Source organism: Argiope bruennichi, chromosome 1 (genome assembly GCF_947563725.1).
Source record: "Argiope bruennichi chromosome 1, qqArgBrue1.1, whole genome shotgun sequence".
In the NCBI taxonomy this organism is placed as follows: domain Eukaryota; kingdom Metazoa; phylum Arthropoda; class Arachnida; order Araneae; family Araneidae; genus Argiope; species Argiope bruennichi.
In genome coordinates this window covers 37,362,038-37,434,126 of record NC_079151.1, presented here as the reverse complement: position 1 = coordinate 37,434,126, position 72,089 = coordinate 37,362,038, and the positions used below count along the sequence as shown (strand labels likewise).

Genomic DNA, 72,089 nt, shown 5'->3' with positions numbered 1-72,089 from the left:
CTTCATCCCCCACTACCCCCCCCCACATTCATCATTATTATTAGTAGAGAGAGATAGAAATGACTCAAAGGACTGAGAGTTAGTAAAAAAACTGAGAATTCGTTAATTATCAGAATATTTATTGATTCGAACTTAATAAAATATAAACGTTTACTTCATTTAGACCGTTTTCTCATTAGATGCGTATGCCCGTTATGAACCGTTTAGAAATTAGTTTCGGGTCCCGATTAGAGTGGATATCCTGTATATAATGTTTGCCTTAAATAATACAGAATTATTGAATTAATAATGAAAATATTTTCAAATGTCGCAGAAAACTTTTCTTGAAATCATTTTCCTAAAAATTAAAATTTTTTTTTAAAATTTCCTTTTATATAGAAATATGCTGAAAATGATAGTTTTCTAGGTTTACTTTCTGGTGAGAATGAACTTAGATTAACTTAGATTGAAAGATTAATTTTAGCTTTTGTCAAGGTGATGGAAACATGATGAAATCTAACTTTTCTCATGCGAGCGTGCTAGAGTTGATAAAATTTCATTTTTATTTTTTATGCAATCTATTGTTAGTAAATATGTTTAAAATATTTTTAAAACTGATTAAATATAAAATGCAGCAAAAAATTTGGTGTCATTAAATATATATATACATTTTAAAATGATGCAAAAATCATTTTTGCTTATCATACCGAGTACACGTGAACACGATATCTACAAAGCATAGATAGATAAATGGAAAAAAAAAATTGTAAAAATGCTTCAATCAACAAAATTTTTTAATCAATTCCAACATCATCATCCATCAATGAGTTGAATGCCTGTCAATCTGCATTTTCACATGTATGCAAACGCAGTAATCAAAAAAAAAACATATTTATTACTTACAAAAAACTTATTTAGATAAATAAAATTTGATACACAGCTATCGCATTTAAAATGTAAATTTTTAGCAAATTTTAAGCCAAATCTGTTATAGCATTAACCTCTGTCAGTTCCTACTTTCGCAAAGCATATTAATGAGTACACGAGAAAATTTCAAGGAAACCACTTCCGAAACCACGGAATTTTATTTATCAAATAAAATAACTGACATAATAAAAGATACCAAGTAGTAATCCTAGTCCATTTCCATTTTATGCTTTAAATATTTATATTAAATTGCCTCTTTGCCTTTATTTAAAAAAATCATAAGCAATGGGTATAAATGAACTTATTTAATAAAGAGAAATGACGGTTTTTTTTTTTACGAAAGAGTTTATCGATTAAATAATAATTATTGACTTCAGAACTTATCATTACACAATAATACTGAGTCTGAAGTACCTGCTTTAATGCTTTGCGTGCAGTTATATGAAGATATATTCCTTTAATAATGCACATTTGATTGGTCTTTATACACAACCTCCGATTCCTTGTAAGCATATTATTTTCGTGAGAAAAATAAGTATTAGAATACAATTTTTTCCGATAATCATAACAATATCCAATAAGCATAATATAACATAATAAATTCAGAACCACTAGGAAACTACAACACTCAACACTACACACACTCAACTAGAAAGAAACAAACTCATTTATCGTTCATTCAGAACAAGAAATGGATACAGTAATTTGAAATCATCAATCACCAGTAAATGGATTTGAATGGATATCTACTTCAGGTAAAACTGAGGAAGTGAAAATGGCGTGCTATGCTGTCATAAAAAGAAAAAGGAATGACAGATGGTGTTTTCACTGCAAAACGCCATACATCAACTTGATTGTACTAAAAATAAAAATTGATGTATTTATTCTAAAAAGACATAATGATGAGTTTTCTTACTTTCGGTTTCCGATATGTATTTTAGTATTATTGTGTACACATTCTTAACCATACACCCTTTTTAATTCCGTTGAATAAATAGACCATCTAAACCATTTTATACATTTCTTTTTATGTGTTTTTTAAAAATATTTTACAGTAGAATAAGTTTTGAGAATTATTCCAGGTTTTTAAATGTTCTTTTAGTTATTCCATTTGAATTCAGTAATCTAGATTTTGTTTAAAAATTTTCAAAAGAAAATTTTCTGCTGCAACTGTAAACAGATAAAAACTATTAGCTAACCTGATTTTTGCAAAAAAAAATGAGAAACAGCAACGAAAATTTCTTATTTATAAACTTGCATACTAACCTTATAAAAATTTGTCCATTAATCGTTTAAATATCAAATTATCATTTGAATGTTATCTATAAATATAAGAAATTAATATAACTAAAAGATAGCTAAAAATTTTTTTACATAACTGATCACATATTGATACAAAACTTTTTACATTCTGATTGGATAACTGAAAATTAAATAAAATAAGGAAACATATAATTGCCCGATTATCAACAGTTTCTTTTTACGATAAATTAAAAAAAAATATTTTTTCAGTTTTTTTTTATTATTATAAAATATGTATTCCAATAACAATACATACTTATAAATTTGTAAAAAGATTTTTTCTAGTGTTTAAATTTAAAAACAAAAAGCAAAAAAAAAAAAAAAAAAAAATGTATATTCGACATGAATAAGAATAAATAAAATTTTACGAATCACTTTGAGATGATACTTCTTTCTGTAATTCAAAAAAGAAATGCGAGGCATCAATAATAATAATAACTCTGGACATACAATTTTGAAAATGATGTACGAAGTTCAATTGAAAAAAAGAAAACTTTTCTGAAAATAACAACTCCCTTGGAATATACCTGTAATTATTATGTTTTAAACTAGATTTTGAAATACTGCAATTGAAAGAATGTTATATATTTTCGCTTCCGATAAAAAATTGTGCTCTAAACATTTTTTATTGCAATTAATCAATAATTTACTAGTGATTAGAAAATGCTAATAATTTAAAATGGAGCATAAAGAATTACACATACTCATTTGCATTTAGAATACAAATTTTAAGTGAGGAATAAAACATTGTAAAAGTTCTAACTTTGCAAAAAGCGACAAAAAAAACAACAACCCTAAGTTGTTTGTTTATTTTGTCTAAAATACATATGGAATAGTGCGGTAATATCAAACAGTGGACAATTCCCTGCGCAGCTGTTCTCGGTAGTAAAAAGCGCGGCAAAAGGTCCTGGAACACCTGCCTACATGATGAAAGGGATACGTGATAGAATAAATCTCATCATCTAATTTCTCGTTTTTATTAGAACATTATCGAATATTGAAAAAAATCGTTTTTTTTTTCTTTCATTTTTTTTCTTCTTAACTTCGTTTCATTCTTAATTTACTATTTCAAAATTTCCGTAGATGCGCGGCTTTCCTACATCTCCCCTAAAGAGTTTAATCATTTCAAAGTTTGAAGAAAAACAATTAGTTATAGAAACATCTTTATTAACCGTCTTTGATGACAAGACAAAACATCGGTTTTAATTTCAGATAATTCCCTTATAATTAACTCTAGATTTACGATTCCTTCAACAAAGTACTTGTAAGCATCAAATTGCGGTAGACATTATAACCGTGTTATTTTAATAGTCTCACATCTGGTCGCCTCATTATGTATATAAATTCCAATTGTGTATATAATGAGCTAAGTCCTATGTTATCATAGTGCTATTAAAAATATAACTATCCACTTTCATTTATTTTCTAATATTTCTAGTACTCTAATTGCACTTTCTTATTTCTAATTAGCTGTTAAACATAATTTTCGCTCTAACTTTCAACAGTGCAAGAGAATTACACTGTTAAATATTTGATGAAATAATGAAAACGAATTGAATTTTAAGGCAATTAGAAATCTGATAAAATCTATGCAAAATATGAAAATTGTTAAAATTCAGAAAGAATTGGCAAGACAACGAAATTAATATAATGAAATGGACAGTAAGAAAAATCACCATCGTAAAAATTAATATTATGCAATAATATATAATCGGGAATTTTGAAAAAAAAAAACCCTTCCAAAATCTCTCTTAATTTTTCATTACTTAAAGCTCTAATTAAAATTTCAAATAATAACTCCCAGTTGTACATTCCCACCTTACAAGATATATTTATACAAATTTTGTAGCTTTACATAAAATATTGACAGTACACACACTTTCCTTTTTATTATTACTAGATAAAGATGTAAATATTGTAGAATAATCAATGATATTACCGAAATAATTAGCTTTAAAAATTAAATCATTAAAAAATAAAATATGAGCTATCGTCCATACCACGCAAAGTAATCATAATTCATGAAATATTATTTTCTTCGGAAAAATTGTTTACGATCATATTTCCAAGTTGCATTAACAACAACAAAAAAAAAAAAATCTTCTGTTTGTCGCAGTAAGAATCCCGTGTGTTATTTTTGATAAACAATTCGGGAGATTTTGCTTCCGGGTTAAAGTGGATGAATGGAATATGATTGATGTAAGCAAATCTATAAACGGAAAAATGTAGAGGAAGGAGATGGAATTCCAGAATGCACGCAAGAACACGAAATGGAATTTTGTAGAAAGTATTTTCTTAAAGAAAACATTTTTATTCGTATATCATTGAGTATTCTCCATAAATACAAACTCCAATACAGCGTTAGACAAAAAATAAATAAATAAAAAATAAAATTTGAAATGTCTTCTTGTTTTTATACTCTCACAAAAGGTATAGCAGCCTTCATATTTTAGAATTTTTCAAATATAATCTTTATAAATAAAGACATAAAACAAATCTTTTCCTGAAGGCGAATGAGCATTCATAATTATTAGTATATTCTTGGGCGCCTTTTTTTTTTTTTTTTGAAAAATCTTTAATTAAAAGAACAAACATGGAAAAATTCTCACACAGTATTTTTCGTCATTGAAACTGATAGTAGACTAATTATTATTTTAAAATATTTATTTTACAATTTTAGAGTAATTATTATTTTTAAGTCAATATAAAAATTCAAAAGCTATTTTCAAATTCGTATAAATTTATATAATTCGTCATTCAAAAGAATTCATATATAAGAATACTTCAAGAAAAGTATTTGGGGGAACGTTAAGGGAGAACGTTTTTATTTACAGATTCCTGATTACTGTGCAGAAAACTGACTTAAAATAAAAAAAAAAATCTTTCTAAAAATCTGTATACAAGACATAAATTTATCATAATGCTATTAAAATCATAACCACCGGGTTTCTTTGATTTTCTAATTTTTGAGGAATGGTATATTCGATTTCTTATTTCTCACACAAATTAAAGATATTAATCGGAATCCTTCTCCCCTAGCTTTCAATAATGGGTGAAAATTACTCAATTAAACATTTTACAAAATAATGGTCTGAATACCCAATGCAATAATGAAATCTATTGCTAAAAACTATCCAAAAAATATTTTTAATAAATTGCCAAAATCCAACAAACACGACAATTAAATTAGCATCACTAAAAAGATATTTTTTAAAGTTTTAAAATGGTGTAAAAATAAATTTTGAGCAACAATATTTTCCCTATATGCCAACATCTCATCTCATTTTTCCTCCGAAGAATGAGGCTTCTTATTATGTAAATGTAAAAAACTGCTCCGAGGTACCCATCCTCATCCTTCAACGCAGTATATATTTGTGACAAGTTAAAAGGTCAAACGATGTGTTTTGCAGTCGAACACCCGCACCCACCTACTCACATACACCTATCCACCCACTCACATACACCTATCCGCCCACACACATTCCTTTATTAGCAGTACAAATATCTATAAATATGATTGCATTCTCTTTTACATGAATTCGTTGATAATTTTAAAAGCATCATACATCGCATTCCTTCATTTGTATATCTCTGTAATCAATAAAGTGTTCATGAGTTTATCGTGAGATTTTTTTTTTTTTGTTATAATTGGTGTGTAAGATTGTGATAAAAGGTGAGAACGTTGAGAAATTTTTTTTAATCCTAAAAGTAGCATTTAAGAATTATTTAATTAGAAATAATGGAATCTTGGATTGAATCAGCTATAATAATTTGACCTTCATGTTTTCTGCTACTGTAGATTGTTGTAAAATGGTACAGAAATCCGTACAAAGCGTTTCATCGTTATCTTTGATGTCCTTCTAATATATCATGTCAATGTTTCTCTGATTGATTAATATTACTTTTTCTAAGATGAATGATAGTATCTTAATTAATATTTTCATCAAACATCAATAGGGTTTCGCCGAACGTCTTATCTTTGCTTTTTTTTATACATGCTCTGAAAGTCAGCATATAGGTTATCATAGCCTGCGTGAGTTTACTAACTATAGGCACACTGTGTTTACTTTACCATTTCTTTACCAGGATTAAATCAAGATATTTCATAGAAATTCACCATCCGGTTGCAATTATATTCCATGCGAAAAAAAAAAAAAAAGACTAAATATATTCCTTGAATCCTAAGATTCGATAACAACTTCTATATTTGGCCCGAGGACATAAAAAGTGAAGTTTTGGGTAAACAGATGTCAGATCCAGCTATTTTTTCCCCCCAAAGATTTGCTTATATTTAGAATTACAACTAATTCTACCATTTTGACAGATTTATAGAATGCGATTCGATTTCCGAAAGGGCTAATTGCTGCTGATTCTTCATATTTTTAAAGGAATGGTTGTGAGCCACTTTATTTATTTAGTTTTACTTTAATTTGACTCGTTGATAATATTCCACAACATCCCTTTTTCCTGTATAACATCTCAAGATAGAAAAATGTGGGTTTATGTCAATATATTAGGATGACCTTTAAATAGGAATCCCACCACATGAAATATTGGGCTCTTTGTAAATTTACGGTTCCCTGTTTTCAAGTTATGTAAATACTTTATAAATAAACTTCTGTTTAAAAGAACAGCTGCAAACACTTGATTATTTATATTTAAAATATGAATCATGCTACTGCTTATTGTAATTAGTCATTAAAAAAACAAATAATTGGAAAAGTTAATCTCTACGTTAATAAATTGTTCAACAAGTCTTGATCTTAGTCCTTAATACTTTAAAGCAGAAGAAGAGTCAAACGATACGAATTGCTTTTTATTTTAAAAATTATCCAACTTTTATCATTTAAACGATGAATAATTATACGCTAATTAATTATCGCAAATTATTAATTAGCAATAATTATTTTACAAACGAACAAAAGGTTTTTTTTTTTTTTTTTTTTTTTTTTTTTTTTAGTAAAGGTGAATGAAACAATATTTGTGAATCAATGATTTGTGAAAATTATTGCTATTTTATTACAACTAACCACCTTTGGCGACCAGCTAATTTGCTGGAAATAATAGTTGATGCAAATCCCAATTAAATATTCTATATAATTTTCTTTTAAAGACAATCGCCGATTAATATTTTAATCTCCGAATTTTAAAAACATGTAATGGAATATGTAACATGTAACTTTAGGTGCCTTATGTCATTCAGTTCATCTTCTTGCTTTTCTGTAATCTCTACTAAAATTTGAACTTTAGTTTGAAATGGAAATAAAGAAACTTCGACTATTACAATAACTTCTTCACTGAAACTAAACATGTTCATTAAAAGTATGTGCAAAGTAAAATCATTCAGCATTACATTTTTTTTGTGTGTGTGTACTACAGAGTATGTTTTATAATTTAGATTATATCTTACATTACTATTCAAAAAAAATTTCTCTAATTCAACACCAACAACAAAAAGAATCAGTTTACTACAGTAAGAGAGCAGATTTCAAGCTATAAGAATTTTAATATGTTTTATACTTCAAATTGTATCACAAAATCATTTTAAAAAATGGAAGCACTTGGAAAAAGTTTCATCATTGCTTATTTGTGAAGTTAATTGTAAGTATAACAAACAACAAAAAATATTGTAAAAACACACTTTAAATAGAATATGCATTATGCTTGCTTACTTCTGAGATTACAATATAACTGTAAATGCAATAAAAAAGTCAAAAATGTTATTAAAAACAGAAACTTACTTATCATGGAATCACCATTATCAATAACAATGGAAGAAAAATTCTGGAAGAAATATTTATAGCAACAATAAAAATAATTTGAGCTTCATCACAATAATATATTGCTAGAAAATGAAATTAAAAATGTTTTTAAAACCAGGGGAAGTTGTCTCCCAAAAACTTTCTCGCATACTTTCTAATAAAGGTGTAATCGCAGAAAATGGCTTGCATGATACTGACGTACAATAATTAAAAAATATTAACTTTTGGCATGAATTAAGCATTTTTACTGAATCTATCGTGTCATCATCCTTTGCAAATTTTTTTGGCGATATAATATTCGAAGACTGAATTTGTGTTTTAGAAGTGTTTTTCCTTACCAATTGAAACAAAAATCTAAAATAAAACTACACTTGTTATCACAAAATCCCACACCAAATTTCATATATTTAAGTTGTTGTGAATTCGAGTTACGCGTTTAAACATTTCTGAAAGCACAAACCGGCAGACGGTGAATTTCACTCAAGTTGGATTTCACACAAAATTTGACGATAGTTTATACTAAAGATATTAAATCTCTGTAATGAATTTTATCTATATGGTTCTCTTCGCTCTGTATTTATCGTGTTAAATTATATTCGAACAGCCGCACAGGCAGATTTCTTCTGAATAGTATTTGATCAAAACTTGATAGAAATCTACAAATTTGTTTTGAAGATTGTATACAACATTTCATCCATCTAGCAATAAGCGTTTTTGAATTATCTTTGTCACAGAAAAATCGATGGAAATTTTCCAAAAATACGTTTTTCGAATTCAGGTAGATTCTTTACAATTTCTAATTCGATTTTTTTTTTTTTTTTTGACGATTACGATATTTTTTGTATAATAAGTATACGAGAAAGTAATTAATAAACACACACACACACACACACACACACACACACACACACACACACACACACACACACACACACACACACACACACACACACACACACACACACACACACACACACACACACACACACACACACACACACACACACACACACACACAATCAATTTTCTAAAAAATATTTTAAGAATATTTTCTAACTGGAATATGAGAATTCTGAATGAAAAAAAGCATAACAAGAATTATAATTTTAAGAAAAAAATCAATAATTCTGGAAGAAGATCAAAGTTTTTGATATAAGTCAATAATAAATTTGCAGATATATTTTTGTTTTGAATTTATAATCCGTATTGTTATGCTGCTCTTAACAAAAATCATTAATGACAAAGCAGATTCCAGGAAACCAAGCGTTATATTTAATTAAATCTGGGAAGAATCGGCGAAGGATTTAATTCTATATTTATAATATTATAAATATGAAGAACACTTTCAATCGGAATTTGAATTAATTAAAAATTAAATGAAATTTTGGCATTTTTCTACGATAATTTCAGAAATATTACAGAATAAAAGTAAGTCAGTGTTAAAAGTAAGTGAATATTTAAGTTAACTTAAAGTTCAAAAAATTATCTTTCCAATCAATGACACCAATTTTTTAAATTATAAAATAAATTTCTAATTTTAATTGATTTTTAAAAAATATTTTAATCATATTTTTCAACAATTTATTTTAAAAAAAGAATAAAAGCAAAATTTAACCTGCACGAGCAAGTACGAGAATATGTGAAAAATAAGCTTTTATCAACGTGTTGTCATTAGATTGATAAAAGTTCAAATTAAAAGATTAATTTAAATTTTACTGCCAATTAAACCTACAAAAGTGAAATTTTCAGTATGCGCCTGTAAGAAAGGAAATAAACTTGAAGTATGATATTTTCTAGAAATAAAAGTGAAACAAAACAATTTCTGTGAACCATTAAAATATCTATATCGTTAATTCAAGTATGCTGCAGTATTTAATGCAAATTTGGTTTATATACATGCAGGTTATCCACTTTAATGGTTCCACCTAATTTCTAACTGAATTGAATATACATCTGCTAGGAAAAATGGACTAAATGAAGTAAAGAATACTATTTTATGTAGTTTAAGTCAATAAACTGCATAAAATAATTAATGAATTACCCATTTTATATCATTGTATTATTGTCCTGTGAATTATATCTAGTAAAATAATCTTGAAAAACTAACATTTTAAGTACTCCTCCTTTATAAGGATTTTGTTTAACTTAACAGCAATGGATGCGAAATTAGAAAGAGTTTGAACTTCATGGCAATAATGTAACCTATTATTGAAAATTATGCAAACAAATATTTTCTTAGAAAAATTGCCAAAATTTAGTAAGAATTTGTACGTTTTTTTATTAAAATTTTGTAATTAAAATTTAAAAAAAAACTTTTTTTAATGCTTTAAATTTTATTTTGTACGATAATATTTTCGGGAGTTATTGCAGAAAAATGCAAAATTCAGCAAAATATTAAATTAACTAAAATTCTAATTAAAATTTCAAGAAAATCGCTCTGAGGTTTTCAGTTTAATTGAAAATATAAAGAATAATAGCAACAACAAAAAATATTCCAAATTGTTGTTAGTCAAGAAAAAGTGAAAAAATATTCCATATTCCAAGTACCCAACGAACTATTTATATAAAATGTATAGAGCTCACTTAAATCAAAATTTGAATGGCAAATAGATTGCAAATTTGTAAAAGAAAGTGGGAACTGACAATCCTTTAATATAATCATCGATTTTCAACACAAAAAAATTATAACTGAACTATTTGATACACCATTCTTCGCATTACCTAATTATTTTCTGTTTGGAGAAATTATTTGCCATTTCTGAGGATGAATATAATAAAGAGAACAGAGGAGAGGGATTTTTTTTTTTTTTTTTTTTTTTTTTTGTCTTAGCAACGTCAAAAGTTTTGACCTAGCGACATCTAGTGTTGGATGAAAGAAAGTTTGTTCTAGAATTTTCTAGTAGGAAATCGATCAACCTGTTACATAACCATTGATTTTCAATGCAAGAAATTAAAATTCAAGCTGTTTGATACCCCATCCTTCACATTACTTACTTTTTTTCTATTTAAATAATTTTTTTCCCGATTCTGAAGAGGATTATGATGGAGAAAATAAAGGAAGGGGGAAAAAAATTTATTTTCTTACCAACGACAAAAGTTTTAAACTATAGCGACATCTAGTGTTGAGTAAAAGAAACTGTATTCTAGAATTTTCCATTTTGAGCAATATTAATAATACACTAAATTCGAAAAATCTAAGATCAGTTTTTCTCATTTCAAGCTTATACTTTTACACAAATTATTTTTTTATTTCTATTAGTTTTCTTTATTTATGTGTAGAGCTTGATTAAATCAAAATTCGAATAGCAGGTGAATTTCCAGTTGAACAATATGGACGCATGCAGAGCGAGGAGGAAAATCGATAAAACCTGTTGCGTAATCATCTTGTGCCGCTGCAAGAAGTCGCAATTCAAACTGTTTAACACGCCATTTTTATCATTACATCAGCTATTTGAAGAATATCACAAGTACTGTAAACTACTAAATATTTTATATGAAAAATATGCATTATTATGAAAATATATTTCCTAATTTTGAGGATGAATATGGAAAGGAGGGACAAAATTTTACTTGATAATGACCAACATCTGAGTATCTAGCGTCATCTAGTGTTGATAAAAAGAACTTTATTCTCCATTTTATTTTCATAAAAAATATAGGTAGTCTTATATTTTTGAAAATACAAGGCCACTAGTTTTCTTATTATTCTGAAAATTGCCTTTTTTTTTCACTTAACACTGTATTTGTAAACTACTATTGTGTTTAGTTCTGTATTTGCGAATTAATTGTAGTCTGGAAATATTAGATTTCAGAAACACGTCTTCTCGGAAAGGAAACCATACAATTCTACTGATTATTCTATATTGTATTAATGGATTTCAAAAAAAAATTATATAAAGTGAATTTTCAGCTATTAGAAACATATATAAAATAAAGTAAGTTTAATACGACTAAGGAAATAAAAGATCTCTATTAATGCCATCTGCCTGATTGCTTTTAAAAATATGGGGTATTAAGGTTTTTCCTTAAATATACAAAACAGAAATGTTATATTTAAATAGGAACAATATATAAAACAAAGTTGTGTATCGAAAGTAAACTAGGAGAGTATTTAGTTGCTTTTTTTCTTTATATTTTTTATAGATGTGGTTTTATATATTTTAAGATAATCGAAATTTTGAAATAAAGCTAAAAAGCCACTAAAGAAAGGGAAATATTTTAATATCTACCTTCAAAAACATCATAAAACTTATGTAATAATTTTATAAACGCAATTCACCATTGAAAAGTTATTAAGAAATGAATTTTTATTCCCTGTTAATAGCAAAATTACATTTCAAATTCACTTTTAAAAAAAATTCTGATGGTAAATACATATACTATTAAGATACATTAATTTATATAAAGTATCATCAGCACAACAAAATGTCTAATAATAATGTGTCATTCATTTATGAAATGGGCACAGGTTATTGAATAGACAATAACCTAGAAGCTCTGCAAGTTTAAGAGAGCACTATTTATTTATTTATTTTTTGCAGTAATTGAATAATTTAGTTTTGTACTTTCATTGAATTTAAAAAGCTCTAGCATACGAACTTATTCAAACTGAAATCAAGAACTGTCTAAAATTTGAGATATTATTCTAACAATGTTCCTCATTAATTATTTTTGTTGGAAGTTGCATGTTGCATTAGTATATAAACTTTTTAAAATTTTTTTTCTATAACTTAAAAAAAGCCAGAGACTTATAATTAAATAGAATTTAAATGACTATAATAGAAAGTTTTCCATTTTTTAAAAAAAATATTTTACATAAAATTACTTTTAAATTTAAATTTTGCTTTTTTATGAACAATATTTTGAAACCAGTTTTTTTAAAGTAAACTTCAATTTACTGTTTTGTTATTTGAGTTTGTCGAAATTTGTCACCTATACAGAGATTAAATTAAAATAAATCCAAAGAAGAAAATCAGGAAATTGGAGAGGAGAAAAGAAAGAGAGGCTGTGAGACTGCATTTCCTGAGGGCCCTTTAAAAGGTTTCATTCGACCTTGGGGGAACTGCTAGTGTATACTTTTCAGTACCATTTCCGATATGTTGAAAAGAAGATTCTAGAAGTTTTGTGATATCTCTTTAGACCAAAGGCATAGTAAAAAGAATACAGAATCTTGCAAATATTTTTTTAAAAGTCTTCAGATTAAAAAGATTTTCTTAAAAAAGACTTTGAAAATAACTTTATTTTTGATACCTAGTTCAAAAAGCAACTGATTAAAAGTTTCCAAACCAGCTGTTGATTCCTTTCACCTTGTGCTTCAGATATAAGAATGCAAGTATTACTGGCGTTTATCCTGAGGATACTATAATTATTTTTCTTTGAATAGGATTACATTCACTTATATTAATAAACTAAACAGTTTGCTCCCTTTTTTAAACTAAAAAAAATTTTTATATTCTTCTCTTATTTTTAATTGATTTAATTAAAAGGTAATATTCACAGAAACCAAGGGATTTTAGATTGCAAAATTGAGACAAAAGCTGATTTCTCATTATAAGATATGTATTTAACATTTGCAATACTCAAAGTTTATAAATATTTGTGATAATATTCAAACAAAAAATAATAAAATAAAGTAGCAGCTGGATTCAGGGTCAGATTAAGCTTTGTAAAGGCACTTAAGTTATACAAATTTTGGGGAAAAAGAATTTTTTAAAAAAAAAAATTAATATGCATATAAATAATTTTCAATCAATAAATATTACAAGTTGAATTTAAAAAAATTAATTAAACATCAATTGCAAGTGGGTTCATTTATGCATGTTGCAAATTAAAAAATGAAATTTAAAAATGACATTAAATGAAACAATAATAAAAAAATGATAAAAAGTTTTTAGTATACCTTCTAAATACTGAAATGCAGTTTGCCAAGCCTTCTGATTTATAAAACAGTCAGTCAATTGCAAGGGGAAAAAAAAAAAAATCTGAAATGTAAGCATATTTGCTTTTAATTTAATATTTTTGAGTACATGACTTTTATAAATCAAATGAAAGATCAAAATCAAATTAACCTCGAAATATGAGGAAGGGGATAAAACTTTGGGGCAAAAAATTTTGCAAAGTTCCCAAGCATTTTGTCTACTTGATGATTCAGTCCTAGTTAGAACCAAAATATCTTTGGTATTATTTTTGATTTAACAAAAAACAGTACAGCTGGAATATAATAAATCTACACTAGCAAAGTAATAAGAAGAGAAAAGGTAAGACAGAAATTTATTGTAATATCTCTTAAAATTTTTTGAAATTTCTAATTTAATCTTCCTTTTTTGAAATTTCTATTTTAATGGGTCAGTTCAATCCATTTCTATAACTCCTTTTAATAATTATATCTCCAATAAATTTCAATTCTAATGTGTATTTCATATGTTCTTCAAATAAATGTATTTTTAGTTTGTAGAAAATTCAGACTTATCCTGCATCAGCAAAAAAATAATCTGATAAAATAAATTAAAGAAAAATATAAATACATTTTATATTTTTAAAAAAATCAGAATTTATGTAGAATAGAATAAATTTTTAAATTCTAATGATGAGCTTGCAGCCAGATAGTAGTAATTATTTACATAAATATAAATTTATTGTAAATAAATTGAAAGTTACCTTTCAAGATCATTTCACTGATCTTTGCATAGGTTGGCTGATTTTAGTAAGGATGCATAAATCAGAGGGTGACTCTCAAATAATTATGAAGTGAAGAAGATGGTTGCAACATTCTTTGTGCAAATATATCTTTACAAATATATCTTATCTTGTTATGAAATTATTCACCAATTCATCAGATTTAACAGCAGAGATTATTGCTTGATATATTTACTGAGCAATTACTAAAAATGTTAATGTTTTAATTAATAAAAATAAATAAATTTAATTTTTATTAATTAAAAATGTAAGCATAGGCAAGTAGTTAATATTTTTTTATGGTAAATGTATGTATAGAAAAATATTTATCTTTGGTGCTAAGAGAAAAATACAGAATAAAATTACATTATACATCATGTGCAAATATGACTTATTTTTGTGTGACATATGCTAAAGCTTATATGAGATTGTTTTTTAAGGATGAGAATGATATCAACAAAGGAATGAGCATTGTTTTCTAACTAATAGAGACAAATATTAAAGAACTGATCAAAATGTCATTGTAGATAGTTTAATCATAGATATAGTTTAGTAAAAAAAATTATTCAAGGGAAAAAAGTGAACTAAAGTTAAAAATTCGAAAAAATTAATGATTCATTCCTTCTGAATTTCAATCATGTGACAGGGAAATATATACTCCTTCATTTGGTTTTACAAGAGATATCCTCCCAAAATACTAGACAAATAATCTTTAAATATGGAGTATGAGGTTTTCAAAAAAGGAAGGAAGAAAGACATAATTTTACACTATAATGAAATTAAAGTGAAAGTTATAGATAAATTAGCTGTCACTTATGCAAGCTAATGACAGACTATGAGGTGACCAGTTATTCTATAATGTAATATTCAATTACATTACAATAAATGCACATGTTGTTTTTGTGCACGTAAATCTTTCCTTCAATTAAATCAAGCAATTCAAAAGATCTTTTACTAAAAGAATTTGTAAAGCAGTTAAGCCAATGTTCATAGAAATCTCAGAATGTCGAAAAATATTCCAATTCTTATATAAAAAAGAAAATACAAATAGCAATATATAAAAAAAAATGAAAAGGATTAAAAAAAGATGTAAATTGTGTCACGTTTTTCTCTGTAAAGGACAAGCAAACATATATATTGTAAATCTTGTCATAAAATATGCATTAGTAAAAAAGTATATACAATATAATTATAAAACCAGAATAAGAATTTATTATCTATAAATATGTAGTTACATAATATGTAAACAACTGTTTATATGCTATGAAAATTTGTAAATCTTACATGTAAACAGGATATTGGAAGAGCAAAAAAGAATAAAAAAAGGGGGGAGAAGACAGAAAGTAAGGTAGAAATGAGGTAAATATAATATATGCTAATTACATTAATAAACTCTAAATGTGAATGTCAGATAAGCTGCAAAATAAATTTATAATCTAAAATGCTGAAACCATACTGTGCTTATTTTCCTTTTAGTAAAATATATAGTAACATACTTAAAAGGCTGCTAGGACCATAACATACTTAAAAGGTAAGTAAAGACTAATTAATTTTCAAATAGTCTTATTGATAAATTATACTTGTTTTACAGCTTTTTCTTTCAGAATAAACAATACTGTCAATGGTTATATAAATGCCAATTTTTAAATTTATATATCATTTTCATTGATGTTATCAGTTTCCTTAAAAGTTTGTTCCAGATCCATTTAAATTTGTTCGCAGTTTTGAATAGGGTTTGCTACAATACATTTTGTTTCATTTATATAAAATTTATTATCAAAATGCTAATGTTTCCTGAAGATTATTAGATTCGATTAAATTATGAAATAACATTATTTACAATATTCAGTATTAAATATGTTTTTATACATATGATATTTATTCAATTTTCTTCTTGGTTTATTGTTTGCTCATTCAACAAATTCCAATAGTACTAAGCAATTTTAATTCATTTTGCAGGTATACAAATGAAATAAATAGTTACAAGAGTAAATTTCATTTCCTACATCAATAAAGAAATTAATTTGGAAAATATTACTGTTGGATATTTTCATTCAAAAAATAATGACATACAATAGAATATATATATATATAATTAAATGCAAATAATCAAAACAATATTGCATTTTTAAGAAATATAAGTCAGGGAAAATAAAAATGAAAGAAAGAGGAGATTAAAAAATATTTTAAACAGGATCTATTCCAATTCTAATGCATTTAAAGTGACAAGGCATGTATGGTTCAATTAGAAAAAATCTTTGCATGAAAATTTACAAGTATTAGTTTAATTAAATAGATGAAAGAGAGAAACCTAAAGGGCATTCAATGAAACACTTTTTGAAAAATTAAAATACCTCTTATCAGACAGAACAGAAAATATTGTCGTCTTTTAAAAATACAGATTTTAACCAAAACCTGCATTAATGAACCATGAATTTAATGGAATAAATCATGGAAATGTTTTTTTTTTTTAAATTTACATTTATGAACTCAGTATTACAATTTACATAAAAACTATGCAGTTTAAGCTGGTAATTTTCTTATATTTTAAGGCACTAATAGATAGTAAAATTTATAATGAAATAACACATTTAGAATAAACTGATAATTACAATGCAATCAAATATTTTCAGTGGAATATTACATTTCTTTTAAAACACTTAATGCCTAAGATTTTAAACAAAAATTCTTATAAATATTATCTTAAATAAATCCTTTAGAAAACTCCAGTAACAAATAATATCCATATATATATATATATATATATTGTATAAATATGAACAAATTGTTTCTGGTTGTAAATATTTCATTTCTTAATAGAGCTTGCTAAAAAAATCTTTTAATTTGAACTACTTTAAAACTCATGAAAAATTTTCAAATTTACAATATTCATAAGTTTTAGTTCTGAAATAAGAAAAGGTAGACACAATTTTAGTGAATTTCATATCTTGTCAGTCATTTTGTTATACATGTGGAATAATTTGCATCATTATTTACACTTCTGTAATAATTATATTTTTATATTAAATAATAAAATCTTAAAATAATTAAATTTCCCATATTCCTGAGCTGTTTTGATTTAATATTTTCATAGTAAAATGAATTATATTTAAGTTCAAATGGATGATATAAATTCACATCATATAGTTTCAATTTTATTTTTTTTTATAAATTAAGATACAGTGATATAAAATTAAATAGGGTACATTGTTACAAGCATGATTTGTGCTATTAACACATTTTAATTCAGAAATATGAGCAAAATTATAAACAAATTGACTTTTTCTCCATTTAGATTTGCTTACCTTTCTTTCTTTACATTAATAATCATTTCTTTATTTTAATAATTACTTATATTCTGTTTCATTTATTTTAATAAAAGAAAATAGGTACAGTGTCTGTAGAAATAGACTATGTCAGAAATGTATGTACAGAAATAGTGTCTATAGAAACTACAGTGTCAATCTGTAGTTTCTATACACTTAAAACTATTCAATTAAATGTCCACTTATCAAATACTTGCATTCTGAATTTAAGGAATCATTAGATATCTGTATATTTCAGTTAAAATAAATTTAATAAATAAAAACTAATTCTGTATAGCATAATACCAAAACATAACACTGTACTCAGACATCTGGATATTGTGTAATGATAATAAAAATATAACACTATATACCAATTTGCAGTATTTTTTTTTCTATAAAAATTTACAAATCAAATAAAAGAGTGGATTTGTAAAGACATTTATATAATATTATCATAAGCTATTCATATTATATAAAGGATAATTCCAAATACGTTGGTAATATTAATCTATTTTAGATTTAAATGAAATAAAATTTGGATTAACTGCAAAACAAACAAAAGCAGGATTTAAACTTTTTGCTTTTACAGAAGTTTTGGAGCTGGATACTCATTTTTATCTAAAAATTTAATTAAAAAAATATTTACATGTTATTAATCTCAGAAAATGTTCACATATTAAAGTATAAGAAATGGTATAGTATTAATCATGTAGAAATTGTATGAATATTTGAAAGTTATAAGACATCTTAAATTTCAGGTCCTTTACAAAAATTATGTTTCATTGCTTTGAATGCAGTTTAAATAATGCCATCAGATATGTAAAATCAAAAAGAAAATTACACAGCTAAGTTAATTATTTTCTCAATATCTACTTAAATGCTTTTGGAAGATTGCTTCTTCCTGTATTTAAGTAATGGTATTATCACAGAAATTTACATATGAAATATTCATACATATCCAAATATTCATTACCTTAATCTTAGTTATTAAAAAGAATGCATTATATTTTTCATGAAGATGAAAATTTACACATTAGGTTTTCCCAAAATACAAAAAGTAAAGTTATGCAAAGTATTACCAATTAATCATCAGTACTCAAAACTTGAATTTAGTGAAATATACAGACAAGCTATGCTTTCATTTCGTTTAGTTTTCTGTTTTCACAATTTCTGAAACAACTTTCATATTTTTATTTTTTTTTGAATAAGTGAAGCATTATATTATATATAAGTTGCATATAAGTTAATCTGATAGTTTCATATTTACAATGATCATATTTCTCTGTTAAATGTAACATGCCTAAGCAAAATAATCTTTAAGCAATCTTATAAATCTAAGAAAAATACCCTTTTAACTAGGGGCAAATTAGCAACATAATGTTTTAGTTATTTCCCCACCATTATCAGATGTAATTACATGAATTCGTAATTAAGATTAATTTGCAAATGCTACACTTTTATCGATGTTACTCTATAAATATAAGACAATATGTACATTTAAATGTTTAAATATTTACACTGCATGATTGTTGGATGAAAAATAAATTTAAATATGAAAAACAATTTTTTTTCATTAAGTAAATATATTCTGATATGGAACAGTACATTATATATGCTTTCGTATAAGAAGAGAATTGATTACAATAGCAATATTAAAAGATGAAACTAGGTTATTTGAAATTTTTCTAGCATAGAATTATGACCAGAATTACTTCCATTACACTCAAATGAAATGATATTGTATATAGAATGTGTTTTGCTAATTATAAAAATGATCACACATTATTTTCTTAAAACACTTTATTAACATCAGAGCAATTAAGCTTTGGATACTCAGTGAAGGACTAACACTGTTGTCCAAACTTAAAGTTCTTTACAAAAATTTATTTTCCAGAAACAACCTGACAGAATATGCATTACCTAACTACAGAATGATAGTGGGTAGCAGAAAATGCAGATGCACAGGTAACTGATTTTTGGCATCATCTAGTAGTTATGTCAACAATTTTTCAAAAACGGTAGATATACAATTTTCACACAAGTGCACATTTTGCACACACACAAAAAAAATAAGGAGGCTTGAACATTAGGAACAAAAAACATCTTTTCTGCTTTTAAGTTGCCAACTAAAAGACAATAGATGGGAAAGAAAGAAGGGAAGTGAAAAAAATTAAATAACAGGTTAGAAAGACACAAAGGGCAAATTTTAAGTTTTGATATAAAACAAGTAGCATATGAAAAACCCTGCAAAAATTGATTATCACAACAAAAAGAAACAAAAAAAGTTGTATGCACAATCAGGTTGATCAATATTCTACTTAGGAGCAGCCTTTTGTAAGTCTGCATTGAAAATATTTACGATTCCTGCGACAATCGTGTCAAATCGCCGCACAAAATATGTGCTGGTCCCAATTTGCTGACTTCCACGCAAGAATGAAGGGTAAATGTTATGATGTCTGACCCTTTCTACTTGCTCTCTTAATACTGTGTGAACAGATGAATGCTAGGTGGAAGCTTTGATCAGAGAATTGGGTGAAGACTTGTCAGAAGGCCATAGCTTATTTCATATTATTGATATTTTCTGTTTCCATAGCAAAATCTCTTTTGTTTTAACTAAAGTGTTATGAGAAAGGAGGATCCACTGCCACTGCCAAGTCCGAGAGATGATTATTAACACAGCTGATGAATTTTACACATACTTCATGGTTTACTGTTGCGCTTGTTGTTGCTGTTGGGGTTGTTGTTGTTGAGATGATTGTGTTCTGTAGTTTCCACGGCCACGATTATTGCCATTTCCACCCCGTCCTGGAAGCAAGTTACAAATGATTCAAGTGAATGTTTTGATTTTAAAGACATTATTAGAATTCAAACATTTTTTACAGTACATTAATAATGATTATAGTAATTAAAATTTTTTGAAAAGTACATTTAATTTTTTAAAAAGCAACATCTACATAGGAAAGTGGACAGTTTGACATGATGTAGGAACCACATCATATAGTTCACTTAGAACACCACAATTGTTATGCTAACATAATTTTTACAGTCATAAAACTCCCATAAAATAATTGTCAACTTGAGTAAAATTTCACAAAATAGTGCTCAAAGATTCCAATTCAACCAAAGTACCAAATATTTCAGTAAGTCATTTTGATTAACATTTAGGGCAGCAATATTATAATGCACTTATTTGTTAATATATCTAGTTATTAATATACAATTTTACATGCATTTACAATCCATTTATTAATGACAAACTTTAATTGTTGGCAAAGGAATAATATAAGATTAAAATTATCTTAATGTTTTAAAAACAGAAATAACTAAAAAATACATTAGACAGCTACAGAATATATAAAATAATAATTAACAGTAGTACATACCACGGTTATTTCCTCGTCTGTAATTACTATTATACCCATTTCTGTCTTGATAATAATGATTTTGATATCCACCTTTAAAAAAAAAATTGCATATTATATTACATAAAACACCAGAATTAAGAATTTTTTCAAACATATTTTAAATAAGAATAATCATTATACTTAGGTTTTCCTAATTGAATAAATAAAAGATATCAAAATTATAAATCAGAGAAAATTGAGTTATCCTATTTAAAATTCCATTTTTACAATCTTCTAGATAAAAGCTTTATGCAGCTGTCTGAATATATAATGTTATATTTTCAATGTTCTTTGAAACATACCAGTCTGATAATAAATCTAATTATGATCGAAATATATCCAAAACCATTAAATAATATTTTAACATTCAATTTTAGCTCCAAAATGAAATAAAACTAATGAATTAGTGAAAATCTTTTAATGTTATCTTAATGAAAATTATACATTTTTTCATGAAATTTGACAAATGATTTCTAAATTAGCAGCAATAAATAATTATTACTTCCCTTTTTATTAACAGTAAGAATAAAGATAAAAATATTTTAAGATGCTTAAAAGCACTCTTCCAAATTTAGACATTATATATATTTTAAAAAAGAAAATTTCTCTTTACATTAAAAGTTGATTTTGGCACAGAAACAAGAAATCCTTTCCCTTTTCATCAGAATGCAATAATATACTTTATACTTTAAAGGAGAAAAAAATGATGCACAACATAATTGTAATATTTGATTAAAAAAAAAAAAAAAAAGAGATGAGGTGAATAATCTGAGAAATAACCAATACACTATTTATATCTCCTTTTTATAACAAGAAAAATATATCTGCACAATTTGCAAGGTAAAGGCATATGTGAGGAATAAAGAGGAAAGTTGTTATTTACCACGCCCATTATGATAATTATTTCTTCCCCTGAAATATCCATTATTTCCTCGTCCACGTCCTCTCCCTCGGTAACCACCTCGGTATTGAGGATAGCCTGTAAGTATAAATATAATTAGTGACAGTAAGAAAAAAGATGATAAATTTAATTACCAAAAAAGCACGAAATGATAGAAAAATCTTACTAGAATTCACTTAAAATTGGTATGACAATTTTATAAGCAATACCAATTCACCATAAAATAAGTTATTTACACAGGTGCCATTTTGTGGTTAACCAAATGTAAAACCAGTTAAAAGCATCTACAAAATTGAGTAACAATACTTTACTAAGTGTTCTCAATGTGGAGTGGCATAAAAAATAGGAAAATTTTTATAGCAATTTAGCATTTTTTCCCTTTTGGTTGTCATATTAATGATGGTATACACAACATATTTTCAAGATATAAATCAGAAGATGTAAATTACAAATGGCAGAAAATCTCAAATGTACTTTCAATTGATTAACTGCAATAATACAAGCATTTATAGATGCAGAATGAAATCTGATGATCAAAGAGTCAATACTTACCATTAGTTTCAGTTCCTTTTTCACCAGATGGTTCATTTGAGTTAGAATCAGGTTCTATATCGTTGTTTTCCATAATCGGCTGCACAATTAGAAAAACATTTCGTAAAATACAAATCCAATTTGAAATCTTTAAGAACAATGTTAACCAAATATTTCAGAAAATTCATGTATTTTTTAAGATTATTTGTGCAGTTTATATATTTTGCTTATAAATACTAATTTTTTTAAAAAAAAATCTTAAATTATTTAAGGGAAAACAGCTATAATTTAACATCAACTTATCAATAATTTAAAATTACTAATTTGCACAGTTGATGATTATAAGAAATTATAAATTACTATTTCAAGTTGTACAAAGAATAATAGAAATCTTCAAAGCAGATCTATCGATGATGAACAGAAATTCAAAGTAATTTAACTAACAAATATCTCTAAGATGAGGAGAAACATTAAAAAGTATTTTTGCTCTGTCTATTAAGAATGATTAAAATTTCTTTCTAAATTTAAAAAAATACCTGTGTCTCTTCAATTTCTGGCTTGGGTTCTGATGCTGTTAAAGGACTTACATCTTGAACTGGAACAGTAACTGGTACGTGCATGGGTATAACAGGAGCTGGGGCAGTAGTGACAGGAGGTGGTGCAGGTACCACAGCAATTGGTGCAATATGGTGAGGAAGAGGGCCATGATGCATTGTCACTGGGACATAGCCTTGAGGCATAATCATATTTTGCATCACAGCAAAACTTTGATTTGTGAATGTCTGAGTCGGGATGGGATGAGATGGATCAAAATCGTGCTGAACAGATGTTAAGACAGGAGGTACCGTTCGAGGAATAGCATTAGGAATTGGAGAAACCTGGCTAGCAGGTACAGAAGGTCCAGGGATTTCATGTGGTTCATTTCCATTCACTAAAGGAGGAGTTTCTTCATGTGGTGAAGTTGGTGGATAAGGAGTCATAGCATAATTAACAGCCTGTGGAGGTGCCATTTGGTGTACAGCTACAACAGCCGGGTCCATATGAGGAGCTATATGAGATATAAGATCAATAAAATCTTATAAATCAATATACGTTAAATCTAACTCTAAATAAATCAATTTTAAATAAGTTTATCTCTCACAATAATCAGTTGTTTAGAAAATATTCTTTTAGCAAGATATTTAGATATACTGAAATCAGAGTTTTGCACGAAAGAATTGTAATTTGTTTGAACAAATGATACATCTGGCAGTTTAATCCAAAAACCCATAAGAAATTTTTATTTTGCTGTAATTCACATAACATTGTACTCAAACATCAAACACATACAGCTATTTTCAACCTATCAGGCAATTTTTTTTATAATTAAAAAACTGAAAACCTGAGAATTTTTAATTAAAAGTATTAAAAGAGGAATTGCATCACAAGCTCCCATACTATGGAAAAACACTATAAATATATTAATGACAAAGAATTGTCCTGAAACAGCAGAACTTATTTTGGCTAAAAGTTGAGATTTCTAATTATTGGAAAAATCCAGCTTCAGAAGCATTGGAGCATTCAAGAATGAATTTTATCAATTAATTTGATGGGTGTTATTAAAAAGATATGTCTCAGTAACAGAAAAGGTAGTAGGATATCATAAAATTAATATACCAATGCAAAAACTGCATAAAACATTATGAATCCCATATTTATTAAAGAATATTGCAATTGGATTTAACATGCCAGCATAATTTCAAAAATTTAATTTTTAATATCTAAATATTTATTTAAAAATAAGTTTAGATTCACAATCAATCTTTCACCACTTTTTTTTTCCAGAAAACGTTTGTCTCAGAATTACTAGTTCTAAAAACTAAGATTAACTGAATAACAGTATTAATTCACAGAATTCTTCAAAATTTATGTATTATAAATATCACATAAGAATAAAATGTCAATAAATGTATCAAACTAAAGAGCACATTAGATAAATCCAGCATTTTACATTGGTATGTTATATGAAACAATATTGTTGAGATAAAAATGGATTCATCTAATACAAAATATCTTTGAATATCACAATAACAAAAAAAGCTAGAAAACTCAATACAAATTATGAACCAACATCGATAATAGATTTTTAAAATTATTCATAAGTAATGTTTGGAAACATTAAAATAAAAATTCTCCCATAAAGCACCAACCGTCTTTATCTTAATACAATATTACCTTTCAAAATATTATTATTTACAAATTTAAGACAGCAGGGGGGAAGTGATAAAATTTTACTCTGAAATTAATAAAAATCAACTAGATTTCAGGCTAAAATCAAGCAAATATAATTTTTCAAACTATTTACCTCCCATATCAATTTGTGATTCCTGTAAGAAGTTGAAGGCATTTTGAGAAGAGAGAACTTCTTGTAATGGCCCATTTTGCACAGGTGCTGGTGATTCATGAATCTCCTCAGCAGTTACTGCACAGGTACCATTAGATTCCCCAGAAGCTTCATACTGCTGATCCTATGGTATGGAATAATGCCATATAAACTATTGTTAATTTTATTACAAAATTTATGCCATATAAACTATTGTTAATTTTATTATTGTTAATTTTATTCAATTACAAAAAGGATCATAAACTATAAAGATTTTTTGCGTATAACTTGCATGAAATAGTAATTAATTCTTTTTCAAATTGTGACAGGAAAGGCAAAAAAAAATGTTTTAAAATTTGCAAGCATAAATTAATTCATGCTTATGGGATGAATATATTATACTATCAAGTTGTTATAATAAATATTAGAATTCTTTAAAATGGTAGGTACAGAAAGTTGCACATTAGATAAGAACATTTAGATCAGGTATTATTTAAGCAATTTTATAATGGTATTAACAAAAAGAATTAAAATAATTTCCCTGACTAATAAAATTATATACAGAACAAAATACTGTCTTAAATGATTAAGTTACTGAAAGTTTCAATAACTGAAAATAATTTCAATTTGCAGCAGTCAGAATAGTTTAAAATAAATTATCCAACATTCTTTTCACATATCTCAACTAATTTGAATAAAAAAAAAGAAATAATTTCCAATATAGAAAAATCTTAACACTTATGATGTGAAAATGCATTTATAATATATTAAAATTATACTTGCATTTGTCTGAGTCTGAATAATTTCTTGCTGTTCAGATGAAATATTAGTATTTTCCAATTTCTCAACTAAATTTTCCTCTTGCATATCATCACTGGATGTCCCATCTTCAAGAGGTTCAGATGGTCTTGAGAAATATCCAGACTCTTTAATGCTGGACAAGAGATCTTTAAGAACTTTATAAGTAGTACCAGCAATTTCTTTATTCTTTCCTTCAACCAAGAAAATGTGGTTTTCCGCCAAAGCATGAAAATGATTAGTAAGATCAGCTCGTTCATTTGGAAGTGCAGGCCCTAGCAATTTGTATAACTGGTCCAACTGCGATAACTGTTCACTGGTCAATTGCTGGAAATAAAAATAATTTCATTATTGTTTCTATATCATGAAATAAATCACCAGAGACTTTACATTATACAGAAGAGCAATTGAGAAGTTTAACTCTCATTACTTTCTTACAGGAAATTCTTACTTTGCTCTATTTCTTTACAGCCTAAAATTTAATTGAAATAACTAAATGTAACCATTAACTGACAATATTTTATGCCTAGCAAAAACTTACAATGGCACCATTTTCTCCATTCAAGAAATCACTCCGTACATCTTCATTTTGAAAGCATGACAAAATATGACAGAAAATGAAAGCTTCTTGAAGACGCTGGATCTCATGCTGTTGTCGCTCCAACTGTTCTTTTTTTGCTTGTTTTTTTAACTGTCGAGAACACTAAACACAGGAGACATATTAATTAGCAAACATGTGAAAAAAAATCAAATGAATGATTATGAAAAATAATAAATCAAAAACTTAAAATTACCTCTTGAATGGTAGTATTCATGGACTTATAAAGATCACCAGCAAACTCAAGCACACAAATAACTGAATCATATTTGCTTACAGCAAGCTATAAAACATAAAAAGTCATACAATTAATAAATGGAATCTAAAACTTTTTTAATCTGTTTGAAATGCAAACTAATATAATCAAGAGTAATTTAATTCATATATTGGATAGCAATTAAAAATTCTACTTTTGCAAACCTGTAGCACAAATTTACATTTTACTATAGTTTTATTAAGAAAAGATTCAACAATAAAAAAACACAGAGGCTTTAGCTTATTTAGCAAAGAAAAAACTATTATGATCATCATATAAAATGTAAAAATCAAAACTTTTGCAAACAATTTTTAATGAAAATATATCCTGAAAAAATTAAAAATATATCATAGAAAATAAAATGTAAAAATAGAATCAAATTTAAAATTAAAACTACAAATAAGCATTTAAAAAATAATATTTATAAAATAGATACTTTTGAGTATACGACTTTCAAGTTAAATGGATCATCTTGAATTAATTTTCATGCTTCAAACCTAAAATTGTTTAGTATTAGATAAAGAGAATTTCAATTCTTTTCCCATTCAATAGTTAAGCTAACAAAAAAATCCCCACTGAAATGCACATAAATATTTTCACCCTGTATGATAGTTTCAATAAACCAAATAGATGTAATTCTTGTGGTATTATTGTTATTATTCTTTTGCTTAAAAAGGGGGGGGGGAGGAATACCTACCAAATTTACACCAATTCAGAAATAAATAATAAGTTAAAATTAACAGAACAATTTGAGATTTTGTAAGTATTCACATTATTTAAAGATTTTCTTATGTTTTTAAAGCTGAAAGGTCTTAACCATATATCAGATCTTCAATATCATTGATTTAATATGCTGTAACTTGAAAACAAATATCAAAGTTAAGGAAGATGTAAACCGATTTCTCAAGATTTTTAATGTAACTATTTAAAAAGAGAGATAGAAGAATAACTGAATTATACATGCATCCAATATTTATTTTTCTCCTTGCCGAATCAGAATGTACATTTTATGCTATCAAAAATCATGAAATTGCAGACAATTTTTTTTTTAAATCATACACACATAAAGTTACAAATAAGAACTTCACACACAAGTTCTGATAAAATGAGCCAACACATTGTTCCAATATTAACGAACGTATAAGTCATCCAAACTGAAATAATCAGTTTTATGATATTGCAAATATTTTGAAAAATATCCAAATTCCATCAATGTATGTCATCATATATTTTTTTTAATTACACATGTAATTTTTTCAATAACATGCCCAACCAAAAATAAACCTTACATAATTACCTAGAACAAAATAAGAATTCAGTAAAGAGACTGACAGCTAGAGCCTGTTTGCCAAGTTAAAAATAATATCAAAACTTCATGAACAGGTAATTAAAAACATTAAAATAAATTATTGCCTGAATATGCTGAATCAGAAATATTGAAAATATGTTTTGATCAAAGACCGACTATCTAAAGAACACACCAAAATCATGCACTTATTCCAAAAATACATTAAAATTGACTGCATAGACTTTTTCAAATGACTTGCAGGATTGAAAAAAGGAAGTATTAAAATATCCTGATAAATAGACATATCAGGCTACTTTATGGCTATCTGTGAAGGAACCTAAGAAGGACTAGAATATGTTTGATAGGAAAATGAAGAACTCAATGAAACAAAAATCTCTTTTTGCTTCATCTATTTAGACTATTTATATCATTCCTATATTCAAGAAAAATTTATATTCTGCAATTATGAGAAGTGAACATTTTGAAACTTCAAGTGATAAATATATCCTAGTTAATAAAAGGTTTTACTTTATTACTATAATTTTTCTTCAGATTTGTGTTCATATTTTCATACAAATGTAACAATTAACATAATTATTACCGAGCTAAATAGAGGATATAAATAAAATTTTTAAAAATCAAGCTTCAATTTTTGTTACTTTAACAAGTACCCAACATTTATATTTTTTCAAGTGATTACAAAAATGCTAACTATTCATGGTATTAATTTTAACTTTTATCTTTCAAATTAGAACAGCTTTTTTAAAACAATTTACATCGCAATAATTCAAAATAGAGTTGACATATTTCATTAAAAATATCTTTGCCAAATGTATATGATTAGTACAAATGAGCCAAATATTATGAAAATCTGAAATGGTGAGATTCATAAAGTGTGTCAAGTTGACATGACCTATACATGAATGTTAAATTAAAAATAGAGATAAAACAGTCTATAACCACCTAATTTTGTCCAAATAAAACTAAATATAAAATGAGAGAAAAAAGTAAACATTATCAGCTTTCAAATTTCTAAATAAAAATAAAAATTCTTAAGATAAGCGAAATAAACTTGTAAGCTTTATATAGATCTTTGAAAATGTATTCAAAGTATGCAATAAAAGTAAAATCAATTGAACACACTTTCAAATTTTCACACTTTCATTCACTAACAAATATATATGTAAATATGAGAGCATCTTAGTAAGAATTATCTCATCATAATTACAAAAAATAAATGTTCAGTATTTCTGTCATTTCACAGGTAATTCAACAAAATCATTCACTCATTTTCAATAACACATTCCTACTTATGATATTACTTAAGAATAGAACATCAGAACTTCACAATAAAAGAGCAGCTTAAGGGTCATTTAACAATAACGTAACAAATATGGTCAACATATTTTTTTGTAGAAGAAACGTTTTTTAACTTGTTTATTTACAGCATGTTATACGAAACAAGCATTATAAATATATTAGTTTAAAGGAAATATCTTAAAAAAACAGGATAATCAAATTACCTTTTTATTTAATTAAAAAATTTAAAAAATTTTCCTTTTTATTTCTAAATCAAATTACAAATTATTTTGTAAGGTGCTCACATTTTATTTATTTTGATCCGAACAAGTTCAGTAATAAAGACAAAATAGAAAATATGAAACTTCTAAATATATGTTTTATTTGCTATAATATGAATTAGCTAATAATTTTACTATTCTCTGAAATAGTATCTCTTAAAAATTCCTTTCCTCTAATTTACATCTATTTTTACCTAGAGTGGAAGAGAAAAATTGACAATATTTCCATCTGAAATTTTTTTTTCTTTACATAAAGCAAGTACAAGAAAACAAAAGGAATAAATAGAATTGCAACAAATGAAATTAAAATAATTTACACAGCATATTTAAATGAAATCTTAATTTAAGAAGTTTAACCTAGCCTCGTTATAAGTATGAGTTGCATGAAAGATGTCATGAGTTTTTATAGCTCATATCCCCCCCCCCTCCCATTGTAGATTATTTAAAAACAGAAATTATCCTCTCATGCTGATATAATATTAAATTCACTTTTCGCTATTAATGAATTTATAGAAAACATACAATTTGCACACTTTCCTTGTTTTTATTAACACTGTTAAGATTTTTAAAATGACAATGCACCAAAAATATACCAAGTATTCATAGACATTATACAAAGATATAAAAAAAATGAATATTTATATAAATGCATATAGTATTAAGAGATGAATAATAAGAACAGAAGCAATTTTATGAAGGAAAATTTAGATATATTTTCAAGGATTTCTATATGCATCTTAAGAGTAAAAACTATAAATTCAAATCTTTATATTTACCTAATATACTTTCTAAAAACATGCAAATTAAATATTAGAAAATGTTTTGTATTGCATACACCGAAATTATAAAAGGATTAGAGAAATGAACAATATTTTAGACATTGGATTATTTCCTTTAAAATACTAATACTTAATAATTGAGTAACTAATTAAGCTAAAATCAGAAAATAAAACTTACTTTTTGATCTTCATTCAATTCTTTACCATTTTTTACATCATTACGGTAATTGTCCAACTTTATCTAAATATAATTAAAAAAATCGATAAATATATATAATAGCAAGCCTAACAGGATAGAAAAAATTGACAGGCGTTGTATTTGTTTATAACATCAATTGTGTATCTGACATTCAATTTTCTTTCTTACTTTATAAACTATTTGTACTTTCAAACAAAGACCAACAAGATAGAATACAACTTGACGGACGCAGCAATCGTTCGGGTCTTATTTTTTCTTAAGTAAAATATTCCCTTAGATATGTTTTCTTTTAGACAATGTAATTTTTTAAAAAAAATTCTTATTGTAGAGTTTTTTTCGATTGCTAAGTATTCAAATAATTATAGGTGATATTGTATGAAAAACACGAGGTACGAAATTGCATCAGATGCGCCAAATTTCGACTTATTACGACATACAATTTCATCAACAATTAAATTCTTTATAACTGATTGTAAAACATACCATAAAATTTTATTTTACTCAAAAACTCTTGAGTGGAAATAAACACAAAAATGTAAACACGAGGTTACAAACTAGGTAATGGCCGAGCAATCAATATACAATCCGCCATATTTGGTAAACATATGCGCATGCATAAGAATATTGGTCAACAATATACAAAATATACTAGTAGAAATATAAATGTTTTGTAATATATTCTGTTTTTAAAACCGAGATATAATATTTAAATTAAAAACTAAAAACCGCATGTCATACATAAGCCTAACGAACAATGACTGATCATGCGTAGTTCTAAACTTAACGATTATAGAATTTTTTGAAGAAAATTAAAATTACCTTTCGTTTTTCTAAATTCCTCATTCGTTTTTCCAGCGTTTGGAGACATATTTTCATAGGGTCGATTGCCTCAACAGGGGCAATCTTCTCGACTTTGGCAGAGGCGGAGGGCATCCTCTAGATCTCACCGTATCAACAAGACGAAGAAGATGGAATCCTTGTTTAAGTTTCTCGAGCACCGAAAAACCACATTTTACATGATTGTTGCCATTCAGAGTAAACAAATATTTTTAAAAAGGGTTAAAATCAAATAAATATTATATTAAATATGATAACATCAGATTAATGCCGCTGTTAAATTACAGAAAATCAAAATTTAATAATGAATATTTTGGATTGGACCTGATAATAATTATAGATTGGATTATACCTTCAAAGTTATGATGCAACATGCGTGATTCGTAACTAGTTTTGGCTTTGTATAGACAAACTATAGAGCCTAATACCAAATTTCGCACGTAGTTACAACTTGGATAACAATTGGTCATTAAAAAAAGGGTTATTTAAATTTTAACAAATAAAAGTTATTTGAAATTTTAACTTTTTTTCTTAATAACTTTGATGTATATTATTGCAAGACACATCGCTTAAAACATTTTTAAAAAATAGCTTTTGAGATTATTTCCATGCAATATTTTATTTAATTTTAATAAATTATAAGATTCAAAATTAATACCAAGCTCAAATTTCTTAAAATACCTTTTTTATAATAACTAAAAGGTGAATTATCAATGTGGATATTTTAAGAGTTTCCGTATGTCAAAACTAAAATAAATATTATATATTTTTTTCATATTATTATTAAGTATTATTAATGCATTTCTTTATTAATGCACATTGAAGCATTTCTTTCGTATATTGGCGATGCAAAAATTGTTGAATGAATTGACTGATGCAATCAAGTCAGACGAATATAAAAATAATAATAATAAAAAAGGCAAATAAAAATTAAAACTCTACCATCTCCAAATAGATGAAATTTTTGAAATTTTGAACTCGATTTATTTCATCAGGGGAGAAATATTATGTACAAGGAAGAAACTATGAGATACATCAGTCTACACCGTGATACGAGAGCAAAAGAGACCAACAGTTTTCCTTCACTGGTTTTACTATGAGATTTTGATAGGGATTTCTTTGATACATTGTAGTCTTAGGAAGGGGAAAATTTAGGTATTTTTAAAAGAATGCTGGAAACATAAAAAATTTTTATGCCTTATCTTGAGTGTGGGAAAATACTGAAGTGAGCTGTTTTTAGAGAGCTTATAAGCAATTCACAGAATTTTTGGAAAATTTTAATAAATAAAAAACTAAGCTGAATTGTGGTATTTTTCCGCTAAAACATCCGAAAATAATAAAGCACGAAATTAATTTTCACATCATCTTAAAATTAAAAAAATAATTACCTTTTCAATGACACCAATTTTTAACATACAAATTCATTTTCTATTAAAATAATATTTTAAACATATTTTTTCCAACAATTTATTTTACACAAAATAAAAATGAAAATTAATCTGAGCGAGCAAGTTATGCGTGCATCGGAAAAATTAGCTTTTACGTGCTAATATTACGCTGGTAAAAGCTCAAATTAAAGGATTAAGTTAACTTTTACTTCATACCTATACCTAGAAAAATGTAATTTTCAGCAGATGTCAGTAAAATGAAAATGAAATGAAATGAAATAAAATAAGAAATGAAATAAAAACGAAACATATTTTATAGAAAAAAAAAAAAAAGGTGGAAGAGAAAAGTTTTTGTGATAGCTATATTATTGACTAAATAATTCTGTAGCCTTTAAGAAAATATTTATACACAGTTTATATATAGAATATCCCATTCTTATCGTGTCCCAACACTTAATTTCTAAGCAGTTAGTGTTAGACGTATGCAGTTACATTAGGAAAAATGGTCCAAATAAATTAATGAATGATATTTTATACAGTTTGAGGTCAATAAATGCTGAAATTAGAATTAGAATTAATTAAGATTTAAGCAGAATGTTATCATTGCTCCGCAATAACTTCCGAAAATATTATTGCACAAAAATAAATTTTACGCTGTTTCAAAATTTTAAAAATTTTCTTTTTAATAATGCCAATTTAATAATCCTACAATTTTTTGTTAAATTTGGCGATTATTATTATTATTTTTGACTCCTCTCCAATGATAGATAACTTTGTTACTCTGAGATTTAAAATATGGTTGGTTTATACCACCCTGATAGGTACAGAAACGATATGAGGTCAGCTACCTAGTACAAAGGATAGAACATGTCTCCCAGGGGAAGGTTTATATGTTGGTCGATGATAGCTGTCAACCATAATTCTCATTTATGCTATTGTGTGTTTCGATTATTCAATATTTCCGTGTGCCGTTGGGCGGGATGAAGTAGATGTAGTTACCTTAATATTGCAATGGAAGTCCTTTTTTATGCTTTAAATAAAACTAAAGGCAATTACTTAAAAAAAAATTATAGTAAGTATGTAACGAAAAAAATGTGTCAGCCAAACCTCAAAAACGTAGATGCCATGTTTTGTCTGATATTATTTCGTTTGACTTTTTCTTTAGTATGTTTGGCTTACAAAGTGAAAAACAAATTAAGGTTTGTAAGCGATAAGAATGATAAGCTGCAGTTTATCTAGAAAAAAAACACTTTCTATTTTATTTAAAATGCTTGCTATCACTTACTGTTTATTTACTATCGTTAAAACTGCAGAAACGAAAAATTGATTGCGAAGAACAGATATTCCTGATGCGTTGTTTTCTTTTTCTTATGAAAAAAAATAAAAATACTTTGTATTTTAAGAAATTCGTAATATTAATAAAAACCAGTAAATAAGAGCTAAGTTATGAGGAATCTTCAAAATTAAAAAGAAATCCTATTGTGTGTGAAATTATTACGGTAAAAGCAATATTTACTTTAGAAATTGTCACTTATATACAAAAGCACGTAGGATGAACTTAATTTGCTTAGCGAAATGGAACCAATCCATGGCTGTGCGCTTCAAATGCAATTTTGGAATCCATTGTTCATTCTATAATGAAAACTAAAGAAAAGACTTGACAGCATGAAATAACATGCATACAGTTAGGATATAGATGGCATGCTCAATTACATTTGCTATATGATTTCGATATTGCCTGAATTGATTCCATTACTTTCTACTGATAATAAAAATAAAAATGTTCAACTAAGAGAGGAGATATGTAAATGGGCAAACGATTTTTCTGTTTCTCTTCAACTCATTAGTATTCACTCTTTATATTTGTTGCTTATATTACCAGTTTTTTTTTGAATTTCTGATTGGTTTTACAACTGCTATGTGACAAAATACAGTTAAATGGAAACAAAAGCGTAGAGTTTCGAAATGCATCTAAGAAATGGATACATTTGAAGGATTTTTAAATCCAATATTTGCATCTGATTAAATAAAAGCTTTGAAAGAGATATTTTTATTTAGAACTTTCTATTAATATTGCTTTTTTCATTTTCAGAAGTTTCCAAACGAGAAATTTTAATAAAAAGAACCGCGACTGTTTTCCGTTCTTTATTCTACTTACGATAGCCACCTAAAACATATGAACAAAAACGATTGCCCTTATAAGCTGTATGACCACGCTCTCGTTTAGTATCCATAAAATTACTTTAAGAATATTCAAAATTAACTTTTCCAGTTCTTTCTTTTACTTTCTTTATGATTTCATAATTATGATGTTTTCTATTCTTCACTTTCTCCGTTGTCCTGGTCTTAGTACTACTATTCTTCACCGAATAGATATAAAGATCGATCTCACAGGATATCGAGAAATGAGAAGATTGCCTGTAGCGTCTGGGAAAAAAATCGCGACCTCTTAGAATAACTGTTCTCTCTTCAAAAAAAAAAAAAAAAAAAAAAAAAAAACCTCTTTTAAGATGACCGATACATGGAATTTAGGATTTAAAATGGAATATTACACAATAAACATAGTTGTGCCTGCCATCTAATAGATTAATACACAATAATTTACACTGTAGAATGACAGTTTTTATTTTCATTCTGTAACAAGCGTAGTGAGTTCCAACAAGAATTGTTCGATTCTTTTTGAGTTAATTGTCTTTTTTGTATTGGGAAAAATAAATATGGCATTTCATAAATATTTCCTCCTAATCAATTCATTCTGATAGTTTTAGTTTAAATTTTATGGTTATAATTTTATATGGTTTTTGGTTATAATTTTAATTAAAATTATAACTCTATTTTAAAATGTAACGAAATCACTATTAAAATTTTTTAATGTTTTAAGAGCGAATATAAAATGGATTGATTCCACTTGTAATGAAAGGAAACTACAGATAAAAATCAGAACGTCAGAACATATTTTTATGAAATTATTTTGCTTCAAACCAATTTGTTGTAGACAATTTTTCTTGTCCATTTTTAGAAAAGAGTTTCTTATTGTAATCCAAGCTTACTCAAAATAGTGAAAGGGTAATTAACTATGTGTTAGTTAAAGAAGTTGTGATTGAAAAAATGTATTTTGCATCTCTGCTTATCAAAACTAAAATAAATATTTTTATTTTCTAAGAATTAAAAAAAAAACATTATCAGACTGATTTTCAGCTAAAATTATAACTCTATTTTAAAGTATAATGAACTTGTTATTTAAATCTCTTAATGCTTTGAGTGGACTTAAAATCCATTATTCTACTTGTAATTAAGGGAAATTACAAATAATAATCAGAACGCCAGAACATATTTTTAAAAAATTATTTTGCTTCAAAACAATTTGTTCTAGACAATTATTCTTATCTGTTTTTAGAAAGAAGATTCTTATAGAAATTCAGACTTTTCTAAATAGTGAAAGGGTTATTAACTATGCGTTAGTTAAATAATTTCTGATTAAAAAAATGTATTAGGTTCATCGCACATCAAAACTTAAATAAATGTTTTTATTTTGTAAGAATATTTTGAAAAATATTACACGATATTTTGAAGAGAACGATTGCTATCAGAGAATTTACGAGATTTAAGACGAAAAAGAATTACACTGTTACTCCTCTTTTACACTCTTCAAAGAATCAAAAGAATTCGCGTAAATCAGAGAAATCCACTTATTACACACATTGAATATAGGAAATAGAGAACTAACTTGAAGTATTGGAAAAGGCGCAAGAGCATTAAAGACAGAAACAAGTTTGTGATACTACGTTAGTATTATTGAAATAATAGCGATGATTTTTAAAATGTTAATGCTCAAAATGTTGTCAATTTTTTTCATGTTAGTACTTAAAAAGTTTATAAAATAATATTTGAAAGAGTGTTCCTGCATTCTTTAGAGAATCAGTACTACTTTTTGCATATAAACATTAACATTTTGCTTTAAACTGCAATTAAAATTCAATCAATAATATTTAGGGAGAAAGTCGGTGTACCGATAATATCAGGAAATTGGAGTTTGTATAAGGATATCTTCTTTTTATAATTTTTACTTCTGATAAAGATTAATGTTGTGTTGAGGCTCTACAGTCTAAACTGTTCGAATTACAGCTAGCGAATTCGATCCCCACCCTCTCCAAGGGTGGGGATCGGCACCTAAGAATGACTTTTGAATTTTTAATTAATTAAAAGTTATATTTGGAATTTTTCCGCTATAACTTCCGAAAAATTAATGCCTAAAAAAATGTATTTTACACCATTTCAAAATTTTAAAAATGAATTGACTTTTTATTTATACCAATTTAATAGTCTTGCAAATTTTTAATAAATTTTGGTAATTTTTGAAAATTATTTATTGTATTTTGAAATTAATTTATTAAAAAAATTTTTTTTTTGCCTAATTTCCAACAATATATTATATCGTTGGCTTGAAATTTAAATCGTTTTCATTCTTTCATGATATATTTAAACGCATTGATTTTTTTCCTTTTCTTTAAGCTAAAGAAGAAGGATTCTGTTTAATAATTGTGTAGCTTACGAGAGTGAAATTAAAATACCGCGAAATTTAATAAGTAGAGGAGCCGCACATTTAAATTTTTAATAGCGCTATGAGTCATACGTCTGGCTTCTGTTTTAAAGATTCCTATTCACAATAAACAGAGCATATGTAAGAAAATTGAAATAACTCGACTTTAATGTCTCACAATTTGGAGGAATCATGGGCATGAAGCTATATCTAATCGATTTAACTGAAATGAAATAAAGCCAATATACATGTCGAACCAGCTAGACGACTAGACATTAATAAATAGGTCGTAGCATAGCAATAGAGTGTTTTTGTCTATTGAAAATTTCTTCTTCCACCAATAATCCCAGTGACATAAATCGTTGGAAAAGATACGCAGGTAACTAACCTATTGCAACCGGCTCATTTCACTTAAGACTCACGTGTGGTTACCAGCCAAGAAATATTTGTCAGGTTGCCAAATAACACGATTTTAAAGTCTAATGAACTACCGTCAGGACTAAACATCCGCAAAGCTCACTGAGACGAGATTAAAAGAGTTCAACCCGAGAAATCTTCATTTCCTCGGGACTGCAACAACTCTTTCGAGATAATGTTCTATAACTATTCAGACGTTGTGGTAACTACTTTTAACCATCTATTTCGAAACAAAGCAGATCAGGAATCTTTTCAGATGTAGTTATAAATAAAGAGATTGCTTGTTTGTTTCATCTTTTGCTTTTGAATAAAAATCAGGGGAAGTGGTCTCCCTGAAACGTTCTCGCATCTTCTCTAGTTCTTATTATTAATCTTATGACATTGAGGAACAAAGTTCTGAAAGAAGCTAATCGAGCGCAATCTTTGGTGAATAATCACTAGATTAATATAAAATATCAGAAAACCGAATGTGGATTTAGATGTCTTTTTTTTCCTGATGGATTAATTTGATATAAAATTAGAACTGCAGTCGCAAAATCCTACACCAGATTTCTTATATGGAAGTCACTGCGTTTTTGGGTTATCACCTTTGAATTCATGTGAAATTGTATATTAATGGATGGTCTACTCCTTGACAGATTTGGCTCCAAATTCGATACATATGAACACTTTATATGTTAAATCTGTGTACCAAATTTTATCCAACTAGCTCGTTTTGTTTGATAAATATCTTCTTAATCTATATTCAGACAACCTGAAAGACATAATTCCTTTGAATAGATTTCATTCAAGATTTTATAAAGGTCTATACTTTTGGATTAATGACCACATGCCAAATTTCATCCGTCTAGCTCAAAGAATTTTGAATTATTTTGTTCACAGACAGCTATAATGAAAAAGAAATATGTTTGGGGGGGGGCAGGAAGGTCTAAAACGTGCAGATTTATCAAAATCCCGAGTTTGAATTTGTTGACGACTACAATATTTTTCTCTTTGTATGTATACGAGAAAGTAATAAATGGAAGAAAAAATGACTGTTTGGCTGCAAAGGGTTTTTGGAAATAATATTCATTGACTATTATCTGATCGTTTATTGTTTTGTTTTGAAAAGTTTGAGCAATTAAATTCGCGTTTAATGTTTGAAAATTTAAAAAGAAATTAATTATTGAAATATTCACGATATTTATATGATAACCCTGATTGTACTCTTGTATGTTATTCATATATCATCCAAAATTGTTGATATATGTCACAAACTATTAGTGACATGATATTCCAAATTTTACTTATCTAATTATCACTTTATTTTTTGCTGACATATTTATTAATATTAGTAAATTTGCTGCATTTTTAGTGTTTAAAATTACGAAACAAGAAGTTGTCCAGTGATAGCGATCGATATTTCACATAAAATCCCACATTTTATTCAATTGATTTATATTATATGGATTAAAATTTGTGCATTCAGTAATGGCAATAAATAGACTCTATTCTAGAATACATAAATATAAACTCCACAGAATGTTCGATAGCCAAGTTGTGTCAACCACCATTCAAGCAAGGAACCGATTTAGTTTAGTTTAGTTATATTAACGTCCCGTTTTAGAGCAACACTAGGTCTATTTTGGGACGGACCTCGTAATTTTGTACCGCGGTCAGATGACGAGGACGACACCTGAGTTGGCACCTCCCTCTCCACTCCACACCACACCAGCGGGAGGATGTCGGTCATGACGGATTTAATGTGCAATACAATTGAACCGCCTGTAAAACGCCAGTTTTAAAACATCCCCGCTGTTGGGGAAATCCCAACTTCTGATACTGCGCTTAGTAACTTAGATGATTTTTTTTTTTATAAATGTGAGGCAACTAAAGATGAATAAAAATTAGCTAAAGAAATAAAATGTATGCTTTATTTACATATTTTTTATGTTGAATTTTTTTAAAGATCAACGAGCTGAGATCTACGGTTTTTATTATATTATGCTGATTCATTAAATTCTCACTTCACTGGGCAATAAGAAGTTATTTCTATTTTTTCCTTCAGTATTTTTAAATTTTGTATTTGTATTTTGTTTTGTGTTTGTAGACCTCTATTTGTTTCATTCGTTGTAGCGATTAATTTTGATTAAAGTGCTTTTGAGTTTTTTAGTTTACAGAATTCTGGAACTTCACCGCTTACTTTTAATGTTACTATCAATTACATCTGAAATGTACTACAAATTATAATTAAATTTTTTTTTTTAAGTACTGTGCTGATGTGCATTAGTACAATTATAAAAAGCTTTCATTAGTTAATTTATGACAATCAGACCTAAGATATTGTTAACAGGATAGTAATCTGATAATAATCAAATTTTCTAATATTAAAAGAAAAAAATGCTTATGGATATCAGTTGTTTTCATCAATTTCAAGAATGAAAATTTATTAATAATTCAATTCAATGGAATCTATTTCAAAATTTATCAAATAATTATTTAGTTTAAATATACTAAACTATTATTTCTTAAAAAATATAATATTCTCATTTCAGACCTTTAATAAATATTTTACAACTGTTAAATTAAAATAAAGTTTAAAATTAAAATTTTTAAAGTGTCATTCAAATTCATTTATGTTTTCTGATTAATTAGTTTATTTATGTATTTCATACTATTTCTGTCCCCCCAATTTTTGCACAGGGCGCAGTGAAAAGGCGCAGTTTTGAAAGATTAAGGTTCACATTTTCTCCATCTTTAGAATTCTAATCCCATTTAGTTGCGGCAAAAATTGATACGTTAAAGGCTTCGGATTTTTTTTTCTTCACGTCAGTGTCAACTCTTATTTTTAAATTTTCATGAAGGATTAACATTGCATCGTTAGTCAAATTCATTTACGGATTTAATCCTTGTTTAAATAAAGTGGGACAGAAACACACATGCGTACATTATCTGTGTTGTCCTTGGACACTTCATTTTCAAAACAAAAAAAAATCACAAAAATAAATAAATAAATAATAATAATCTAAAGGTGAAGGAATTTTCAATATTGTTCTGACTAAACTAGAAAATTTAGCTTTAATGTTTTCTCATCTGAATTTTCAATATAAAATTTTCCTTTTTCTAATTAAAACCAAAGCTAAGATTTAATTTCAATTGCCGTTTAATAAAATTACAATTTATAAAAATTGTTGGTATTTAGTGATTAATTTTCAATTTTTTTATAAAGGAATGAATATAAACAAATTTATTAAAGGAATATAAAAATATAAACTTTGGCATATTAGAGTAATATTTAATATAAATATTAGAGTATAAATATAATTAACTCGTATATAAGTCAACTCTGTTTTATAATAAGTGCAATTCAGTAAAGTACAAAATTTTTTGTCATTTTAAAAAATATTATAAACGGGACATCCATAATTAAAAGATTCTATTTTAAAGTTCTCTGCCGATGAAACTATTAAAAAAGTTATGAAATTTCATATGAGACACATTAAAGGGAAGAAATTTAAGCGAATAACTATAACAAAAAATAGTTCAATATCCCACCGACAGAAGGCGCTTTTTAATGTGTTACACAGTTAGCATTCAATTATAATAGTTTACAAATTTTATTACAACGAAGCATGTTTAACATAACGATTTGTAATCATTCTTGTTACCATCTGGAATCGTAAAATATCATGTCCCATGATTGACCGCAGAGTATTCTTGGAAATGCAATGAGTCTGTCGTGAAATACTGTATTTAAGATTAGGTAAAGTTTTTGGATTATGAGAACTTAAGAGAACTTGATAAAGGCCCGCAAAGTCAAAAGTCACATGGTTCTAGGTCTGGAGATCAAGGAGACCATAGATCACAAAAGTGGCTGCAAATGATACGGTCTTCTTTGAAATAATTTTTGATAATGTCCTGAACACAGAGATAAATGTATGGAGGAGTTCCATAAGAAAAGTGGTGGAAAGGATCTCACATCTTGCTGACCGAAAACAATTTTATTCCATAACAGCGATGCATATCGTTGTCCGCTGATTGAGCATGTTATTTGAACTCTAATACTTAATTCCTCGAAGAATAAATATTACATCAAACCCACACCACATCGCTACTTTGGTGATTACAGTTAAACTAAATGTGATTTTTCTGGTTCTCAAATTCGACAGTTGTGAGTATTCACCAAATCGTCCAAATGAAAGTGCGCTTCATCTGTATAAAGGATATTCCAAAGTAGTTCTAAATCAATATTTAAACGAATTAGAAATTGAAGTGAGAATCGAAGTCGAATCGTGAAATCACTTCAACATATGCAAATCAACAAATTTGCATATGTTGAAGCTTGTATGATCTCCTCATAATATAAGGGGAATTGAATGGTGCATATCCAATTTTTCTGCAATTCGACGCATATTTTATACAGAAAGATTTATCACCCCACGCACAGCCATTTCTTTTCCTTCTGCAAAAGAAAGTTTCCTTTCTCTTCCAGAATCAACATTAAATGAACTTTTTTCTTCAAATTTGGTTACCATTAATCAAAGATTTTTAACAATAAATACACTTATTCTCATTCTCTTCAAAGTCCGATTTTTTTTGGTAGAGAAACTAAACTGAAATTATCATTTTGATTTAACAAATTAATTAACAAAAATCAATCTGTTAACGTTAATGATATTCTGATTAACAATAACGGGCACATTGAAAACAAAATCTTCGTGAAGGTTTCTTGGGTTTTATAACAATTGCTACATGACTTGGACAAAATTTTGCATTTTTAGTTCTCGTTGAGACCATATGCTTCGCTGATCCTTCTTTATTTGGAGATAAATTTCGTAAAAGAGCTCGAGTACGACATTAAAAGGCATTTCGTCTCTTGAATGTTTTGTTTTTCTCGTCTAACACGTTAGAATGACCTTTTTTTTGAAGGTTTCTATTGGAAGCAGCGAGATCTTCTGAGCTCAATGGCATTTGCTATCGAAGTTACGACGAAGAAGATTACAGTTAATTATTAATTACTGTTCACATTAAATTACAGTGTAATTTGATGAGCAAAAATTATTGCGTTAGCGTGACCTAAGAATAAAAAAGGCGAGAAAATATGAATTAAGTATCAGCCATAAATGTGTAATTGATTAAAAAATCGCCTTCTGGTGGAGAAATTTTGAACTAATTTTTTTTATTTGCTCGCATTAATTCCAGTTCCTTTATTACGTCTTACACAAAATTTCATAACTTTCTGAAAGAGAGTTTCGTCTGAACACAATTTTAAAATAGGGCCATTTACACATCATCTGCATTATAATGATTATACAATATTTTTCACTTAACAGAGGGAAATGATACAATCAAAGATTATTTTCATTTAATTTTAATAAATCCAAACTGTTTCTTTTTTTAAAAAAATGTGATTAGGTGGCCAAAAAAGTAAATGAAAACTATTTAGTTTTTCTCTATGCTAATTTTGTATGTAAAAATAACATTTCGATTTTTTTTTTTGAGTTTTTATGGAGACCGCAATTACTGTCTCTATAAGCCTTTTCCGTCACAGAATATTACTTAATAAATTTTTCAGGAAAGCATTTGAAATTCAAAAACCAAAAACCAGCTTTTTAGTGCAGAAATGGCTTCTAAAATTTGGTAAAGTAATTACTTTCAATCATTTATCCTACAGCATAAACTAACTTCAATTTCGTAAAGCCACCTTTTCGCGGCAGTGATTTTCTTAAATTTCGCATGCGGTTCACTAGGAAGTTATCTTATCACTTGACATTTGGTAATATTAAAGTAGGTGATTGTACGTGTCCTCACCAATTTGTCTAATTGCTTTACTTTGAAGGAGCCATAGCTGAAACACTTGCACATTTTTCAAAACAAAACAACGTCTTTTGGTGGATATATTATTCACAAAGAACTAGCATTCCTTGAAGAGGTGCCTGGATTTTGTCAATTAGTTAAATTAGTTTACACTTTCAAACAACAGCAGAATCGTCAAACTTTCTTCATTCGCATGATTGGGAGTTTAAAACATTACTCTAGGCTAGACAAGTTAAGCTGTCTCAATTAGGTGCTGACAAAAAGCTTTAATGGGGAGTAGGAAAATAACGAAAGGGAAGGATTAAGTATTATCAGTGGTTTCTCTCATGGCAATGCTGCCTTTTAAAATTTTTTGTCAATGTTTATAAATAATTATTCCTTTAATCATTCATTTTACAAGTCCTCTGTCTATTAAGGTGAAAGTGGGTGCGTTGACGCTCTAGATTAGAGCGTTTGACTTAGAGTTACCAAACTTGTCACAAATATGCTATTTTGGGGGATGGGAATTTGAAGAGATTTTTTTGAATTGTAATTAGAATTCAAAATAATTAAAAATTTTGCGAAACGTTGGTGTTTTGCCGCGATAACTTTTAAAAATATTTTTGTGCAAAAATTAATTTTATAGCATTTTAATATCTAAAAAAATTGTCTTTTCAATGATACGAGGGAATTCCCTGAATTTTAAAAGCTTTTGCTTAATTTTCAACAATAGATTACATTACTGCCCTGAAATTCATACCATTGTTTTATTAAGTATTCAATTTTATGATTTTTGTACACTGATGAAAGGCTAAATTATTAAGAAGCAGATTTTTTTTCAATAGCTGCGTAGTTTACCAGATGTATAAAAAATGAAGTTACAAAATAGAGGAATTTTGACGATAGATGCCGGGATATTTAAATTTTTAATAGCGCATTGATGTTAAGGAGCTAATCCCAACTAGAAAGTCTCAAATATATATAGAATAGAACATATGTAAGACAATTTAAATAACATGGTTTTAATGTTTATTTATTAAAAATTAAAAAAAATATTTCCACATTAGAGTAGTCAAAGGAAAAAATTTCTTTGAAAGCTATAGGTCAAACGGCCTATAGGGTGACACACACACAGAGGAAGAGAGAGAGAGAGAGTATATATTTGCAATGAAATATTAAAGGCTGTATCAAAAAATTAAAATAGAATTAATTTTAATTTTATAATATATCATATAATTCATTATTAATTTAAAAGTTTTTATTACGATGTTTCCCTGTAAAAACCATATAAAATAATAATTTTTAATAAAATATTTATTTGAAGTATGCAATTTATTTATAATATATTATAATATTATTTGTAAGCATGAAAATGTTTAGCTAATAACTGTGGCTAATTTTTCCAAGTATTTTTTTTTTTTTTACTTTAGCTATTTTTTTCTATATATTAAAAAATTAAAGCATAAATATTTTCATAAAGTTAGTAAAATGCGAAAAAAAAACACCTTTAAAATAATTTATTAACATGTTGATTAAGTTAAAAAAATTATTGAAACATAAAACTAAATTGACTAATTATTAAAAGATGGGTCTCACAATAGGCACTGTCAAGAGCCACACAATATCTAAATTTGCCACTGCTCATGTCCATAAAAAATATCACAATGGACTGGAAGGGATCCATATCATAGTCCGAATAGACAATACTCGTCTACCAATTGGAACTAATTCAAGTTTCATATTCATATATAGCCGAGAATTCTAAGAAACCTGGCGAGTGTTATTGAATGTCAACACCCGTGAAGGGCGGTCGGTCAGTCGGAAAAAGTTGAAGAACCAACGATGGGTGAAAAAAACACTTTTATTCAGAGTAATTGCTCTATGGAAACGGATATTACGCAGTCCATCGGTTGCTGCTGCCGAATCCATGTAAATTCAAAATTGCCTATGATGCTATTTTTAGAGTATTAATTTATGAGGTGAATACAGGCATCAAATTAAAACATATTTGAATTTTTTGCGTACATATAAAAAAACAGTATGTTTGTTATTTATTAAAAATGAACTGTATTCCCTTTATGGCTGTTAAAACATTAATATAGAATGAAATATTTTCAATTCAACTTTATTTTATTTGGGATTGAATGCGTATACATAATTCATAAAAAATGATCTAATTGATTTCTACATTTTTAAAAAATTACAATTTTTGAAATGCATCTAATTGCATAAACTACAGCGAATGAATGTATTTTATTATAAATTAGACGCCTTTAGCGACCAGCTGGTTCATGGAATATTGGTTATGTTTAATTTCAATTTACCAAGAAATGAAATCTATAACCTTCTATGAAATATATATATATATATATATATATATATATATATATATATATATATATAACTTGAAGTGTCTTTGAACAAAATATTTTCAACTATCAAATTCTAAGAGATAATTATATTCATGTTATTTAATAACCTCGTTTGCTCTGATTAATGTGTACACGAACAGTGCTAATGGCATTGAGTTTAATGACATGGTAGTGTCATTAAAATGCAATTCACTGCTTTATTCATTTTCTAATAACACGTAGTTTTTGCTGAAACAATTTCACCATATGATTGTTTATATAAACCGCTCAAATAATAAGCAGATTCGTTCTTCTTTAGCTTTTAATGGATGTGTAATAGCACAATTAATTAATTGCTTGATGGATCAATGGAAAGTTTTTGAATTTCACCAGGTCTATGCTGCAAATTATACAGCAAATTATAAATTTATTGCTGCAAATCATATTGAAGAATGTTTATGAGAAATTTACCAAATTTAGGTTTAATTAGCCAAACCATTAAATTTGTATAAAAAAAAGAAAATTTTTAAGAATTTTAAAATGCTGTATAAATCTATTTTTTACAATATTATTTTTTGGAAATAAAAAAAGAAACGGTATTAAAAAAAAAAAAAACTAGCTTGATTTTTAATTAATTAAAATTAATTGTCCTAAAAAGCCTTCCAATTCTTTAAAGTAAATTTATGTACACACACGCACACGCACACATCCCTTTATTATTAATAAAAAAGACGAAAAAAAATCATAAAATTTCTTGAGTTTAAAGTTACGTTTTATTTAAAATATGATTCTAATTTTGTTTTGTAAAAATACTACCAAAAAAAAAGAGTGAGAATAAAGCGTCAGATAACAATGAAAAAAAAAATGTTTCAATTGACATCAAAGAAAAACAGCACAGAACATGACTTCATTTCAATTTCAGTTTATTTCATTCACTGTATTAATCTCACTTTGTAGATTCCCCATGGAAAAGACTGACGTTTGTAGTGATTTGTGATACAGCATCTGAAATCTCGAAGGGGAAGTTAAAAACGAAAGACAATGGTAAGAGATTTCAGGACGTACGATTTGTAAGCACAGCAATTTGAGAAAATAATTTTATATTTTCTTATATATAAAGTAAAGCAAGATAAAGAAGTGTAATTTTCGAAAACTTCTTCCTTAATATCTTGATGATTTTTCTTTCCTTTAAATGTGCTTCGAAATGAAATCTACTTGTAAATAGGAGAAAATCCGCTTCATTTTTCTGAATGAGCTGAATATTTAACACCAAAAAGTATATATATGCCAATTTTGAATGAACTCTTCCAAGTTTACCTTTATGTCCAACTGTATGCGCATGAATTCCATAACTGATAAAGCAAAAAGTCGGTGAATGTAAGTTAGTCTTCGCACCAAAATTGCACAGTTGTATCAAATTTTGAATTCGTTCCGTCGATTGATCTTTTTATGCATATCTATTAGTTACATATTAAAGTCCAGTTTCAAAGCAACACTAGGGCTAATCGTAATTTTGAACCATGACCAGATGAGGAGGACGATATCCGAGAGGGCACTCCTTCTCCAAAGTTTCGTATCTCACCAATCAGCGGACATTTGGCCCCCACCGATTTAACGTGAGTCATACCTGCTTATGGTGGTTCTTCAGGTGAATCAGATCTCTAATCTGGAACCCACTGGTCTCAAAGTCGAATCGCACCAAGTCATCAAATTCTTATCTGTTAGACGATAATGGAGTCAATTCATTCTTACATAACTAATGCTAAATTACCTCGAATTATCCCAGTTCTGCCTAAGTATTCGGGCGAATTGAATGATCAGGCCACCACTGCAATAAATCAGGCACTGTCGATATATGTAGAATGTTCCCATTACGGCACTGTCATACTTCCACCATCCACTAAGGAGTAAGATCGGTAACTCAATTCCAATTCATTATTACACTTATCAGAGAAGCGAGAACCTGCTTATTGATACGGCAGTTTCTTATTCTCATATATGAAGTGCCTTCCATTGTTATTAATAATAAATAGATGAGGACGTCGTGTCCGCGTTTCCACGGAAAGAGGGTGCAGTAGCGTCTGAGAGTAAAGACCCCTGAGCACCCGAGGGCAGAAGTCTGACTTCTAGCTCATATGAAGATGAAACTCACACATTCGCTTGCACAACCTCTTTTTTCACACACCTCACATATAGAACACAGACAAAGAACAACAATGCCCGAAACGGGATTCGAACCCGGGATGCCCAGATCACGGGGAAGATGCGCTACCCCTATGCAAGGACGCCGGCAATAAATCGATTGCATCAATTTAATTTCGGCATCTATTGTTCATTTTGCAGGAGAAAAAGTTTGTAATGTCATAACGCTGCCTATTAAAAGATACAATTAAATGCAATGCTTTCTAATATTTGCCATGAGACTGTAATATTATTTACTTTACTTCTATAGCATTACATTTCATTTCTATTATATTACTCTTATTCACATTTTTATTATTTTCTCATTTCCCTTTATTTTTGAAGTTTACTTTCTTTATTTCACTACTATTTATTTGATTCCGTTGTTTAGCAAACCGAAATACCTAAATGTAAACAAGTCGGCTAGCAGTCCTCGGTATTACTTTTTGGTGACCTTCAATTTTTTAAAAATTTCTTTTCCACTGGTTTGCAGCTGGATAATGATCTGTCTTCTCCTGTTTGATTTCGGTTCAGAGGGGATTTAGATTTTGTATAAATGTGATCTAATATTTACAAGTTAACTCTATTTCAGTACGGGTTTATTCAGAGACTCACTCAGATAAAAGAACGAATATCATCCCTTCCTTGCACTTTTTATCAACTGCGATCAGCATATTTCAAAGTAAAATTTTATGACAAGAAAAGTTTATATTAAAACTACATTTAAACAAAAATGTAAATGTTTATACGAACTAGACGCCATCAGCTGGTTCTCCCATTAAAGTTATTATATTAATTTCATAATGTCAATTAATTTAATTTTATGAGATCAAGTTGGCTTTTGAAATCATTTAATTTTTCGCGCTCTGAAAGCTTTAATTGCCACTAGCAATCAAACAATAAATTGAAAACTACTAAGGAAAAAACGCACACAAATTCTATTACTATTTGAAGTAAAGTTTGATGCAAGAAAATGTTGAAATGTTTGCAATTTCGCACTGAATCTTTTGCATGAAATTTATCTGTTATAAAGATATTAGACTGGACGGTTTCTTCAAAAAAGGATATTGATTATTTTTCATATTTTTGCTACAATATTCCTACTGTTTTAAGTGAAACCTAAGCCTCTTTCCTTAATGCTATTAAAATATCATTTTTCAATTGTTGATTCATTTTTCTATATTGAAGATATTTTACATTCCAAACATTCTTTTGATAACATTTTTGATAACCTTGACATTTACAGCAAACGTTTGACTTCAGAAATAAGCAGATTGGAGTTACGATTATTTTTAACATTTTTGTATTATGTCTATTTTTTCTGCGCGTATTAATTTCAAGCACTGAATATATTTTTAATTATTAAATTTTTTCATTGAGTAATATTTTGGTATATTGCGTAAATCATGAATCATTCCAAATTGAATGATTCTTCTTTTTATTATTATATTTTTTATGAATGTGTTTGAATTCAGAAAGCAATTTACTGGATTAGTTGAAATTTATCCTAGATCACTTTAAATTTTGGGTCACACACACACACACACACACACACACACACACACACACACACACACACACACACACACACACACACACACACACACACACACACACACACACACACACACACACACGCACACACACACACGCACACACACACACGCACGCACACACACACACACGCACACACACACACACACACACACACACACACACACACACACACATTTAAAAATCATTTACAATCTTCTTATGGCCTAAGAATAAAGCAAAATCCTTTTTACATTTGTTAAAATGAAGGAAAAAGTACGCTATTATATTTATATCGATAAAATGAAAAATTGTTGGAAAATTTTTTAAAAAGAACCATGTAAAAATAAATAAATAAATAATAAAAAAAATGTGAAATAGCTTGTTATTGCTTAATTCATAAAATTTCGTTTAAATTTTAATTAATTAGAATTAATAACAATCTATAATGGTTTTTAGGAGGATGTTCCATTTCCTTAAACTGCATCTATGTAAAATTCAGTTAATCCGCTGTTTAACTTTTCGACATATAGTGATTACATATACAAACATAAAAAAAAAAAAAAAAAAAAAAAAAAAAACATTGTTATCAGAGTCTTAAGAAAATTTCAGACAGAGAAATTTTATCTAATGAAAGCGATAAATTTTGAGTATAATCAATTACATTAATGTTTAATTTCTGTCTCTCGTAGAGCGATTTTATCTTTTGCGCGTGGTTCAGCTTTTCTAATATTTTCGGCTACTCGCGGTACTCCTAACGACATCTCGCGGCACTCAAGTGTTTCTGCTGAACCCAGTTTTAAGACCACTGATTTAGAGATCAAAAGTTGAGGGGGAGGGGGAAAAAACCTTACTTTTCTTCTGAATGCAACTAATTGAGTTCTGAAGTTCGAGCCCCGTGGTGATGGCGCTTATGGCATTCTCTCCTCTTGTTCCGCCTTTGTTACACACTGACCAGATGACGACGACAGAGCTGGCCACCTGATGACAAAGGATGACACGCTCATTCAATCCGGTCCCTTTCAAAATTTAATAAAAGCTCGAAAATCGAACAGGAAATATGCCAATTCCGAGTTTTCAATTTCTTTCATGTCTGAAAGGAGGAAAGTTTGACGAACAAAGGCCAGTTTCTTTTGACGGACATGCACTTTGTCACTGCGCTATCCAGGGGCAAATTAAAATCAAGTAGCAGCAAGCACGTGTCGGGGCCCTCAGGGTAAAAGCGAACCCCCAAAAGAATTCTTTATTTTGTTCTTCTTTTATACTTTATTATGATTTCAATTTTTAATATCAGACTCTCTTTTTCAGTTTAGTGACTTATTAAAAATTGAATGTATGAGAAAGGTATATTTTTAATAATAAATTTAATTAATTCTTTAGATTTATCAAGTAAATTTGTTGGAAATCTCCAGTTATTTTTAATTCTCACAATGAATCCTTAACTTTTTTTTCGCCAGCATTTATGTTCGCGGATTTAAGACAAAAATTGCTGAATATATATATATATATATATATATATATATATATATATATATATATATATATATATATATATATATTATTATTATTATTATTATTATTATTTATTAGCAAATAATTATTACATAATTAAAAAATTAAATAATATTTAATTTATTGCACCTAAAACTGCAAAAATTATTCGAAATTGTAATAAAAAAAACGTTGTTTAAAATATAATTGTTATTTGTTCAATAATTATCCACATTGCAATTTTGCTGGAAATTACCTATCACTTTTTCTTTCGCATAATGAATCCCTAACTACTTTCGACAATATTTATATTCGTGTTTTTAAGATATAAAATTAAATTGCTGAATTTAAATTATCTGCAAATAATAAACTATAAAATTAAAATATATAGTAATTATTACATTTAAACATGCAATGATTCCTGTTTTTAGCAATAATAAGCATGAATGTGTATTTATTGGCGATTTCCGAGGTGAAATCGCCAGCAAATAAATTTGGCATATTTTGGAAGGTAAAAATTTGCAATTATGGGCGATTTTTTTTTTGAAATTTTAATTAAAAAAATTAAACACTTGCTTACACACACTTAATTCATTGCTTGTAAAACTGCAAGATTAAGGATTAAAAGTATTCCAGGCTGTGGGAGTACAAACTTCTGATGATTTGTGAGGGTCCTTTATCAATTCTGCGCCATTAGTTCTCAACAGATTTAATTCTGCAATTTTGGTACCTTTAGAGATCTACTCAGCAATGCCTAGATACTATGATAAGTGCCACAACTCTTATTTTTTTAACCTGCAGAGGGATTTGCGAATAGTCCCTACAAAGTTTACAGGAATCAAGGACTGAAGAGAAATCTTTTGAGGCAAGAAACTTCACTTCTTTAAATTAAATTAAAATGACAAACCATTCCCAAAATAAAAAGGAATTTTCTAATTAGATAGTTGAGAAAAAAAAAACCTAACTTAGCGGTTCATCAATTAAACAGTGTTCAAATAAGAAGTAAATTAGATCAAATTTTTTATTTATTATGAGAATCTAATACAAAGAAGCATTTTCTTAAAGATGCAAATCTCATACATGGGAAAAAAATTCCCAAGCGTGTAAAAATAATTTTACCTTTAATACAACCTTCCTGGTTTTAAATACGAATAAAAATGCTAGAACTATATATATATATATAACATTATTTGCCTACAGATATTATTAAAAATTGTAGATACGAGATAAATAGTTTATTTGTAAAAATAAAATATGTAAATATAAAAGCTGAGAATTAAACGCCTAAATAACTAAATTAAGATATATATAATATGCAAAAATATTTCACACATGTTTTTATTTATTAGAATTTTTAATTAATTATATTTAATAATGTTTTATCTAGCACTTACGCTAGATTTTAAATTAATTTCATGAAAATAGGAAATATGCTATTGAAGAAGAACTTGATTGAAATATGAATTAAAATTATAACGTTACAAGTTTAATCAAATCTCGTATATTTACACTTTCTTAAAATTTTAACAATTTTTATGCAAATAAAAAATTGTTATTGTTAATAATAAATTTTTTCTGCTTTCTGCATACTCCAAAAAATAAATACCAGATTTTTTTTTGTTCTATTAAAGCTCTGAGGTTATTTTGTTGCTATTTTGAAAATTAATTAGTAAGAATCGGCCATGGTTCTCTCACTCCGCAGGGCGATATTCTGCCAAATTTTGCATCCCGGGTTCCAAGGTCGCCCCCAGAGAGCAGGGAAAAGAGAGGGACGGGGTGTGAAGAAACTAGGAGAGAGGAGGAGAGATCGCCATGTTCACTAGTATTTGTTGATGGTTAAGAAAATATTTCTTAAACTACCAAAGCTGTACATTTCACAACAGTTACCCATGTACATAATGTAAATTTATGTAATTAAAACTATAGCCTAGAATATGGCGCTTGGCTTTTATTTATTTTTTTTCATACAGTTGGCCACATCTGTATGAAATGGCAAATTAACAGAACGGTCGACTTGGGCCGTCGGAAAACGCGGGAACTCGTCATAGCTGGATGGAAAAAACTTTACTAATTTAACGAAAAAAATCTGCTGTAAGCATAGCAGCACTTTGAAGATCTACTCAGAATTTAAAAATTCTATTCTTAATTAATGCTTTCACGTTCTAAACATATATTTTTATGGACATTGCTTGAAATGGCGCTGTTTGAAAGAAAATTTATTTAAAGACATTCTCTTGAGTAACTATTTTGTTTTCATGGCATCAGTTCTTTAAAAACGAAGCTTGCTTTAGCTAGAAAGCAATTCGGCATTCGGAAAACACACAATATATAAAAAATCTTGATATTAAAATTATAATATACATGTATTATAATTTTGCATGCAAAAAAGGGGTTACCAACCTAAAGTTATATAAGGGTTTGACTGTTAGGACAAATTGTAATGTGCTTGCCTTTATCTTTATCTTTACGTATAATAAAGATGAATGTATTTATGTATCTTGGTGCTCTACAAGCCAGACCATTTAAAGCAGAGCTGCCAAACTGGACACATACATACTTTGGAGGGTGAGAATGTGCACTTCGAGGAGATTTATTTGAAATTTTTATTAGAACTTTCATTAATTAAAAATTAAGACGGCATTTTGGCTGGTTGGTTGGTTGGTTATGAGTTTTAGTGGCACAAGAGCCAACCGTGGCTAAACTGCGCCAACGGCATTTTGGCATATCTCCATGATAAATTCGGAAAATATTTCACTACAGAAATTATTTTTGCCTCATCTTAAAGTTCAAAAAATATCTTTTCAAATATACCAATGCTTTAACCAATAAATTGAGTTTATATTTTTAATGAATTAAAAAAATATTTTAACCATATTTTCCAACAATTTATTCCGCACAAAATAAAAATAAAATCTAAACTGCATTAGCACGTTATGCGCGTATGGTACAAAATTAGCTTTTATAAATGTGTTGACATCACACTGACAAAATCTCAAATTAAAAAAATAAGCTAATTATTACTATAAATTAAACCTAGAAAAATGTAATTTTCAGTAGATGTTTGCATGAAATGAAATAAATATGATATTTTCTAAAAAATAAATACAAGAAAAAGTTTTCTATAACCTTTTACAATAACTATAATATTAATTCAATAAATCAGCTGTACTTAAGGCAAATATGGTTTGATATATATAGGATATCCACTTTAATTATGGTTCAACAACTAATTTGTAAACTTTTAGTGACAGACAAACATCTGCTAACAAAATGGTCTAAATAAAGTAAATAACTATATTTTATGTAATTTGAATCAATAGATCCTCTGATAAATCCCGAATTTTAAATTTTTAGAGATCCTTTGGCATGTTAATCATATTTAACAAAATATTCTTGAGACACTAATATTTTAAATAAAAAGAGTTGCACTTCAGTCAACTAATTTTGGTATTTTCCCATGTTATTACAGGACAAAACTGATTATTACATCAATCTAAAGTTTAAAAAAATTTCAATAATATCAATGTCTTAATCTATTAATTTTCTATTTTATTGAATTGTTTTTAATCAGAATTTTTAACAATTTATTTCTCACAAAACAAAAAATAAAATTCAGCCTGTATCTGAGCGTGCTATGAGTTAGGGGGAAAAATTAGCTTTTTCCCGTGCGTTGCCATCATTTTGACAGAAATTCAAATTAAAAGATAAATTTAGCTCTCACTGCAAACTGAAGCTAGGAAAGTGTAATGATCAACAGGTGTTTGTATAAATAAATAAGAAATGTGATATTTTATAAAAAAAGTAAATACGAGAGAAATTTTTCTGTGACATTTAAAATAGTTATATTATTAATTTAATAATTCAGTTTTCTTTAAGGTGTGCATTATTTAATATCTTTACAAAATATCCTTTCTAATCAGTGTTTAACAGCTAACTTCTAAAACGTAATCTATTAGCGTATGTAACGTGATTTTATGGGAAGTAAGAGGCAAGTTTGAAGCAGTGAAAAAGCATTTTGGAATTTTATTTCGTTTTATTCTCTTCTGGGAGGCAGGCATGATTTATTTACAAGAAGGCGCAGTGCGACACAAAAGCAGAAGTAAAGAAGGAACGAAACAAATGATCACTAGTCATATATAATATGGGATTTCCGGCCACGTGTCAATTGATTACATGTTTTGACCTTTGACACCTTGTCAAGGGTACCGAAGGGATCATTTTTACTTGATACTTAGAAGTGATTGCGCATTAATTTTTACACAGCTTCCATTGAATTATTAAGTGGAATTAGATCAGGAAATAAGAGAATAATTTACTATGGGGTAAATTAAGAAAAAGTTTTGGAAATTAATTTGGTTAAATTAAGAGTTCAATATATCATTGCACGTATATATCTAATGAAAATGGTCTAAATGAAATAAATATTTATATTTTGTGTAGTTTAAATTAAAAAAGGTTCTGATGATTTATGAATTTTAAATTTATGTACAAATCCTCTATTATGTGAATCCTGTTTAATAAAAGATTCTAGAGACAATAATATTTTAAATAAAAAGATCCATCGTTTTATAATTAAAATTGATTGAATTATGAAAATTTGGATGTCTCTATTACATCAAAGCGTGCGATTTTAGATCTCTTCTTTGACAGTCTTGAAGAAAATACGTCAATTAGTATTTGTACTTTCCTCAAGACTGGTTGTCTAACATAATGAAATTGTTGATTGTCCTAAAATAATGATAGTCAAAGTTTTTTTATGGGAAGATATATAGCTTTATAATGATACTCAAAGCTTTGATAGCAAAAGATTGAAACATTTATTATTATAACATTTATTATTTTACTGAATATTATTTATAGGATCAAAGGACAGAATAAAATTTAGACTTCATAATTATTATCAGATGTACATTTATTGATTGAAATAAAATGAAATCTTATTTAACTTATTTAAATCTTTTTGAAGGTTAAATTAAATTTTATGTTGAAACCGAAGATTTTTGTAATTAATAATTCTTTAAAATATTATAATTAAAAAAAATTTTTTCTTTGAAGAGGTGCAAATATATATATATACGGTGTACATAAGATTACAATGTTGAAAGAATCAATTTCCTGTAGTCATATTATCAAAAATATGTTTAGTTTCAGCAGAAAAAAAAATGTTTTCGTATTTATTAAAGTTTTATTTTTTTTATTTCAAATTCTAATTTAATTCTTAAGGCAGCTGATAGAAAATTAGAGAGATGATGATATAATATATGAACAAAATATCCCGAGGCTTCTATAATAATACGAATTATGTTATTATCGAAATTTGAAGCTTGAAATATTATCCTGAAGAGGCTATTAATAGACCAAAGGACATAAATATGTATTTGAAAATTTTAGAAAGCATTACTACTGAAAGCATTACTATTGGTCGCTAACAACGACTATTTACTAATAAAATTCATTGACAATGACAACCTAATTCAGTTTGGGAAGAAAACTTTTCAAATTTTGGCAGAAACTGAACATCTATCTATTTATTTTCGATAATCTTTTGAGAAATCATTTTCAATTTTTTAAAATTTTCCATGTCATTATCTAGTGAGAAATTTTACTTGTATGCATTTGCAAGATTTATGGCATACTTTCTCTAGCTTTTTTCTATATATTTTATTATGTATTTGGACATGAAATTATATTTGGTTTTAGTGAAATAAAATCCAAACTGTATACCAAATTTTATTTTAAATACAAATGTATGCAGAACGTAATTTTGTATGTTTAATTACTATCGCATACTTAGCATGCAAATTAGGCTAATATATGCAAATATTCATTGATAAAAATTAATAAAAGAAAAATCGTTAAATGAATTTAAAGCTGCCGCATTCCTTCCTACCACCTAAGCATTACGCGGACCCCTCCCCAAATAGGTATTTCTTTTAGTTTGGTTGAAATCAAAATTATACTTTTTTAGCTGATTATTTGTCGCGAATTTCAGAAGAAGCAAATATCCAATCAATATGAATAAGGAGGCTATAACAATGAACTTTTACACACAATAAGAGAAACGCTGAGAAACCTATAGCGTTTATAGATTCTAACTCAACGAACCTTAACTGTCTCTCCCTAGACATAAACACCTGAAACAAACTTCCTCCTTCACAGAGGAAGCTTTTAGTCATCATATTGTTACGAAATTTCCTGGGTTCGTTTGGATAGTGGGGGTTATATGGTGTGAAGAACGCTCAATCACCAGGCGGCAGTAGAAAATAAAACAACGACGTTTATTTACACGAAAACACACAGGACAGCACAAAGACTACAACTCTATACAGCACAGAAGACGATTATCTTCAGCCGAGACGTGCAGCATACAAAACTCTACTACAGACAGTAGCACACAGCTTAATTCAGCACTAGCTTCACTCCGTCGCTGCTCCGCTTATCTCTGGAAGGCCAAGTCTTTATCGTCAGTTCCGACTACTCTCCAACTCCACTGGTTCACGACGACTCAATTCACTACTGCTCTCCGGCAGCTGCAGCTCCTTTTATAGGTCTCAGGAGGCGTGGCTAGAAGCCTCTCAACCAATCAGGAACGTTCGGGACGTATCTCGGTTTCTACTGGACGGATCGGGAAAATTCTCCATGTTTCGGGTATAATCTATTTTGGCACCAAAGTCGTCTCCAAATCGCCAAATGGTCGCCAAGTTTGTCGCCAAGCTCTGGAACCTCCGACGCGACACCGGACTCCGTCTAGTACAGATGACTGTAAAACATTCTTTCCGATGGTGGAACCAACTATGCTGGGAAGCAGCATTACAGATTCGTAACAATATTTTAGCAACATAAAGTTATTTGTTATTTTATTTTGACTAGAATTATGAATGGCGAAAGACAATAAATGAAGTTAAGTTCGGTTTATTCCATTAAAGCTAACCTTTGGTTTGTATCTCTTAAATTTGTTCCACATTTGGTAATATCATTTTAATTTTTGAAAATTTTAGAAATCGGAGCAGAACTCCTCCCTTAATTTTGGACCCCTAAGAATTTGATCCATTGTGACCTGCCCCACCCTATTATGCTTTTTAAATGCTATGTGCTTCATTTTCAGATTACAATGCAATTGTTAGAGATGGAGAACATTTCATGGTAATTAATTAATTTTTAAGGATATTTTTAAAATAAATTTTACAGTGATATTTTCATTGTTGTGAATAAAATAAAACTGTTTTTCATTGTTTCATCGAATACTTAATCGCGTAATTTTCATCCACATATTGAAAGCTAAAAAAAAAAAAAGATTTTTGATTAATATCTATATTATGATTTACATCTCTGTTATCAGTTGAGTATGTAAGTATCAGTATAAAACATGTTTTTACATAATTAAAAAAAATTATTTTTGTACTTGCAATGAAGGTTTAATTTCAGAATAAAGTAATGGTGAATTAATTTTAAAGCACGTTTCAATTTAAATGATTTGTTCTCCAGATGTGTTATTGAATGTATAAATATAGTAAATTAATGAATTGTGTAAGACAATGAACGAAATGACTTATGGCTTCTGAAATATAAATGTTTAACATCTTAAAATAGTTTTCTGAGGAAATTATTATTAAGAGCAAGTTGTTTGTTGATGTTTTACAGGCCACACCGTAGGATTCAGAGCTATCTAACTTGATATATATACTTTGAAAGGTGAAAATGTGTACCTCAGAAAGAATTAAAAAATTTTTAATCAGTATTTCAATTAACTAAAAATTAAGCGGAATTTCGACGTTTTTCGCAATAACTTCAGAAAATATAAACGTGAAGTAAAACTTAAACCGCTTACATTGTTTCTAATGTAATGACTTGTCCGATCAAATAAAGAGTAGCATTTATATACAATTTTCTTTATTTACAGCCTTATTTACATAAAAACAACTCTTTCTCATCTAGGTTAAATGAATGATGCTATTTATAGCACGAAATTTAAACAAGAATAGTTCCTCGAACAAATTTGGAGAAAACACCTTCACAAGAACAGCTAACAGGCGGTTGGCCTCTCAGGCTACTGCAGGGTTACCTCTAGGAATCCACCGAATTTCCTTCGGGTTGAATTTTTCTCAGAAGTCCACTTCATACCAAGCTCCTCTCTTCTTCTTCTTCCGAAAAATCTCACCTTTTATTTTTCTCTCAGACTCCACCTTTCCTGTCCACTCCCTGTTACCCAATCACCGTTCAGAACAACCTGAATCGTCTCTGGTCACCCGTGGGAAATGTCCATTGATGATCCACCCTCCACAATGGGAAAAATGAAGGACATCTGGAGTGTTTGACACTCTCGCCTTTCGAAGACACGATTTATTTCCCTGAGAAACGCACGTGTGGTTCCGTATCTGGATTAGCACTAATTGGCCAGACGACCGTACTTAAAAGGAGGGTCTTCCATTTGGCAATCTGGAGGCACTTAACACTGTGGGAGTTTCGTTGATGAAGAATGGCCCGGAATGTAAATTATCGAGTGTGGGAAAAAGGAATGTCACAGTGGTCACCAGGGTTTCAGACCGATAACATTTCATAAAGGCTTTTTTCCCTTGTTATGACCAAGATACAAGGATGATTATTTTTTTATGCTGAGATGTTCAATCCATTTGGTCAAAACGTCCTCTCACGGTAATTTGGAAAGGGGGTACCAGTTCAGATGTCAACCTCGTCATCTGACTGCTGTTCAAACTATGAGGTCCGTTCCAAAATAGCTCTAGTGTTGCTTTAAGAAACGGGAAGTTAATATAACTGAGCTGAGCTTTTCATGCTGAGTGGGTTTCTATATAAGCCATGCTTTTAATAATTTCTTGATATTTTGTTATACTTAAAACTAATATTTAAATTCAGAAACAAGTAATGTTAGAAAAATTTTAAAGTGCCACCATTTTAAAATGCTGCTGTTTTTTTCCTGTGATACAATTGCACATATAAAGATGGAGACTGCAATTTAGAGAAATCCAAAGTACATGAACAAACCAGAGTAAGGCTTTTGAAATAATACAATCAATTCGTCGATCAAAATGTAAAGTTTAAGAATATTTTGTTGAGAAAACAATTGACATTTTTAGCAACCATTAATTCCGTCGAACTAACGAGTAGCCAAAGGGACTAATTTTAATTATAATATATGTTAAAAAAATCCAGGTAAAATAATGTTTCCGTTTTATCCCGAGACAAAAAGCCAGAATTCGTTTCAGCTTAATTTAAATTGAAGTGCGTGAAAATTCTCCTGGGGGCAATAACTTCCTTCTGAGAAACCCCCTAAAGGCATTGAAAATTGCTACTTCTGACCATGAAATGAAAGTCGAGAAGTTTCGAAGTAATCATCTATTCACGCGAAAAATTTAAAAATGTTGAATATTTCCGTCAAACATTCAGTTTAACGTAAGCAAACTAAAGCTAACTTGGGAATTAAGTTGGACATTTAAAAAATCCAAGTATACATTGTTTTTAAGTTCAGTAGACAGGAAAAAGATATTTTTATTTTTTAAATAAATATATAAAAGTTTTGGGAGCACTCTTGTATCGAAATCTTAAACAAATTCACTGTACCTTGAAAATTTCAATGAAAACACGCTACTTAGATAATCAAGAATGCTTTGGGCATTGGTTTGTTAAGTTCATTCAGTTGGAAAAGCTAAATGTATGGAGATATCTGTTTGGAGTTTTCTTAAACTTTAAAAATTAAGATGGAAATCTCTTTTCGCATTATAAATACTTAAAATTTAGCATATAATTTGTTTCGTTCTGAAATCCATATATTTGTTAAAAAGAAATTGAGATTAGAGTCAAAACTTTAGAAAAATTCTTTTATTTGCCATTTCAGCTAAGCACTGCTTTTCAGAAAATAAGCAGTGGCTTAGAGAGGGGATGTGAAAGTGTGGAGGGAAGCGCAAAGCAGACGGTATTTTTCCTTTCACTTTAATTTTTAAAAACAAGTAGATATATGAGACCGGGTAATAATAATGAATTTATAAGTTATAAAGAATGGTTTTTCATACTTGCGTCTTGAACAGTCTGACTTTTAATATTTGAATTTATAAACTTCGAAAGTAACTGCTTCAGAATAACAGCAAAATTGTATTAGAAAAATGTGCTTTTATCACTAAAGCAAATTGGTTAACTAAGTAACTATATATATATATATATATATATATATATATATATATATATATATATATATATATATATATATATATATATATATATATATATATATATATATATATATATATAAGCATTATTTTATGTGAAGCATGATGCAGTTTGAAGACAGTGAAGATACTTTTGATTTCGTGACGTCATTTTATTTCATTTTGAAGAAGCAAGCATATGTACAAGCGATGAGCACACAGAACGACACAGAAAAGGAATGAGGAAAAGCTCTTGGACATTTTATCCCTGGTTTTATATAACCTATGATTTTGATAGGGAAAATATTTCTTTACAGTACTACTATATTACGAGATTTCGATAGGGATTTTCGTTACATGCGCGGAGAAGGTAGGGGAAATACAGGGACAGTGGAATTGGATATTTTAGAATGAAGTTACTATGGGCTAAATTAAGATAAAATCTTGAAAATTAATTAAATTGAAATTAGAGTTAAAATATCATTACATATATATATATATATATATATATATATATATATATATATATATATATATATATAGAATGACAATTAAATTTCGGATTTCTGATAAAATTTTTAACGCAAAATTAAATAAATTGAACATTTTCCAGAAATTTTCTTTTAATGCAATTTTACAGATAAACAAATCAAGAATCGAGGAAGTGTTACAAATCGAGTTAAATGTTAGACTTTTTAAGTCTGCACTTTTTGACTAGAAGTTTGCAGTTTTTGAAAAATCTAAATTTTGAATCTCAAAAACTTTAGAATCGAAATAAAATTTGAAATAAGAATTAAATAAAAAAATAATTTTTCGTATATATGTTTATCGTATAAAGACAAGTGGAATTATTAATTATATATAAAATTATCTTTTTTATTTAACAATCAAAATCCAAAGGGGTTCACTGGCGCTGAAAAATTTTGTTTTTTAAGTATCAAAATTTGATAATTTTTTTTATTGATAGAAAAAATGTTTATCTTTGTGATTAAATGAATGCCTTATCTTAATGATTGTCAGGTCTAACATTTTCTACAGTGCAAAAGTAAATATTTAATTCATTCAACCACATTCTGTCTCTATCTCCACTAATAATAGGAGGAGCATTTATTTCTCTATACGTGATGACTTGCTACAATGTAGACCGTTTGATCTCAAGATGCCAGATTTAGTAAAAACGAAATTTGGAGATAGAAAATGTACAACTAAGAATTTCATAATTGTTTTTCAGAAATTTTGATTAGAAATTTGAATAAATAAGCCTCACTTATAATTAAATAATTAATTAGCGAGATTTTGGCAATTATTTCCGAAAACGTAATTGCTCAAAAATTAATTTTACATTATTTAAAAATTTAAAAATATTATCTTTTTAGTGATATTAATTTTATTTTCTTTAATTATAGCAAAGAAAACATATTTTCCTTAAAATTTACAGCAATAATTCTTTTCGTGACAGTGAAATTTGGACTTTTTTAAATATTTAATTAAATATTTAATCGCGTGTGTGTTTTCCATTATTAAAAGTTAAAGAATGAAGATTCTGTTTTTAATTTTCATATTCTTTATCAACGTCTAATGAATTCTTAATTTTCTAAGTTTTTTTCATTCAATTTTTTTTTTTTTTTTTGTGGAATTTATAAATACAGTCAGTTAAGATATTAAATGCATTAAGATACCCAAGATATCTATATTATTTAATGATTGTATTTGTTAGTCTATAATTTTTATTAGTATGTTTTAATACGATGTAGTATGTTTTTAAGGTCCATATGTTAGTATGCTTTTAAGGTCCATATAATATATGTTAGTTGCGCAATACTAATTTAATACTGGAATCAATTGAGCAAGAGGTATGAAAAAGTTAAATTACAGCACTTCGAAAAACAGCGCAGAAATGGATGTCCATATATTAGAATCATGAATATTGATTTATTCTTGAGATTTAATTTATTTATATTCAATTAATATTTCCAGCGAAACAGTTCATTGGAGGCAGTTAATTTTTAATAAATAATATCGTTTTGTTTGTTTTGTTATTAGAGCTTGCGATCATGAATCTAAGAAGCGATTTATTTAAGCTTTATTTTTTAAAAAGTTTTCAAATAAACGAACAGTAAAACCAAATTGCAAACAGTGGTCTAAAGAGCAACTTTTTTTTTCATTTGTGACGTGCTGACATCTATGGATCATTAAAACTATTATTTATTTTTCACAAATACAAATACTTATGAGACTCGTGCTGCCATCTTTCGGCCATTAACAAAATTACAAAATAAATTAAATAGGTTATTAAGAAAACAGAGAACAAAAAATAATGCACAATTTTTTGCAACCGAAATCTTTTTCCAAATAATTTTTTTTTAATCAAAATTATTTTTTTAATTCTCTTGAAATGAGATATTGAATTTTTTAACAACATATGAGGGACCTATCGACCTTCGACCTATCAGAAATTAATTAAATAATTATTCTGAACTTTTAATGAAATTAAGTCGTGAGTTTATATGAGAATCGTCGACTACAAATTTCCTACTTTTAACTTTGCTAATGCAAATAATAATCATTTTGAATATACAGTTTCGTTCAACATCTCTTTTTAAATCATTGGACTGATTTCAATAAATCTTAGGACAATTATTAATTAAGATAAGATTAAAAAAAAAAAAACCCTAATGTAAACTTTAAAAAAAAGTAAAATTAAAAAAAAATATTCAGTTAATTAGATATTAACTGAAAATATGATGTTTTTCAGCAGAAACTTCAGAGCAAATCAGGCCATACTTACACACACAAGAAAGAAAGATTTAATTTATTTATTTGAAATTATAAGGAAAACCAAAAGTCAGCCTCTAGTCCAACTACTGTCCTGATTTCGCAAAATTTTACATTATAGAAAAGTTCATGACTTCTAGATATCCAAGATAAAAAAAAAAAAAAAAAAAAAAAAAAACGAGCAATCTATAGCAGATATGCGGATAATTTGTAGAGTCGGCCGAAAACCCCCTCAGACGAAACACAAATCAATCAGATATGGTAGAGGTTTCCAGATTTGTAGTATTTTATAACTTTTAGCCGTATTAGTAAAATATAAAACAGAATTTATATGAAATAAACGAAAATTTAGAAAGTATGAAATCAACATTTATAATAAAATTTAGAAAATATAAAGTGCGTGAAACTTATTGTTAACTGTTAACTTTAAGAGTTTGAAAAAAGTAATAACATCAATGTTTATCTGAGGTCCTCGCCTTTTACTTTCTAGAAATATCAGAAAATAAAACTTTAACATAGTTTCCAGCCTCAACAGTTGGACCGATTTTCTCAATTTTATTCGATACTTAGCATGCGCAGTGAGCTGATAAAAAAAAATTAGGTTTATTGTGCAAATATAATTTAAAATAGTACTTTTATTCGATGTTATAAAATATTCTTGAAGTTGACTCACATTGGTGTTTTTGCTATCACCATTTCAAAAATGCAAAAATTTGAACATGTGGTAAGACACCACATGTTCAAATTTTTGCATTTTTGAAATCAATAGGTTTTTATCCACATATTTAAGTTTTCTTCATCTTTCTCAAAAGTTTTCATATTGTTTTTATAATTGAAATTTTATATTTTATATTTTAATTCTGAAAAATACAGTTTGGCGCAGCATAGCCAAAATCATGGCTCTTGTGCCAATAAAATAAACAAATCCACAAATCCGCTATCATGGAGGAACAGCTGGTAGGTCGCTAATTCTAGCTTAAAATTTAAAAAAAAAAAATTACCCTTTCAATATTATCAATTTCAATTATACTTTTTTTCAGTATTTAATAATTTTTTAATTTAAATTTTTAAGAGCAATTTTCAACATTGCCACTCATTACTCTAAGGAATTTCAAAAAAATTAATTATTTTTAATTATTTTATATTTCAAAGAATCCGGGTGATATAAACCTTTAAATTCCAGCTCACTGCTTTGGAAGATTTTTATTGTAAACTTTTTCATTTTAAAATTTTTATGATAAAAGAAATGGCATTTACTAAGTACATGCAGACAACGAATAAAAAATGACGACGAATGAATAAAAAATACGATTCTTTAAAAGTACATCAAGAAGAGTGCTACAAAGGATGAAGACGATGTTGAACGAAAGGAAATTTATAGATGTTGAAAGAACCGAGCTAACAAATAATGGTGAAGATGCCATTTGTAAATAATAAAGTATACCTATAGGGTATAATTTTATAAAAATATAGGACATAAAAGTTTGAATTTACTTATTAAAAAGAAAGTAAATTCCCTCAAGTTGCATTGCGGAAGCAGATGTTCACTACGGTTTTAGAAGCAGTTTATTTAAAGTATTGAACGAGTATCAATTGATATTGTATGAACTTGAAAGAGCCTTTATCAATAAACAGATAAAACTTTGATAGTAAAAAAAAATTATCCCGTCTAGTTAATTTATTAGAATATTGGTCTGTAAATAATATATTTTATAAATTGATATTTGTTTGTATGTAAAAAATAAGGAATATTTAAAAAATAAGGAATTAATCTCATTGTCATTAAGATATTTAGAGAATAGACAAAGAGAGAGAGAGAAAGAGAGAGAGAGAGAGAAAGAGAAAGAGAGAGAGAGAGAGAGAGAGAGAGAAAGAGAAAGAGAGAGAGAAAGAGAGAGAGTGAAAGATAGATAGATAGATAGACAGAGACAGAGAGAGAGAGAGAGAGAGAGAGAGAGAGAGATTTTATAACAAGAAAAGTTGATTTTTATTTTTGGTTCACGAAAGTTTTATAAATAACTTTTATAAACTTTTTATAATGATAGAACGTCATTAAAAGGTTAAGTTTCTAAATATTATGTACTTTTAAAAGTTATAAAAATGATAGCCAAGCTAAAATCAACATAAATATCAACACTTTAATAGCCTGAATGGAAACTATTTATGCTTACTATGCTTGGATCTAAATCAGTACTAGAAGAAAAAAAAAAGATTTTTTTTTGTTAATGAAGAAAACATCATAGCATTGCAATTTTCTAAAACAAAGCTTTATTTTCTTTTATTTCTTTACATTTACCTTGTTGAAACTCTTTGCAAAATCTTCATTAAATTAATGAAACCGGTATTCAATTAAATTAATTCAGTTAGGTGCAAATAAATCTTTTATTTTTAATTGAGAAATGATATCTAATTTTTGAAGTGAAATGAAGTGAAACCAATAGTATCGATGAAAGGAATTAATACTCGAGAATTTAGGTTTACTCTGTAATTAACTCAAAACGATATGAGGCTAAACTATCAGCAAATGTGTTAGATCATTGTAGTCTGACAAAAACAATAAAGGATGTAGTCTCATGCTCATGTATTTTATTTATACATCACATCGTTATTTGTAAAATGAAAATCATTGTCCTTAATTAAGTATTTTTGTTATCAAGCACCTTTGATTTGTGGAGACGATAAATTACGGACAAAACTCAGCAATTAACTTAATTTGAAGCAGAATAAATGAAGCGTGTCGATAAATTAATTAGCTCTGGTAAGGAAATTAATTTTAAATGATCAAACAATGCAAAAGTAGGATAAAGTAATGTCATGTTTTATCTGCTTTATTGTCCGTTGTATATATATATATATATATATATTAAGATAATTTCACTTTGAACTAAATAATGAATAAATATGACCTCCCCCCCTCAATAATAAAATGCGACATTTTATAAAGACGCTTCCATGAATTAATTAAGTAATTTGTCTACTTAATTAAGCGAGGTAATAAGAGAATGGACGCGTCCGTCATCCTAATGATTTGCACGACTCTTAAAATATCGAAGGGGTGCTTTGTTAAACAGCAGCTGGATTTTAGAGGCAAGCCATTGAAAATATTTAAGACATTATTTACAGCCATTTGAGAAACATGTAATGAAATTTATCGATATCTTGTTTATTTATAATTCAAAAGTAATGGTCTGTTTTTATTACTCTTGAAATGTCTTATTAAGTCAAATTGGATTGATCACTATACGAATATAAAATAGTTAAAAGAATAGTTGCAATTATTTAAAGCTTAAACAACATTGTTCCACTTCTAAGAAAACATAACATGTAACAAATTTTCATAAACCTCTTTCTTGCATAAAAAATGCTGAAGCCTACATGGATCGCTAAAACATAGAATATAGAACAGAAGTTATGTAATATTCTAAAATTCTTTGGAACTTACATTAATTTAACTACCATTTGTTTATCATCACAAGAAAAATGAAATGAATAAACTAAAGAATGATAGGGTGAACCAATAATCTGATATCTTTTTCCCTGTTTAGTGTGAAAATTGGCAGCATGTTTGATGCAATGTTGTATGTGTGATAATATTTGATGTAACGGTTGCAGTTTAATAAAAGTTTAAGTAAGCAACATTAGTTAGTTACAATAATAATAACCAATTAAAAATTTATAACTTTTTAATTCGTTGGTGTGCATTGTCTTTAATATGTTGTTTCTTCAAAGCTCAGAATCCAAATAGGGCCGAAATAATGGAATTTATCTAGATTAGTATGAAGTTCAGATTGGAGACAGATTGTCTCTGAATAGTAAAATGTTTTTGGACCTAAGTCAAAATGGCTCTGCTCAGCCAGAAAGAAGGTGAAAGCAATGCTGCTGTTAGGCTGCCAGTTGTGTTTCAAATATTAAGAATTTGATGCTATAGAATCTTCAAATTGAGAGAAAAAAAATGGAAATATTTCCATTGTGATCTTTGCATTCAAGCAACACAATCTGTTCATTCAACTTGTAAAAAATTCAAGTCCTCACAGCGATGACAAATGTTGCCCATAAATTTCAGAGTATGGTCTTATAATCTCTGAGAAATGGATTTTTGCATATTAATCGCACGCAATTGGTGAACATTAGTTACGAAAGAATCTATTAATGTGTGCTTTTTGGTGATTTTTTGGGGGTTATTCGCTATTATGAGGTTAATACACAAGTATCAGAACACCGAAAGTGTATTTTAGACTTTTTTAAACGATTGAAACAAAAATCTGACGCTGAACAACAATTGTACTCACGAAATCTGATACCAAATTTCATTGTATTTAAACCATTGAGTATTTGAGCTATCACGTTTATATGCTTGCACAGATTGGTAGACGATAAACCCCTTGAAAGATTTGGTTCCAAATTTGATACAGTTATATTTTATAGGTGCTAAACCTTATCTGTCCAGCTCTTAACGCTTTATAGTTATTATATTAGGACAGATGAGTGTCAAGACTTCCTTTGAATGGATTCCATTGACCATTGGTGACAAGGCAATGTTCCAAACATCATTCATCTGGCTCAAAGAGTTTGAGAGCTATCATGTTCATAGACAAACAGAACAACAGACATAACATCGAAAATTTGTTCTTCGGACTCAGAGAGGACTGAAGTATGGAGATTCATCAAAATTTCGAGTACTAATTTCTTTTGTGATTACAATAATTTTTCTTTGCACACTTTGTATGCTAGATAATATAAGAAATACATATAGTATAATTGGTTAAATTAAGTATGCGTTGTGTTGTTGTTGTTACTTATGGCACTTTACAAGCCCGCTGACAGTTATCTGTCAGCGATTTAAGTCGAAGGAGCATCTCTTGTTTTTACAGTAGTGCCAACTCGGGTCAAGAGTACGACTTAACTACTTCATGCATCACATTCGCTTGCACAACCCTCTTTTATAAGTGGGCACATTCACACACTTTACAGATAGAACATAGAAAGAGAATAACTATGCCCGAACCGAGAATCGAACCCGGGACGTCTAGGTCACGTGGAAGACGCTACCCCTATGCCAGGAAGCCGGCGAAATTACGCATTAATTGGTATTAATACTTAACACTAGTATTACACTAAATCTTAATTGATTAAAGCTTTGAAATATCTTAATATTATGTTCTTTTTGCATAGATGCTATTACATAAATGAATGTTTTTCACTTGTTAGAAAAAACTGCGCTTTCCAAAAATTAGTCTACTTAAGATTTCACCCAAAAGATGCTCTTGAACAATTTCCCGTCTGCTTAAAAAATAAATGGATCGATGCAAATTTCTGAGAGCAGAATTGATTTCCATGCATTAGCAAACTAATGCCACTTCAGTTAGCGATCGTGGGGTAATCTTGGAAAAAAATATCAATCAACAAAATGCAGAGTGTTCTGCTTGTTTAAGGTACTTAAAGTGAGTGTCAACTGGATTAGTATTTATTCAAGCATATAATTAAAATTTTGCCATGCGTAACTCTTATAACTAAACAAAAAGCATGGAATCTAAAGGCTGGGCAAAGAAGAGAAAGCACTCGGAACTTAATCACTTATTTACAACCTAAAGACGTGCTCACTTGAACTTCACTGTGCTACCTTGTATCAGATTTTTTGCTAAACTGTTTATGAGAAATTCTACTTACAGCAGCGCATTTTTCTTTTATCAAAAATGTGAAAATTGCTTTTGAAACCCGTCAGTAAATTCTCAAGGTAATAATTTCTATTCTACTTTTTTCAGTTTACTTTTTATTTCCTTGTATACAAAGTATAGTGAAAGTATGATAATTGTCGAAAACTTCGAACTAGTGATTTTGATGGATCTTTACATTTCAGATCACTCTGGATTCTAAAATTGTATTTTTAATATATGTCTGTGAACATGATAACTCGAAAACGCTTTGATCTAGACGGATGAAATTTAGTACATTGGTGGATCTCTATGTTTCAGTTCTCTCTGAATATATATATATATATATATATATATATATATATATATATGTCTATAGAGCCGGGATAGCCTGGTTGATAAGGTGTTGAACTCGAATCCCGTAGGTTGAGACCGGCCGAAGACTCTCCGTGTGTGTGGTGGCTGGTGCACGTATAAATCTGTCGTGGTCAGAAATTTCTCCATGCTTAGAGTAATACCACTTTGGGTACTGGTTAAGAGGTGACCGTTCTCTGATTCAGTTCTAAATTGCGATCTGTGAATGAGTGAATGAAATGCATGAATGAAGTCCGCCCCGTAAAATGAGTTGTGACGCGTGATCAACTAAGTCGTAATCTTGGCTTTAGTCACTCACTAGGTTTAAATGGCAGATAGATAACTGTCAGTGGCTTGTAAAGTGTCATAAGTCACAACAAAACACATATATGTATGCTAATATGATAATTCAAGAAGGCTTTGATCTCGACGTATGAAATTTAGTACACGGACTTCAGACCAAAATTGTGGATTTTCATCAAATTTTGAATGAAATCTATTTGCAGTAAGTCTTTTTCATTCTGCTGTTCAATTAAAAGTGCGCTCATTAACTATAAAACGTAAACATTTAGATAGATAAAATTTGGTACGTAGATTCGGCATCTAAAATGTAGATTGTTGTAGAATTTTGAATGAAATTAGACAAAAGGATTTACCACCTGTACCTTCGAATGCATGTAAATTCAACAACTGATGAGGGCAATGACTTAAATTACATAAGCCTGTGATGAGAAAAAAAAATATAAGAGGGATTAATAGCTGAACTTTATGTATTTTTTGGTGCTGTAATAAAAAAAATTATAAAAATTTCTATCATGTCACGCTTTTTTGAAAAATTCAAGTTTACTTGGATTTTTATGAACATTTACCATAAAATGCTTTTTCGGCGTTGAATTTCTTCCCTCCCTGCCTGACCAACATTCTTCTGTGGTGAAACTTACAGATCTGGGCTTTTGTAAAGAAGCAGCAGAATTGTTAGGCTCCTGATCTAAAGAAAAAAACTTATAGCCCTAAGAAACGTCTTTTTATTGGTACAGGAATGGGGAAGAGGAATTTGTAAAGTACTTTGAGGAAGAGTAGGACCTGGTATATTGTTCTGATGTTCCCAGATTGATGAGCATATTTATTATCATCTACTATAAAGATGAATAGAAGCTATTTATAGATTTATCGAAAAGGAGCCTTTTTAAAGCTGACCTTCATCATGGAAGCCAGTATGCATCTAAACCAGTTGGACACTCGGTGTATTTAAAAGAATTCTAAAAAAACCCGCCTCTCGTCCTCAACGAAACAAAACATGACGACCACGGCTGGGCCATTTGCGATGATTTGAAAATAATCTCCGTGCTTCTTGGCCAACAAGATGGATATACAAAGTTACGTCTCATTTGTGAGTAGGATAGTCGAGATAAGACTCAATATTGAGTCAAAAAAGAATGACACTTTTCAATAATTATTGAAATGCGTCATGTGGTTTTGTGAACACAACTGTAACTGTTGGAAAAAAAGAAATCCCAAATAAAAATTCGACCGATTTTTCAATAAAAATGCTAGATATTTCGTAACTATTGTTTGTTAATAAGATGCCAGGCATTCGCGACTTTATCTGTGGGCCATACTTTTATACAGATTGAATGGTATAAGAACTTGAATGGAGAAGAAAGACACAAGAAATTCCATGTTTTTCTCTGGTTTTAGATTTATTTCTACTTGTTATATCAAAAGTTCCTAGAAAAACATTTGCTGAATGTTGGCTTGTTTTTTCAACATGAGCTTTATGCAGAATGATAGAAAAGGGTTATGAAATGGGAAAAATGAAATTATTACTTTAAATCCAAATAACAGATACAATTTTAGAGCCTAATTATAGTTTATTGTGTTCATTTTAAAGTGTAAGGTAAAATATTTAAAAATTTTATTAATTTTCAGTAACATTATTTATGCTGTAGAAACCTATAGTTTTTTCTTGTTGATGTTCACAAATCCCCAT

General features: G+C 28.0%; 1 protein-coding gene across 1 annotated transcript; it reads right to left on the bottom strand.

Annotated features, from left to right (window-relative positions):
• Positions 1-19,735: 19,735 nt before the first annotated feature.
• On the bottom strand, positions 19,736-31,642 carry LOC129963726 (caprin-1-like). Its single transcript, XM_056078253.1, has 11 exons — positions 31,469-31,642; positions 30,629-30,691; positions 26,744-26,830; positions 26,491-26,652; positions 25,935-26,276; positions 25,134-25,296; positions 23,326-23,837; positions 22,811-22,889; positions 22,241-22,336; positions 21,337-21,408; positions 19,736-20,758 (listed from the first exon to the last, which is right to left on the bottom strand). The coding sequence occupies exons 1-11, from the start codon at positions 31,580-31,582 to the stop codon at positions 20,661-20,663; spliced, it is 1,788 nt and encodes a 595-aa protein (XP_055934228.1). The 5' UTR covers positions 31,583-31,642; the 3' UTR covers positions 19,736-20,660.
• Between the last annotated feature and the right edge of the window lie 40,447 nt (positions 31,643-72,089).

What these genes read in the sequence shown, in the direction of transcription:
- LOC129963726 (XM_056078253.1), bottom strand. Translation starts at nt 31,582, where the DNA reads ATGCCCTCCGCCTCTGCCAAAGTCGAGAAGATTGCCCCTGTTGAGGCA. An exon ending in ATGGAGAAAATGGTGCCATT is followed by an intron (nt 26,277 to 26,490) that starts GTAAGTTTTTGC and finishes TTTTATTTCCAG; the next exon opens with CAATTGACCAGTGAACAGTT. An exon ending in ATCACAAATTGATATGGGAG is followed by an intron (nt 23,838 to 25,133) that starts GTAAATAGTTTG and finishes TATCTCATATAG; the next exon opens with CTCCTCATATGGACCCGGCT.